The sequence below is a fragment of the Bufo gargarizans genome, chromosome 4, assembly GCF_014858855.1.
Source record: "Bufo gargarizans isolate SCDJY-AF-19 chromosome 4, ASM1485885v1, whole genome shotgun sequence".
NCBI lineage: Eukaryota > Metazoa > Chordata > Amphibia > Anura > Bufonidae > Bufo > Bufo gargarizans.
In genome coordinates this window covers 341133322-341205410 of record NC_058083.1, presented here as the reverse complement: position 1 = coordinate 341205410, position 72089 = coordinate 341133322, and the positions used below count along the sequence as shown (strand labels likewise).

Genomic DNA, 72089 nt, shown 5'->3' with positions numbered 1-72089 from the left:
CCCGTGCCATAGGTTCGCCATCACTGGTCTAAGCAGTTAGGTTTCGGTCCCACGATCTCTTGAGGCTAGGGCATTGCCAGTACTCGCACTAGAACCAAAACTTTACAAGGTTCAGTTGGTTTTCTTGATCCATTTCACAACATATTCCTGGTCCTCCATTCCGCTTTGGGGCAGTATCCGCAATATTGAGCATCATGTCTCTGGCCTCGTCATCCACAAGATGGGTTGTAGGTCTCCTTCTAATCTTGACTCATACACCCCAAATTTTTGCTCTAGATCCCTGATGCCTTGTAGTTGGCTTGGGGAATAGTTTGCACATGCAATTCGAGTTCCTTTTCTACCCTACTTGGCAAGGTGTCTGCCCACTTATAGGCCTACCCACGATCATGGCTTAGGGCACACAACAAGCCATTTAGTCAGGTTAGCTAAGGCTACTTTCACACTAGCGTTCGATCGGATCCGTTCATATTACTGCAGACGGAGGCTCCGTTCAGTACGGATCCGTCTGCATTAATAACTTAGAATTTTTTCTAAGTGTGAAAGTAGCCTGAGCGGATCCGTTCAGACTTTCAATGTAAAGTCAATGGGGGACGGATCCGCTTGAAGATTGAGCCATATGGTGACATCTTCAAGCGGATCCGTTCCCGTTGACTTACTGAACGCCGCCAGACTGATGCAGTCTGAGCGGATCCGCTCCATTCAGACTGCATCAGGGCTGGACGGAGGCGTTCGGGTCCGCTCGTAAGCTCCTTCAAACGGAGCTCACGAACGGACCTATGAACGCTAGTGTGAAAGTAGCCTAAGACACGCCTAGATGGGTTAGGTTGTATCTCTCCCTAGGGTTCTTTGGATATCTCTTGGCCGTAGCCATGACCAAAAAAAAATAAAAAAATATATATATTTTATTTTTTCTATTTTTGTTTTTAAAATGAACCATTACCTATAACATACAATAGACAAAATATAACAGACAATCGCACACAAAGGCTGTATGCCAAAAGCCGGGTATGTGCAAACCAACAACTTATCTATGAGACAGGTACAGTCAGCAAACATTACAACGGCAGCCTTGTGCACTATGAGACATTAAGACCAGCCATTTTCTCAACTTTTTAGTAAAATTTAGTTAATCCATTTTTTTTTTTTTTTTTTTTTTTAAATGTTGCAGAGACTCCCTGTGTGGAAGCTAAATTTCTCACCTGGAAGAAGTGTTAAGATGATCCTTCAAGTGCTGCTTTTGTCTTTCATGGGATAAACGGTTTGAAGTGAGAAAAAGCCACAAAACAATGGAAATCTATCCGATCACCTTAAACATTGTACTGGCAGTTGCTGACCGCCAATATTCCCCCTACTCACTGCTGCCGTCCTGGGCTCTGTTCGGCCAGCACTGTCTAACCACTCATGTTCTGCTGCATTGTGGAGTAGATAGCAGTGGTGGTCAGCTGTCAGTGTCTCCCTATTCACTGCCACAGTCCCAGGCTCTGTCCTTGCAGGTGTGCTCCTCCCTGGACGCCGCTGCCACCACTGTTTCCTTTCAGCACCGGGTGCAAGATGCCTTCCAGCATGTTCCCTGTAGCACATGGTTTAAGGGCCAGCGCACACTTGATTAGTGCAAACCTTCTGACCAATCCCAGCCTTCCTGCACCTATAAGTGGTCTAGCCCTCTTCCCAGGTGCCCAGGCATCAAAAGCTCTTATGTCCTGCTAAGGTTGCTTTCGTACATGCTTTTGTTCCTCAAGTCCTGAACCATGCTCGTCTTCTGGATTCCACTACCTGTCTGAACTTTGCCTGCTCCATATTGGCTCTCCTGTTGCTGAGCCAGATTGCCTGACCTGTACCTGCACTGCCTGCCCTGACCCATTGCTTATGACTTGACCTCTGTATCATCCTTTGGTCCTGCACTGTTACTCCAGGTTATAACTCAGCCTGCTGACTACATCTGTATCACTGGTACCCCCTGGTCCACCTGGGCTGGTTGCTTTGTCTGCCAACCCACCTCAAGAGGTAGCGACCTGGTGTTCTCCTCGGGAAAGTCTATCCCCACCATCAGGGGTACTGTGAAGAACGAGGAGTTCACTTAGACAACGCCCTTAGAGGAAGTTGGTTTCATGGCACAGTGGGTCTACATCTGATGGTTTGTGACAAACAGTATCTTTGACTGTTTAGCAGTGGTCCAGTGGAAAACGTGTATACAAATTGGGAATTTGAAGTTTAGTCGCCTCTCCCTCCACCCAAGAAAAATCAGACATGTGCACATATGTCAAAAAGACATGTTTTAATTTATGTATAAATTAAAACCACAAATTACTCCACAAATAAGCCCTCAAACAGATAAAATACATCTTTTTACCAAAGGTTATTATGCAAGTAGTGAAACATAATTTAAATTGGTATACATTAAAGGGGTTCTGCAGCTTCATTTAACTGATGATCTATCCTCTGGATAGATCATCAGCTTCTGATCGGCGGGGGTCCGACACCCGGGACCCCCGCCGATCAGCTGTTTGAGAAGGCAGCGGCGCTCCAGCAGCACCGCGGCTTTCTCACTGTTTACCGCCGGGCCGCCCGCCCACTGACGTCACGACTTGTATCAACTAGAGTGGGCGCAGCTAAGCTCCATTCAAGTGAACAGAGCTTAGCCCCGCCCACTCTAGTTGATACAAGTCGTGACGTCAGTGGGCGGGCGGCCCGGCGGTAAATAGTGAGAAGGCAGCGGCGCTGCTGGAGCCCCCCCCGCCGGGGCCGGATCAGAAGCTGATGATCTATCCAGAGGATAGATCATCAGTTAAATGAAGGTACAGAACCCCTTTAAGTACAGTCGGAAAAGATGTTAATGCATTACCATGTTTTAGTGTTACAGTTAGCATTGTTAAAACCATAAAATAAATGGTAAATTATTGCAGATAAACTATTGGTGTTCAAACACTAACATGGGTATAGAGGCTCTATTGCAGCCCAGGAAGAGTCATTACTAGTAGAGTTGAGCGAACACCTGGATGTTCGGGTTCGAGAAGTTCGGCCGAACTTCCCGGAAATGTTCGGGATCCGAACCCCATTGAAGTCAATGGGGACCCGAACTTTTCGGCACTAAAAAGGCTGTAAAACAGCCCAGGAAAGGGCTAGAAGGCTGCAAAAGGCAGCAACATGTAGGTAAATCCCCTGCAAACAAATGTGGATCGGGAAATGAATAAAAATAAAAATAAAATAAATAAAAATTAACCAATATCAATTGGAGAGAGGTCCCATAGCAGAGAATCTGGCTTCACGTCACCCACCACTGTAACAGTCCATTGTCAGATATTTAGGCCCCGGCACCCAGACAGAGGAGAGCGGTCCCATAACAGAGAATCTGGCTTCATGTCAGCAGAGAATCAGTCTTCATGTCATAGCAGAGAATCATGCTTCACGTCACCCAACACTGGAACAGTCCATTGTCAGATATTTAGACCCAGGCAGAGGAGAGAGGTCCTGTAACAGAGAATCTGGCTTCATGTCAGCAGAGAATCAGTCTTCATGTCATAGTAGAGAATCAGGCTTTACGTCAGCCACCACTGTAACAGTCCATTGGCATATATTTAGGCCCCGGCACCCAGACAGAGGAGAGGTTCATTCAACTTTGGGTTGCCCCGCAATATAATGGTAAAATGAAAATAAAAATAGGATTGAATGAGGAAGTGCCCTGGAGTACAATAATATATGGTTAAGGGGAGGTAGTTAATGTCTAATCTGCACAAGGGATGGACAGGTCCTGTGGGATCCATGCCTGGTTCATTTTTATGAACGTCAGCTTGTCCACATTGGCTGTAGACAGGCGGCTGCGTTTGTCTGTAATGACGCCCCCTGCCGTGCTGAATACACGTTCAGACAAAACGCTGGCAGCCGGGCAGGCCAGCACCTCCAAGGCAAAAAGGCTAGCTCTGGCCACGTGGACAATTTAGAGACCCAGAAGTTGAATGGGGCCGAACCATCAGTCAGTACGTGGAGGGGTGTGCACACGTACTGTTCCACCATGTTAGTGAAATGTTGCCTCCTGCTAACACGTTGCGTATCAGGTGGTGGTGCAGTTAGCTGTGGCGTGTTGACAAAACTTTTCCACATCTCTGCCATGCTAACCCTGCCCTCAGAGGAGCTGGCCGCGACACAGCTGCCTTGGCGACCTCTTGCTCCTCCTCTGCCTTGGCCTTGGGCTTCCACTTGTTCCCCTGTGACATTTGGGAATGCTCTCAGTAGCGCGTCTACCAACGTGCGCTTGTACTCGTGCATCTTCCTATCACGCTTCAGTGCAGGAAGTAAGGTGGGCACATTGTCTTTGTAGCGTGGATCCAGCAGGGTGGCAACCCAGTAGTCCGCACACGTTAAAATGTGGGCAACTCTGCTGTCGTTGCGCAGGCACTGCAGCATGTAGTCGCTCATGTGTGCCAGGCTGCCCAGGGGTAAGGACAAGCTGTCCTCTGTGGGAGGCGTATCGTCATCGTCCTGCGTTTCCCCCCAGCCACGCACCAGTGATGGGCCTGAGCTGCGTTGGGTGCCACGCCGCTGTGACCATGCTTCATCCTCATCCTCCAGTGCTGGGCCGTGGCTGGCCACATTTGTACCTGGCCTCTGCTGTTGCAAAAAACCTCCCTCTGAGTCACTTCAAAGAGACTGGCCTGAAAGTGCTAAAAATGACCCCTCTTCCTCCTCCTCCTCCTGGGCCACCTCCTCTTTTATCATCGCCCTAAGTGTTTTCTCAAGGAGACATAGAAGTGGTATTGTAACACTGATAACGGCGTCATCGCCACTGGCCATGTTGGTGGAGTACTCGAAACAGCGCAACAGGGCACACAGGTCTCGCATGGAGGCCCAGTCATTGGTGGTGAAGTGGTGCTGTTCTGTAGTGCGACTGACCCGTGCGTGCTGCAGCTGAAACTCCACTATGGCCTGCTGCTGCTCGCACAGTCTGTCCAGCATGTGCAAGGTGGAGTTCCACCTGGTGGGCACGTCGCATATGAGGCGGTGAGCGGGAAGGCCGAAGTTACGCTATAGCGCAGACAGGAGAGCAGCGGCAGGATGTGAACGCCGGAAGCGCGAACAGACGGCCCGCACTTTATGCAGCAGCTCTGACATGTCGGGGTAGTTGTGAATGAACTTCTGCACCACCAAATTCAGCACATGCGCCAGGCAAGGGATGTGCGTCAAACCGGCTAGTCCCAAAGCTGCAACGAGATTTCGCCCATTATCACACACCACCAGGCCGGGCTTGAGGCTCACCGGCAGCAACCACTCGTCGGTCTGTTCTATACCCCGCCACAACTCCTGTGCGGTGTGGGGCCTGTCCCCCAAACATATGAGTTTCAGAATGGCCTGCTGACGTTTACCCCGGGCTGTGCTGAAGTAGGTGGTTCGCAAATTAGAATATTCGTTATATATAAAAAAATAAAAATAAATATGTACTCAAAATTGCCAAGGTTATGATCGCGTAATATGCTAATATTACGCGCTCAATACAGGCGTGGGTCAAAAACAAATATATAGCACTATAGAATAAAGTGCTATATATTTGTTTTTTTAGAATATTCGTCATTTTTTCCCATCTAATTACATGATTCCTCCCTGCTTAAGTTGCTTGTAAGCCAATAACTCATTGGCCCACAAGCAAGAAACAGGGAGGAATCATGTGTTCAAATGTGAAAAAATTATGAATATTCGATGTAACGCATATATAGCACTATATTCGAAATATTCATGAATTCTGGAAGTTGCGATATTTAAGATAGAAATTCGCTATTTGATTATTCGCGCTTAGCACATCTCTAGTAAAGGATAGTGTTAACACAAATTATTTGATTTGCTCTAATTGGCCTGAAAACTGGTGTATGACACACAGGTGTCCCAGGTCTCATTCTATATCTATCTAGTCTCTCATTTCTTTCAAATTTTATTTATTGTTTTTTGCTCACCTTGCTCTTTCCCTTATCTCCCCGAGATTGAACAAAATCGCAGTGCCAAAAATTTGGACAATGGTTTTTATAATTTTGAGTTCAATTGTAATTAAATTGGCTTTGCTTTCAGATTTGCTTGTCCCCAATCTGTTCACAAATATCCTTCAGCATAGGAATTTTTTTTTTTCCGGTCTGGCGATAATTTACATCCGACATCACAAATGATGTGTCTGATGAATATGAACAATATTAGCTATGGGAGCAGTTCTATCTTCAGTCTCCCACCAGTTTATTCTGCACTATGCTTGATGGATAACTGGACCAGATCACCAGACATGTCTGAAATGGGCCTAAAGGACAATTTGGATGAAGTAGAGCTTTATAATTTGAATGCTCATGATGGACTATAATCGTGTAATATCAATGTATGTAGTGGCTCGTTCAACTCTTGATGTAAACAAGTAAATTATCGTTTGTCGATAATGAATTGTGGTAATGTAAATTAACATTGTGGGACCTTTCTTTGATGGGCACGATGACTAGACCTGTCTGAACACCGCTAAAGATCATCATTTTAGCAAGTATATGACCAAATGTGAACGCAGCTGTACACAATACACTCCATGTAAATGCTTGCCGTTATTGGCGGTGTCGGTCAGTCCCTCGGGTCACCAATTATCTGAGCAATTATCTACTCCTCTAAATGAGTCATTAGTCAGATTGTCAGTTATTTCATTGTGAACAGGAATGGTTTTCAGTAGCATACCCAGTAACAAGTTACCATCCCTTACTGATAATGATGTTTACCTTATCCCATAAGTCTCAGTCCATTGTCATTTAAATATCCCCTATTAAGGCCAGTGTGTGCAGTTTCACCAGTGACCAGGCCCTTTCAGATGCTAAGGGTCAGTTCTGTCCCTTCAGTTAGGAACCTTCACACTGAACATAGCTATTTGTGTGATACCTAATTACCCACTAATCCCTCGTTCTATAAACATCAAGTGATTTAGAAGTCATTCTGGTTATATGGGTTCCCTGTTCTACCAGAGCATCTAACCTTAGGTTCTTTTTACAATGGGGAAAAATGATTTATTTTACTCATAGTGCTGACATTCTGCAGCAACTTAGACCTTTGTCATTTTTTGCTGTACCTAGTTGGGCTCACAATTTAAGAACCTTTAACTCCATGTAGATGTTTTCCTTGGCTGGGTTCTAACTAGGGGTGCACCGAAATTCCGGCGGCCGAAAATGGGCCTAATCCATTTCGGCCGATATTGGTACATATCGGCAGAAAATATGGTTGTTTATATACGTTCGGGCGGCCGGCCGGCGGCGCCCCTCATGCTGTGCCTCCTAAACTCTTGCCGCTCTAAAGAATCTCCGGCTCAGTGCTGCGCAGCCTGCTGTGTCTGCTCTGTGCTACTGCTGTTAATGTAGCGTGGCCGAGATCTGTTCGTTCCGCGGTACAGGAGCTTTTGTTTCCTGTACCCGGCCGGACTGACAGGAAGTGCTCACTTAGTGTGCACTTCCTTTCAGTCCGGCCGGGTACAAGAAACAAATGCTCCTGTACCGCGGACCGAACAGAGCTCGGCCACGCTACACAGGCTACACTAGAGGTGACAAGGGAGGGGGAGGGGGGGGGTGTAAAATGAGAGTGACAAAGGGGGGGGGTTGTAAAATGAGAGTGACAAGGGGGGGGGGTTGTAAAATGAGAGTGACAAGGGGGGGGGTGTAAAATGAGAGTGACAAGGGGGGGGTGTAAAATGAGAGTGACAAGGGAGGGGGGGGGTTAGAATGAGAGTGACAAGGGAGGGGTGTAAAATGAGAGTGACAAGGGAGGGGGGTTAGAATGAGAGTGACAAGGGAGGGGGGTTAGAATGAGAGTGACAAGGGAGGGGGGTAGAATGAGAGTGACAAGGGAGGGGGGGTAGAATGAGAGTGACAAGGGAGGGGGGTAGAATGAGAGTGACAAGGGAGGGGGGTAGATAGATGAGTGACAAGGGAGGGGGGTAGAATGAGAGTGACAAGGGAGGGGGGTAGAATGAGAGTGACAAGGGAGGGGGGTAGAATGAGAGTGACAAGGGAGGGGGGGGGTAGAATGAGAGTGACAAGGGAGGGGGGGGGGGTAGAATGAGAGTGACAAGGGAGGGGGGGGAGTAGAATGAGAGTGACAAGGGAGGGGGGGGAGTAGAATGAGAGTGACAAGGGAGGGGGGGGGAGTAGAATGAGAGTGACAAGGGAGGGGGGGGGAGTAGAATGAGAGTGGACAGGGAGGGGGGGGGAAGTAGAATGATAGTGACAAGGGAGGGGGGGGAGTAGAATGAGAGTGACAAGGGAGGGGGGGGGGAGTAGAATGAGAGTGACAAGGGAGGGGGGGGGAGTAGAATGAGAGTGACAAGGGAGGGGGGGGGGGAGTAGAATGAGAGTGACAAGGGAGGGGGGGGGGAGTAGAATGAGAGTGACAAGGGAGGGGGGGGGGAGTAGAATGAGAGTGACAAGGGAGGGGGGGGGGGAGTAGAATGAGAGTGACAAGGGAGGGGGGTAGAATGAGAGTGACCAGGGAGGGAGGGGGGGGGGAGAGAGTGATAAGGGAGGGAGGGGGGGGGAGAGTGAATTTTTTTAAAAAATAACCACTTTGGGTGGCATTGTGTGTATAATATCTATGTATCTGTTTAACTTTTTATATTTAATTCACTTTCCTTTTTTTTTAATCTATAGCTGAGGCATAGTCCTCTTTCAGTGACTTTACAATGCCAGCGGTTTGAAAATATTTATTAAATTCATGAAAAAGAATTATTAATAAAATCATTTAAAAAAAAAAAGTATTTTAAAAGTATTTGGGCAAAAAGGCGGTTTCGGTCAAGGGCATCCTGAAGTTTCGGTTTCGGACCAGAATTTTCATTTCAGTGCACCCCTAGTTCTAACCTAAAAACTTAGTGCTGCAAGGTTGCTACCCATTGAGCCAACATCCGTATGCACACTAATTTTGTATTTTTTTTTCCCCAGGTTAAAGGTGCCACTGAGATAACAAATGAGAAATGGCTCATTCTTTTGGATGATGGCATCTAGTGATGAAGTTATCAAAAATGTAATTTGTCTGTTTCACTGAATTTTGCAAAGAAATTGAATTAATAAAGAATTACTCAGGAATTAGTCACAAAGTGCCTCATTTCTGTGTATGTAGCTGGAGCAATGATGGGGAAAAGCGATCGAGCTGCCTTCCATCATTGACCCCCTTAGATGCCTTGTTCATCACGGCATCTGATTCTACATTTGTGGGATTTCAGAGTTTAATCTGGTAGAGGAGAGGCGGTCACGGCCAACTTGAAGACACTGCACAAAATGACACCACGCTGGCCAGTATGGTGGCATAGCTACATCATAAATCGCCACCTGCGAGATTTTTGCATGGTATCTTCAATCAAGATGGCCACAACGGCCTCTCAGCAAGCAAATGAGGAGAGTATGACATTTTATTTTTCCCTGGGAAAAGTCAGTTTGGTTTTGGGGGGGGAGTGGCCAAGACATTTGCAGAGGGTCCAGCCTGCTCTCCCTCAGACTGCTCCTCCAACTCTTTGTCCATCGACACCTGCACCATGTTCACAACAGGCTTTTTGGGTCTTCGTCGTTTTGCCGATAGGACGGGAAGCCCTGTAAATAATCACACAATGTTAAGAATTTAGACCAAAAACTCAGAATTCATAACAAAGTAATAGATCAAGAAATTCACAGATGTATCGATCTGCTTGGGATTATGATTATCCACAAGGTGTATTTTCCACAATTTGTGGTTTTATAATAAGCCAAAACCAGTGTTATAGATGGGTAGAACTAGTCGAAGTTACAAGGTACAATGAGCTAACACAGGAATTTTTTGGGGGGGATGTGCTATAGCAGTGATGGCGAACCTATGGCACGGGTGCCAGAGGCGGCACTCAGAGCCCTCTCTGTGGGCACCCGCACCCTGGAGAAAGTCTATGGTGTACCAATATGCCTTAGACTTTTCCTGCCATTCATCAGTGCAGGACATGCTATGAACAGCACAGGCAGCACGTTTAATGTAGGCAGGTTATTATAGCTAAATGATAAGGTACATGGAAGATATATGATATTGGTGTTCAGGTTAAAGTGCGTGTTGGCACTTTGCGATAAATAAGTGGGTTTTGGGTTGCAGTTTGGGCACTCGGTCTCTAAGAGGTTCACCATCACTGTGCTATAGGGTGTTGTGGCTGGGTTGACTGTTTGGGGAACTAAACAACAGTTCTGCAATTATTGGATGGTGTTGTGTTGGGTAAGTTACTTTTGGTGGCTGCCATCGTTATACTGTCTGCCAAGCCACATATTCATAATCTGCAGCCCTCCCTCCCTGTTGACTTAGTTTTCACAGTCGCTTATTAGAAGAGGGGTTAAACTCTCTTGCATATAGGTGGTGACTGGTGAGCGGACTTGATTGTTAAATTCTATTTATCCACAGTTTATCGCAGGTGACATCATGCATGGGTCCCGCGCTGTGTGTATAACTCCTATATATGTATACAATAACAGCGAGGGACATATGACGTAAACTGAGGATTTTGTACATGTCAAAACCGGCAAGTAATTGTAAAAAAGAAATAAAATTGTGACAGGGGTGTTTTATGAATGCCGAGACTCTTGTATTTCGTCTGCTGTTCATGTAGTTAACCCTATTTTGCCCCTTTTTTTTAAATGTACAAAAACCACCTTATCTGCCTGTGACGCAGTTAGCGAACACAATGGACATTGCCCGTGACACAATCCACAAACACAATGGATATTGCCAGTGATACATTAAGCAAACACCATGGTCCTAGTCATCGACCGCACGGAACTATGTCCGGCCCCTTTATCCAATAATCTCCAGGATAGAGAGGAGAGATTTTACTGTTCATGTGGGAGTGTTATAACTTACTGTATATTGATTGGTCACTGTATTTTGTGTGCCTGTTCCCCACAAGGGCCCCGTGGGAGTAACCCTTGCCGGAGGACTTGATAAAAGGCTGAGCTTTGGCCATCAATAAAGTTGATTGTTTTTACCCCCTTCAGGATATCCTGGATCCTGTTTGTGGGCGATTGGAGCTATATATTCACAACACCTTCGCATTTACTTTATTTTTAGGAGATGCTGTACAGATTTACTCAGCTGGAGTGTAAGATATCCATAACAAGAATAAAATACGGATGTGGTACACTTAACACAAATGTTTTAAGACATGTTATGTAAACTAAATGAAATATTAAGCGTCAAGAATTTTTTTTAATGGATTTTGTTTCAAGAAAACATGATGAGTTAATAATTTTTTTATTTCAGAGGTAGTGTTAACCCTACTACATCTGTACGGATTACTGTATATATACATGAGTGCTGTAGAAGGAGGGACCAAATTCATGTAAGCATTGTACCTGGGCATAATCTTGAACTGTACTCCACTACTCTATAGTACTTTAGCCTCTTGATGTCACATTTGTTTTGGATGGCTGGTACTTCATGCCGCACTCCATATTTGGCATTTAACTCTGAAGAGACAGTACTATTTCCATTTTGTCCTTTCTTTTCGTGGTCCGGTCATATCCCCCGAAGAAGAAATTGCTGATGGATAAAGATGAAAGCATATATTCAAAACATTTTTAGTATACCACATATTAAACATGCTGTATATCCGAAAAAAATATTATTTAAATTTTCATGTTACTGTTAAGAATCCTGATTCTATTGAGATTCTGTGTGTGTGGGCTCTGACCACTCAGATATTGCCCAATTAATCTGAGATGTACCTGTCTTGTTAAGGCACGGTACCATATGTTGTATAGCTGGTTCGCCTCGCCAGGGTGCACCCTGTGTAACGCAAAATGAACCAGCAAAACTTTACATTCAGACTAAGAAAGCTCTTGGTCATAAAATAGTGTGTGTGTGTGTATATATATTTAGTGTCAGGAAAATGTATGTGCATGTGATAGTTTTTCAATGGACCATACATACATGCTACGAACATCATGCGCCGACGAAACAAGAATGCAAATTTGTGAAATTAGCAAATATATACTGTAACCAGTTAAAATGTTAAATTGATATTCAGACAAATAAAATAAATAAAAATACAAACTACAAATTGGCATGGTATTAAAAAACAGGAAGTGCTCAACCCCATATGCAGTGGCGCATCTATACCGGGGGGGTTTCTCGCCCGGTGTGTGTAGTTTCACCAGCGACCAACCCTTTTAAAGGGTTTCTACCACTTAGGCGTCACATATTTAGCTGTCAGACACTAGCGATCCGCTAGTGTCTGCTCTGGCCAACCATCCTAATATAATTGCTTTTGGGACGGTGGTTTGGCTAAAAAAACTACTTTTATTAATATGCTAATGAGCCTCTAGGTGCTATGGGGGCGTCATTAGCACCTAGAGGCTCCGTCTACCTTTAGAAACTGCCGCCCCCAGCGCGTCCCTCCAGCCCGCCCATCTCCTCCTGAATGCGATCCTCGTATGTATTCTGCGCATGCGCAGTAAATGTCTGACCGCTTCCCTGCTCAGACATCTCCACTGCGCCTGTTCCTCGGAGCACTATGGCGTCATCGCGCAGGCGCAGTGGAGATGTCTGAGCAAGAAAGCGGTCAGACATTCAATGCGCATGCGCAGAATACATACGAGGATCGCATTCAGGAGGAGATGGGCGGGCTGGAGGGACACGCTGGGGGCGGCAGTTTCTAAAGGTAGACGGAGCCTCTAGGTGCTAATGACGCCCCCATAGCACCTAGAGGCTCATTAGCATATTAATAAAAGTAGTTTTTTTAGCCAAACCACCGTCCCAAAAGCAATTATATTAGGATGGTTGGGCAGAGCAGACACTAGCGGATCGCTAGTGTCTGACAGCCAAATATGTGACACCGAAGTGGTAGAAACCCTTTAAGGTGCTAAGTGACAGTTCTGTTCCTTTAGTAAACTTCACACTGAATAGTCATTTATGCAGACACCTAAGCCATTTGTGTGATACCGAATTACCCACTTATCCCTTGTTTTATACACAGCAAGTGATTAAGAAGTCATTCTGGTAATATGGGTTCCCTGTAGCTAGTTTTCTTTCAGAATATCTAACCTCGGGATTTTTACAATGGGGCAGGATATTATATATAATTTTTTTTTGCTCACATAGCTGACATATTCTGCAGCTCTGTTCCTAGTGGGGCTCACAGTGTAAGAACTAACTCCATGCAGATGTTGTCATTGACTGGATTCAAACCTAGAACCCTAGTGATGAACAAAGTATTAAAAAAATTCAATTCGGTTGCTTCCCAGAATTTTATAAAAATAAAAAATACGCTTTGTGACAAATTACTTTTAATTTTTTTTTATATATTTTTTTTTTTTAGTGGGTGCAATTTTCGGGAGCGCCATTCATACATGATCGCAGCATCTGATATTAACGGTGTACAATTTCTTAAATTAAAAAAAAATATTATTTGGCTGATCAAAGATGACCTCATCGTGCCGGCCAGCATGGTGGCATCATACTCACGGGATTTTGGCCAAGATCAAGCAAGATGACTGCAGCCAGCCCGTTGTGAGCAAATGGATCAGGTAATTTTATTTATTTTTTTGTTTTTTTTTACACTATTTCAGTTTAAATTGATTCGGGCAAATGGAATTTATCCTGAAATTCGGATTGAGGTCCACTTAGTGGAGTTTGATTCGGACATCGCTATTTCTAACCATTAAGCCAACATCCATATGAATTTTTTATTTTTTGTATATTTGCCCAGGGTAAAGGTGTCACTGATCACAAAACAAATAAGAAATTACTCACTCGTTGGATGATGACCTTTAGTTATGAGCAAAGTTATGAAAAATTTGATTTGGCTGATTCACCGAATTTCACAAATTTTTTGTGACAAATTACTCAGTCACCAAGCGCATTCCTGTGCATGTAGCAGGCGCAATGCCTTGGAACGGACAATGGATTACTCCTAAGGGTGTTATTTAAGTGGCTCCCCAGATCTTCTTTCTTTAAAACTTCGACAGGGATATGGACTCTGCTGCAGGGGAACCACCAGACCACTACCTCTTGTATGCTTTGCTACAACTAAGGACTCTGTCCAAACCGCTTGTGTCTGCATTGTCTGTACGTGGAGTTATGTTGCTGAAATAAACTGAAGATTGTCCCAGATTTGCATCCATTGTGCCAGATTTGTTTTTCATCATTACGTCTTGGATTCCCTGGTCCTTCCGTGCACGTGGAGTATTCATGCATAAGGTGAGCTGGAACCGCAACTTACTTTCACTACCTCTTGTAGTCTTTGTTCAGTACTGCTGACCCACTGGGGAAAGACACCCCACTATGTCAAAACCAGGCTGAGGTCAGGCAGAGTACATGGATAAATAGTTTGAGGTCAGGGTGGGTAGATAAGGGTCAGAATTAGGATCAGGCAAGGATCAGGGCAGACAGCAAAATGCCATTACCAGAAGATAGCCAGAAGTCCATACATGGAACAAGCAAATGAACAAATGACACACCTGAGCAGAAAACCGGCATACCTCAAGGGACGGTGCCCAAGGTACCCCAGGATAATCGCATGCTGGCAAATTTTAAGGTTCAGAGAGAGTGTTCACCTCAAACAGGTGGAGAGGCATGGTCAGCGGAAAGCAAGCCTCAGCCTGCGATGGAGAATTATTACTTTGGCATCTGGTAAAGTTCGGCAGTGAAAGGGACTGACAGAAACCTGAAACTATAGAGCGGGTGAGCAAAGGCAGCGGCCTTCCTAATCAGAGGTGTGTCAGAAGTCAAGGACTGCTGCCATGACAGTGGTGCCAACTGGTTTCACCACTTATAATGGACCCCAAAATCTTAGTGGCATTCTACAGTGTCGCTTATCAAATTTTTCTTGATTTATATCTGAAAGTTTACTTTATGGACCAGATTTGATTTCTAGATGCTTTACTTCCTTTTGTAATTCATCATCCCTGTCTGATTTGCCCTTTTTTTATTTGATTGCTTCACTTCCCACACAATTTAAATAAAGTGATCCAAAAGTCGTACACACCCCAAAATTTACTTTTCAATGAAAAGTAAATATAACTCTAAAAAAAAAAAGCCCTCATACATATAACTACAAAAAAGTTATAGGAGCCAGAATATGGTAACAATTTACCTGTGTGAAGTTGGCACCCCATGTTCTTAAATTTCAAAAATAAATACACCATTCGTTTGTGCTGCGTTTGTGCTGGTTTGTGCCGCAAAAATGAACGTTTGTGCCGGTTCGGTTCCTGAGATATTGCGCGTTAGATTTTTATGAAGCCCCGCCCATTTTCCACCCCATGTTCTTAAATTTCTAAAATAAATACACCATTCGTTTGTGCTGGTTTGTGCTGCAAAAATGAACGTTTGCGCCGCTTTGGTTTCCGAGATATTGCGCACTTGATTTGCTGAAACCCCGCCCACTTTCCACCCCATGTTCTTAAATTTCAAAAATAAATACACCATTCGTTTGTGCTGGTTTGTGCTGCAAAAATGAACGTTTGCACCGCTTTGGTTTCCGAGCTATTGCGCTCGATTTGCTGAAACCCCGCCCATTTTCCACCCCATGTTCTTAAATTTCAAAAAGAAATACACCATTCGTTTGTGCTGCGTTTGTGCTGGTTTGTGCTGCAAAAATGAACGTTTGCGCCGCTTTGGTTTCCGAGATATTGCGTGCTTGATTTGATGAAACCCCTCCCACTTTCTACCCCATGTTTTTAACCCTGACTCTAGACCCCCCAGGTGTGCTTCAGCTTGCTCCCCCCCCCCCCCCACACAACTTTTTTGGGGCACAAGCATATTATATTTTTATTTTCTGCGTACGCTGACTGTGGCTGTAAGATCCTTCAGTGGCCGGGACTCTTAGCGTCCGGCCACTGTTAGCGCATCGCACACCCCACCGCTGATCAACTTCAGACGGTTGATCAGCGAGTTTGAATAAAAAAAAAAATCACATTTTTGGGCCTTTTTTTATTTTTTTGTCTGTTAGGTTTAGGGTAAGTTCCCGAACACCCGTCCCCCCACACACACCAAATAAAGTTTATCACACACACACACTCCCCTATGGCCCGCCGGATGTTCTAGGCGGCATATGCCCAGCTTGCCTCCGAGTCCAAGAGCCCCAGTGAGGACGAGGATGACCCCACTTTCCTTTTGTCATCCGCGTCCTCCTCATCATCTAGCGATGATGATGAGACCCCAAGGTGGCGGAGACGCCGCCAGGTGGAGCAAGGAGACCGCCATGCTAGGGACCCTGTGGCCCACACTAGTACGAGAAGCTCTGGGGCTCGTACTAGTTTTCCGGCCCACCAGTTAAGTCCACCGGAGCCCCCTGCCGGTGAACTTGTCTGGTATACCCCAGAGCGTTTTGAGCCTGTGATTCCTGATTTTGTAGGCCAACCAGGAATCCAGATTTCCACAGTGGGCTTCACTGAATGCGACTACTTTAGTCTTTTTTTCAGTGACTCCTTTGTGAATCTGATGTTGGAGCAGATGAACCTGTACGCCCCACAGTTCATTGCTCAACATCTGGGCTCCTTTTTGGCTATGCCCGGTGGCTGGACTCCGGTCTGTGCAGCCAAGATGAGGACGTTTTGGGGCCTCGTGCTGCATATGGGCCTAGTCAAGAAACCTAGTGTCAGGCATTACTGGAGTGGGGACGTCCTCTACCAGACCCCACTTTACAATTAATGCAGCATGTCCCCCCCCAAGGTGATCCTGCCTATGACCGCCTGTACAAAATCAGGCCGGTCATCGATCACTTTGGGGCCAAATTTGTGCAGGTCTATGTACCTGGAAGGGAAGTCGCGGTTGATGAGTCTCTCATTTCTTTCAAGGGGAGACTCATTATCCGCCAGTATGCTCCCTCTAAGCGGGGGAGGTATGGCGTGAAGCTGTACAAACTTTGTGAGAGTACCTCAGGGTGCACTTACAAGTTTCGTGTGTACGAGGGGCGAGATTCCCGTATTCAACCCCCAGAATGTTCCCCCACTCTGGGTGTTAGCGGGAAACTTGTGTGGGACTTTATGCACCCACTGCTAGATAAGGGCTACCACCTTTGCGTGAATAACTTTTATACCAGTATCCCCTTTTTCCAGTCTCTCGCCGCCAGATCCACGTTCGCTTGTGGGACCGTGCGGAAAAATCAACGCAGCCTCCCCACTCACCCCTTCCAGGTACCTATCCCTAGGGGTGCGACCCGTGCACTTACCAGTGGAAACCTGTTGCTGGTCAGATATAAGACAAGAGGGATGTCCTTGTACTGTCCACAATTCACGGTAACGGCATCACCCCTGTCCCTGTGAGAGGTACCGCAGCAACGGTCCTCAAGCCTGATTGCATCGTCGACTAGAATCGATATATGGGAGGAGTTGATCTCCCTGATCAAGTCCTCGAGCCATATAATGCCATGCACAAATGGGGCATGGTATAAAAAAGTTGCGGTCTGCTTGGTGCAGGTTGCCTTGTACAACTCTTTTGTGCTGTCCCAGAGTGCTGGCAACACAGGGACATTCCTTCAGTTCTATGAGGCAGTCCTCAAGGACCTGATCTTTTCTGACCGGGAAAAAGCAGGCCAGAGTACCTCGGGAACTGGAGGCGCCCGGATCGTCCCTGGCCAACACTTTCCAGGTGTTGTCCCCCATACTGGAAAGAAGGGCGGACCCAAAAAAGGTGCAGAGTGTGTCACAGGAGGGGGATACGGAAAGACACCACTACCCAGTGTGACACGTGCCCCGATCATCCGGGCCTCTGCATTATTGGTTGCTTCAGGGAGTACCACACTTGCATGGAGTACTAAATTTATGTTCCCCTTCCCCATTTTAGCCACTGATAATCGGATATAAAACTATGGGGATACTAGTATAAAAGTTATCCACGAACAGGTGGTAAGCCTTATCTAGCAGTGGGTGCATAAGGTCCCACACAAGTTTCCCGCTAACGCCCAGAGTGGGGGAACATTCTGGGGGTTGAATACGGGAATCTCGCCCCTCGTACACACAAAACTTGTAAGTGCACCCTGAGGTACTCTCACAAAGTTTGTACAGCTTCACGCCATACCTCCCCCGCTTAGAGGGAGCATACTGGCGGATAATGAGTCTCCCCTTGAAAGAAATCAGAGACTCATCAACCGCGACTTCCCTTCCAGGTACATAGACCTGCACAAATTTGGCCCCAAAGTGATCGATGACCGGCCTGATTTTGTACAGGCGGTCATAGGCAGAATCACCTTGGGGGGGACATGCTGCATTATCTGCATAATTGTAAAGTGGGGTCTGGTAGAGGATGTCCCCACTCCAGTAATGCCTGACACTAGGTTTCTTGACTAGGCCCATATGCAGCACGAGGCCCCAAAACGTCCTCATCTTGGCTGCACAGACCGGAGTCCAGCCACCGGGCATAGCCAAAAAGGAGCCCGGATGTTGAGCAATGAACTGTGGGGCGTACAGGTTCGTCTGCTCCAACATCAGATTCACAAAGGGGTCACTGAAAAAAAGACTAAAGTAGTCGCATTCAGTGAAGCCCACTGTGGAAATCTGGATTCCTGGTTGGCCTACAAAATCAGGAATCACGGGCTCAAAACGCTCTGGGGGTATACCAGACAAGTTCACCGGTAGGGGGCTCCGGTGGACTTAACTGGTGGGCCGGAAAACTAGTACGAGCCCCAGAGCTTCTCGTACTAGTGTGGGCCACAGGGTCCCTAGCATGGCGGTCTCCTTGCTCCACCAGGCGGCGTCTCCGCCGCCTTGGGGTCTCATCATCATCGCTAGCTGATGAGGAGGACGTGGATGACAAAAGGAAAGTGGGGTCATCCTCGTCCTCACTGGGGCTCTTGGACTCGGAGGCAAGCTGGGCATATGCCGCCTAGAACATCCGGCGGGCCATAGGGGAGTGTGTGTGTGTGATAAACTTTATTTGGTGTGGTGTGTGTGGGGGGACGGGTGTTCGGGAACTTACCCTAAACCTAACAGACAAAAAAATAAAAAAAGGCCCAAAAATTTGATATTTTTTTTTTTTTTTTTATTCAAACTCGCTGATCAACCGTCCGAAGTTGATCAGCGGTCGGGCGTGCGATGCGCTAACAGTCAGCGTATGCAGAAAAAAAAAATATAATATGCTTGTGCCCCCAAAAAAGTTGTGGGGGGAGGCGGGAGGGGGCAAGCTGCAGCACACCTGGGGGGTCTAGAGTCAGGGTTAAAAACATGGGGTGGCAAGTGGGAGGGGTTTCATCAAATCAAGCACGCAATATCTCGGAAACCAAAGCGGCGCAAACGTTAATTTTTGCTGCACAAACCAGCACAAACGCAGCACAAACGAATGGTGTATTTCTTTTTGAAATTTAAGAACATGGGGTGGAAAGTGGGCGTGGCTTCAGAAAATCGAGCGCAATATCTTGGAAACCAAAGCGGCGCAAACGTTTATTTTTGCAGCACAAACGCAGCACAAACGAATGGTGTATTTATTTCTGAAATTTAAGAACATGGGGTGGAAAGTGGGCGGGGTTTCAGCAAATCGAGCGCAATATCTCGGAAACCAAAGCGGCGCAAACGTTAATTTTTGCTGCACAAACCAGCACAAACGCAGCACAAACGAATGGTGTATTTCTTTTTGAAATTTAAAAACATGGGGTGGAAAGTGGGCGGGGTTTTAGCAAATCAAGTGCGCAATATCTCGGAAACCAAAGCGGCGCAAACGTTCATTTTTGCAGCACAAACGCAGCACAAACGAATGGTGTATTTCTTTTTGAAATTTAAAAACATGGGGTGGAAAGTGGGCGGGGTTTCAGCAAATCAAGTGCGCAATATCTCGGAAACCAAAGCGGCGCAAACGTTCATTTTTGCAGCACAAACGCAGCACAAACGAATGGTGTATTTCTTTTTGAAATTTTAAAACATGGGGTGGAAAGTGGGCGGGGTTTCAGCAAATCAAGTGCGCAATATCTCGGAAACCAAAGCGGCGCAAACGTTCATTTTTGCAGCACAAACCAGCACAAATGCAGCACAAACGAATGGTGTATTTATTTTAGAAATTTAAGAACATGGGGTGGAAAATGGGCGGGGCTTCAGAATATCAAGTGCGCAATATCTCGGAAACCAAAGCGGCGCAAACATTCATTTTTGCAGCACAAACGAATGGTGTATTTATTTTAGAAATATAAGAACATGGGGTGGAAAATGGGCGGGGCTTCATAAAAATCTAACTCGCAATATCTCAGGAACCGAACCGGCACAAACGTTCATTTTTGCGGCACAAACCAGCACAAACGCAGCACAAACGAATGGTGTATTTATTTTTGAAATTTAAGAACATGGGGTGCCAACTTCACACAGGTTAACAATTTTTTTTTTTTTTTTTTTTTTTTTTTTTTTTTCAGTATTGAACATGCAAGAAAAGCTATAAATATGTAGTATAGCTGTAATCATACTGACCTAGAGAATGAAAGTAACAAGTGTTACCACATGGGGAACGCCGTAAAAACAAAACTTGTACAACGATTGCAGATTTTTTTTTTTCAAATTCACATATCATTTTTTTCAGCTCCCCACTACATCCTTTGCAATATTAAATGGTGGAATCAAAAATTGCAACTTGTCCTTCAAAAATGTGAACTGAAAAATAAAAAAAAGCTATGGCTCCAGAAAGGCAGGAAGTGAAAAACGAAATAACCTCTGGGCTGAAAGGGTTACGCTGGGTTCACACCTGAGCGTTTTACAGCGCGTTCCTACGCGCTGTAAAACGCTCAACACAGAGAAACCAATGATTCCCTATGGGAATGGTTCACACCTGGGCGTTTTACAGCGCGTACGATCGCGCTGTAAAAAGCCCGACGCTCAAACAAGTACAGGAGCTTTTTTTGGCGCGTTTGGGCCATAGACTCTTTGGACAACACTGCTGTCAATCACCCAAACGCGCGTCAAACGCGCGTTCACTATTTAAAAAAACGCGAATAAAAACGCGCATAGAAACGCGCGTTTGAGAAACGCCTAGGTGTGAACCCAGCGTTAGGGTTACGATGCCTCAATAACCTCGTCCATAACATTCATCATTTTCTTCTACTGTCACTAATCACATAATCTATGTCCTTCAGTGTCTATACAGTTGTCAATATATTGAGCACACTATATAGAATAGAATTAACAAAGACCATCCTAATATCACTGATGCTTGTTTAAAGCATGGGAGGGGGCACGTATCACCCTGTAATAGTGTCAAATAGTCGCACAGTTTGGCGCAATAAAAATGGCAAATTAGTTTTCGAAGATTTTGCTCCCTGTTTGCCACTTTAAAAACTGAGCACATCAGGCTCAGGAGTAAGCGGTGAGAGGCTTGGCACATTAATTATAATTTACACCAGGAAACTAGCATAGATTATACCAGAAACCTACACCATCTTCATTTGTGGTGTAGATTTCAGTACTGAACCTGACACCTCCTAATTTTGGTACATCTGGCACCAGTGAGCAATTTCTTAAGACCATATTGTGAAATGGCAGTCTTAACCCCTTAGCCATAGTCTGGGCTGCCTCTTTTTACTGTGGCGCACAGGTCTCGTGGGGGTTTGGCTCTCACATGACAGCCGCGCTTGTGCTCTAACAGCCCAAACCAGCAGGAGTGCCGATCCGGGCTGTATAACTCTGTACATGCCGCGAGCAATGGCACCCACTGCATATAAAGTGCTGGCGGAGGGAGAGGTCTCCCATCGTGATCCAACAAATTTGATTGTGGGGTGCTGATGTGTGTGAAGGCTAGCTGGTGTCTGATGTAGGGCCAAACCAGCCTTGAGTAGTTTCCAGCAGTCCCTTGTGGGACTATGAAGTGGTAAAAAAAAAACAAAAAAAAAAAAACAAAAAAAAAAAAACAGCTTTTTTCTATTGAAAATATGCTTTACAATGAAAGAAATTGCATTAAAAATCTCCCCCATATGGTTGGTATTGCCGCTTCCTTAATGTCCTGCACTACTTAAATATCATGTAAATTATCCCCTACGTGAACGCCGTAAAAAAGAAAGTTCTACAAATTACAGAATTGCTCATTTATACCTAGTTGCCAATGAAAAAAAGTAATAAGCGATCAAAAAAGCTATTGCTTCAAAATGATAACTTCAAGCTGTCCCACAAAAATCAAGCCCTCACACAAGCTCCATAGAAAGGGGGAAAAAAAAGTTATGGGTCTTGAGAAGCAGCGATGCAATTTTTATTTATTTTTTAAAAGTGGTTTTATTAAACAAAAGTAGTAACAGGAAAAAAAACTAAGATGTTATTTATACAGACAAACAAACACCATAAAAACTCAGTGGCAGTATTGCTGTTTTTCCCATTTCCTTTCTAGAAAGAGTTAATAGAAGTTATTTAGAAAGTTATGTGCACCTCAAAATGGCGTCATTAAAAACTACAACTTGTCCCACCAAAAAACAAGCCTCATACAGCTATACAGATGGAAAAATAAGTTATAGCTCTTGGAAGGAGACGATGGAAAAAAAGGAAGAAAAAGCTTGGTCAGTAAGGCCCAAAACAAGCTGGTCACTAAGGGGTTAATAAATGTCCCCTGGTATTTTTAGACCCTATGCCCAGGTGTGATCTTAGGAGCATTCACATCAGGGGTCAAGTCCTGAGAAAAAAAGTGTGGGAACTCACCCAAGATGCAATGCAAACCCCCCCCCCCCCCCCCCGCATACAATCCCACACAGCAGCCCCCCCCCCATACAATCCCACACAGCAGCCCCCCCCTATACAATCCCACACAGCAGCGCCCCCCCCATACAATCCCACACCATAGTCCCCCCCACCCCATCATACAATCCCACACCATAGTCCCCCCCACCCCATCATACAATCCCCACACATAGTCCCCCCACCCCATCATACAATCCCACACCATAGTCTCCCCTATCATACAATCCCACACCATAGTCCCCCCCATCATACAATCCCACACCATAGTCCCCCCCCCCCCATCATACAATCCCACACCATAGTCCCCCCCACCCCATCATACAATCCCACACCATAGTCCCCCCCCCCCACCCCATCATACAATCCCACACCATAGTCCCCCCCCCACCCCATCATACAATCCCACACCATAGTCTCCCCATCATACAATCCCACACCATAGTCCTCCCCATCATACAATCCCACACCATAGTCTCCCCTATCATACATCCCACACCATAGTCCCCCCACCCCTCATACAATCCCACACCATAGTCCCCCCCACCCCATCATACAATCCCACACCATAGTCCCCCCCCCCACCCCATCATACAATCCCACACCATAGTCCCCCCCACCCCATCATACAATCCCACACCATAGTCCCCCCCACCCCATCATACAATCCCACACCATAGTCCCCCCCACCCCATCATACAATCCCACACCATAGTCTCCCCATCATACAATCCCACACCATAGTCCCTCCCCATCATACAATCCCACACCATAGTCTCCCCTATCATACAATCCCACACCATAGTCCCCCCCATCATACAATCCCACACCATAGTCCCCCCCACCCCATCATACAATCCCACACCATAGTCTCCCCATCATACAATCCCACACCATAGTCCCTCCCCATCATACAATCCCACACCATAGTCTCCCCTATCATACAATCCCACACCATAGTCCCCCCCATCATACAATCCCACACCATAGTCCCCCCCATCATACAATCCCACACCATAGTCCCCCCCCACCCCATCATACAATCCCACACCATAGTCCCCCCACCCCATCATACAATCCCACACCATAGTCCCCCCCCACCCCATCATACAATCCCACACCATAGTCCCCCCACCCCATCATACAATCCCACACCATAGTCCCCCCACCCCATCATACAATCCCACACCATAGTCTCCCCTATCATACAATCCCACACCATAGTCCCCCCCATCATACAATCCCACACCATAGTCCCCCCCACCCCATCATACAATCCCACACCATAGTCCCCCCCCCCCACCCCATCATACAATCCCACACCATAGTCCCCCCCCCCACCCCATCATACAATCCCACACCATAGTCCCCCCCCACCCCATCATACAATCCCACAACCATAGTCCCCCCCCACCCCATCATACAATCCCACCCATAGTCTCCCCATCATACAATCCCACACCATAGTCTCCCCATCATACAATCCCACACCATAGTCCCCCCACCCATCATACAATCCCACACCATAGTCTCCCCTATCATACAATCCCACACCATAGTCCCCCCACCCCATCATACAATCCCACACCATAGTCCCCCCCACCCCATCATACAATCCCACACCATAGTCCCCCCCCCCACCCCATCATACAATCCCACACCATAGTCCCCCCCACCCCATCATACAATCCCACACCATAGTCCCCCCCCACCCCATCATACAATCCCACACCATAGTCTCCCCATCATACAATCCCACACCATAGTCCCTCCCCATCATACAATCCCACACCATAGTCTCCCCTATCATACAATCCCACACCATAGTCCCCCCCATCATACAATCCCACACCATAGTCCCCCCCCACCCCATCATACAATCCCACACCATAGTCTCCCCATCATACAATCCCACACCATAGTCCCTCCCATCATACAATCCCCACCATAGTCTCCCTATCATACAATCCCACACCATAGTCCCCCCCATCATACAATCCCACACCATAGTCCCCCCCCCCCATCATACAATCCCACACCATAGTCCCCCACCCCAATCATACAATCCCACACCATAGTCCCCCCACCCCATCATACAATCCCCACACCATAGTCCCCCCCCACCCCATCATACAATCCCACACCATAGTCCCCCCCCACCCAATCCTACAATCCCACACCATAGTCCACCCCCACCCCATCATACAATCCCACACATAGTCCCCCCCACCCCATCAATACCAATCCCACACCATAGTCTCACCCATCATACAATCCCACACCATAGTCTCCCCATCATACAAATCCCACACCATAGTCCCCCCACCCCATCATACAATCCCACACCATAGTCTCCCCTAATCATACAATCCACCCATAGTCCCCCCATACCTACCAATCCCACCCCATAGTCCCCCCACCCCATCATACAATCCCACACCATAGTCCCCCCACCCCATCATACAATCCCACACCATAGTCCCCCCCCACCCCCATCATACAATCCCACACCATAGTCCCCCCCCCACCCCATCATACAATCCCACACCCTAGTCCCCCCCACCCATCATACAATCCCACACCATAGTCCCCCCACCCCATCATACAATCCCACACCATAGTCCCCCCCACCCCATCATACAATCCCACACCATAGTCTCCCCATCATACAATCCCACACCATAGTCCCTCCCCATCATACAATCCCACACCATAGTCCCCCCCCATCATACAATCCCACACCATAGTCCCCCCCCCCATCATACAATCCCACACCATAGTCCCCCCACCCCATCATACAATCCCACACCATAGTCCCCCCCACCCCATCATACAATCCCACACCATAGTCCCCCCCACCCCATCATACAATCCCACACCATAGTACCCCCACCCCATCATACAATCCCACACCATAGTCCCCCCCACCCCCATCATACAATCCCACACCATAGTCCCCCCATCCCACATGGCACACCTCACAGAATTGTCAGCCCCCTCCACAGGCTTCACATGTCCCTCTCAGGCAGACACTCTCCCCTGTCAGTGCTAAAGACGCTGGTGCGCAGAGCAGCCATGCCTGACCTTCCAGCTGTAATAGAACTTCTGAAGTGCGTGCTGGCTGCCGACCCACGTGACCTAGAAATGTCACGTGATAGTGTGACGTCAGAAGGTCCGTTTGGTGTCTGGAGTTTAGACACTACCCTTCTGTTTGTATCGCTGTCCTGAGGACAGCGATATAAACAGAAACAGATCACCATGGAGATGAGCGCTTCACTTCCACAATGGAAGCGCTCATCTCAGTGCCTGCCCCGCCGCCACACACTGCCTGCCCCGCCGCACACAGATGAAAGGGAACGGCGTTCCTGCCATGAAAAAAGTGCAGGAACGCCGTTCCCCCTGGACTCGACCCCTGATTCACATCTCCCCATCTAACAAATTGAGTCATTTTAGATTCACAGGCCGCTGGGCTGAATAACATGGTAGAAGTGTCCTTTTGGCACTTTGTGTTCCTTCATTTTAACCCCCTCCCCCGGGTATGCATTTTGCAGCTTGGTGAGCAGACAATTTTTCAGTTTTTTGATATTTGCATTCCAAGAGCTATAACTTTTTTTTTTTTTTTTTTTTTTTTTTTCTGTCGCTGTAGCCATTTGAGGGCTTGTTTTTTGCGGGACAAGTTGTTTTTAATGGTGCCATTTTGGAGTAGCACTCTGCAAACAAAATAAAGTGCAAAAAAGTATTCTGATGCTAATACTATGCTTATGAAGTAAACTTGATATTCATAGCCTTAGCAAATACACTTTGTACAAAATTGTGGCCTGTCTGCCACACGTCACACCGATTTCAGTAAGACAGGAACCTAACACTAAATTCTACCTGTTATGTGCTATTTTGGTACCAAAAATGATAAAAATCTGAGTGGGGCCAGCATGCATGTGGAACCTGCACTCACTGAATTTTTATGGTGGACCACATGGCACATAACGGGTAGAATTTAGTGGTAGGTTCCTGTCTTACAAACATCGTCTTGACGTGTGGCAGACGGGCCCAAATAATTTTGTACAATATGTATTTGCCAATAATCTCAAATTTACTAAATAAGCGTATTAACATCACAATACGACCTCAGGGTACGACTCTCTCCTGGCCTCCACAACGTTCATCCAGTGTGCCGTCCGGGAAATGTAGCATCCCTGGCCAAATGCACTTGTACATGTGTCCGTGGTTAAGTGGACCTTCCCAGTAATTGCGTTGGTCATGGCACAAGTGATGTTACGGGACACATGTTGGTGTAATGCGGGCACGGCACACTTTGAAAAATAGTGGCGGCTGGGGACTGCGTAACACATGATGGCTGCTGACATCAGGCTGCAGAAGGCCTCAGTGTCCACAAGCCTTAATGGCAACATTTCCAGGTCCAGTAATTTAGAAAGCTGCGCCTTCAACAGAGGATTGGCCAGCACGTAACAAAGGTGAAAAGGAGGCAGTGGTGTGACCCACAGACAGATTGCGGACCCAGACGTTCGGCCCACTTATAATTGTGCTTGAATAGCATGTGGCAGATCATGCTGGTAGTGGTGTGGTTTCTAGTGCGAACGCCCCGCTCAATTTTGTTACGGCACAGGTTGCAAACTACTATTCTATTGTCTTATGCACTTGGCAAGGGAGGTTTCCGCAAGGGGGTACTCTATGGAACAGTTGCAGGCCTGTTTGGTGTGGCCTGCCTTCTCCCTTTTGCCACCCCACTGACTCTTCCAGCCTGTTGCGGTGCAGCATATCCCTCCCCCTCTGTACTGCTGTCCTCTCTCGGCTTTTCACCTTCCTAGGTTGGGTCAGTGACTTTATCGTCCACCACCTCCTCTTCCACTTCCTCACTCTGCTCAACCTCCTGACCTGTTGACCTAACCACTACCTCAGTGATTGACAACTGTGTCTCATCCTCTTCATCAACCTCTTGAGACAGTAATTGCTGTTGAGTTATTGGCTACTGTGTCTCATTATCATCCACCTCATTAAACACTAATTGCCGTTTCCCACCGTCATCTTCTTGTGACTGTGGATGCTCAATAATTTGGGAATCGGAGGACAAGATCTGTCCCTCTTCAAGCGGGCTTGGCAAGAGGGCCAAATCAAGTAATGGCGCTGAAAAGAGCTCCTTGGATATCCGAGTGTGGGATTACTGGTTTGCCCAGACTCTTTATGGTGGAAGAAAGGAGGATCAGGGTGAGGATTGGGTTAAGCAGACTCTTGGCTACTGAGACTGGATTTGGTGGAAGACAGGGTGGTGCTAAACCGACTGGAAATATTATCTGCTGCAATCCAACCGACCACCCGTTCACACTGGTCTAACTTCAAGAGTGGTGTCTTGCGCTGCCCTGCAAACTGAGACCTGAAGCTAGGTATGGTGGATGATTGTTTTTCTTGTGCTCTGGCAGCAGGCACAGTTTCACCATGCCCAGGGCCACGGCCTTTGCGTGCACAATCGGCATCACTGCCACTGCTTCGTCCCCAACATGGCTACGCATTACAGTGAGGGCAGTACTTACCTACACGTATATTGGCTGCATAGCAGCCATGAAACGTGCAGAGAGGAGACTCTATCATTGCGCTCGAGCACATGTAAATCCAACTCGTGGAGAACTGGGTTCGTTACGAACGTTAAAATGTATTTCTATCTCCACACCGTTCCAAATTTAACTTTTTTTCGGTTGCATTTATTAAATGCTGTTGCATTGTTTTGTTTTTGCTGTTGAATTTATTATGTTTTTTTATTAAAACCCGCATATAGGAAAAAGCACGGACCTATGTGCTCTCCAACGGACCCGGCCACCAAAGAGGTTGGTGCTTTTTCCTAAAATGTTCAAGCACAGCCACCACTGAGTGATCGTAACCAATAATAATGTGATTGAAAAATGTATCCAGCCAGCAAAGGAAGCAATTTGGATAATTATATATTTAGTGACTTGTATTAACTTCCCTGGAAGTGAGACAACCTCTTTAAAGTTTGTCGAATCAACTGAATCAAATTTTTTAACACTTTGCTAATCACTATTCACACCAAGCCACTTATTCTTCTGACAATCAACACTTGTGCATGTCGTTTGGGCAGGCATTCTGACCCTCTCGGGGCATACATTTTGGACAGCAGAAAAACAATGATCCAGCACCTATAAAATTCTAGATTGGTCTTTATTTCTTGTTTACAGCAATACACGTACAGGGGAATGACACTGTCTGGACGTTGATGCGGTTTGGACATGCTTGTGTGTAGTGCTATGAACAAGAAATAAAGATCCATTTGAAATTTTATTAGTGCTAGATCAAAGTTTCTGCTGTGCCATCTGGGTCCGGATTTGGACCCATTCTGCTGTTTTCTTTATACTTTAATTATCTTGGACACTTAGTCCATAACATCTGCATCATATTTTTGAAAGCTTTGGAATATGAAAAAGCATAACACATTTGCCGGCGCAGTATGTTTTTAAACACACTTTATCGCCATTAAACATGCATTTACCTGTCACTTAGACATCATTTACTATAGCTGTCATTGCGTTCAAGAACTTAGGGACGATTATACTGCCTGAAGTAGGGGGGGAGCAGCGACGAGGGGGATGCCTCGCCGGCCAATTTTGTGTTGGTAGCCTTAGGGTACGAAACAGCATGAATGGTAGAGCCACTGGACTCTAGCTTTGTAGGCTATTGTATGATTTTTATTAAGTATGGCTGGAGAGGACTTGCCCTGCTGGTCAATCCTCGCTCTGCTTTGTATGAAGAACAAAATGATGTACAAGGATTGGATATGTTGTCTTTAATATCAAATGCACTTACCTGATCACTGTATGTCTATATGCGGAAAAATGTTACAAATAAAGATTTTCAAAAAAAAAGAACTTAGGGACGAGAGAGGGAAAAATAAAAAAATAAATAAATCTTAGGAGACGAAAGGGGGTTATATACCAACTTTCAGGGCAATTGAAGCCACTTTGGTTTGGCCAGAATCGATTCAGGTTACAAACCTAACTTTATGCAAAATGCAACAAACTCTCATCTCTGGTATTGACTTCAGAATATATATAGATTTAGCATTTTTGATTCTTTCTTGGCAAGTAAATAAAACACACAAATCAAACTTACCTGGGAATTATAATAACAAGTATGCAGAATATTTTACTGTATTAAATACAGTATATTGTCCCCCAGAATATTTATTTTCCAAATTGGCCAAACTCATCCTTTTTTTTTTTTTTTTTTTTTTTTCCATAGTTAAATTTTAAAAGTTTTGTTTTATTTTTATATTCAATTCACCCAGGAAGTGAAAAAAAAAATCTATTTTCTTCAAGACGTGGAAAGATCAACATTACAGTTTCACATAGCATTTTTCACAGGACACTGAGAACCTAGAAATAGAACAAGAAACACAAGTCAGTGGTCTTCGGCAAAGTAATACACAAGCATTGTAAACATAATCTAAATGTCTTCTCCTAGGGTCGTCTGCAGTTTTTTTTTGCATTTTGCCCTGATGTCAAAGTTTGGTATCTGTAGGATTGCCCAATTGTTAAAGGATTAAATATGATGATGAGGATGTTTTGTGATGCACAGGGCCAGAGGGAACCTGTCTTTGGGCAATGTAATCCCTAGAATCTGTTGTTCTGAGAGCTGATTGGCTAAGAAGGTGGTCTGTTCCCACATATAAGGGAGGTGTCTGAGAAAGATACAACAGAAAGCATCACAGAACAAGGATTCTCCCCTTAACAGCCTCCAGACCCAAACAAAGATGAATCCAAGCATTTCCATCATCTTTCTCATCTGCCTGGTTGCTGCTTCTACAGGTTTACCCATCAAGGTGAGACTAATATAACATCTACTATCACTATAATCTATGTTCTAATTATATTATGGTAATCTATATATCTTTTTGTCTCTCATCCTCCAACTGAATGTACACCATAATTTACATCAAAGCCCAATCCACCCTTTAAAACCTTTTTCCAAACACTGGAAGTAATGGCATGTTTCTAAGATATGAAAGCATTTACTAGTTGAGCACTAAATCTTCTTTCAGATTTCCCTGCACACCAGCACTCCTATCCATTTGCTCTACTGGGAACCTCAGCACAGCCCCATTTACTTAACTAGAACTGGGTTGTAGTCCCATGTATGGCAGGTGGACAGAAATGCTGCAGTACAGAAGAAACTGACAAAGGGGCTGGGACACAACTCGTAACTAATTATGAATTCATTCTTATGATGGTCATACTCCTTTGAGGTGGTTTCAGGGGAGTGTTTTTTCGTTTTGTTTTTTAATCTAAAGGGGACAGAAATAACTCACCGCCACCAATCCTGAGCTTCCATCACTTCAATGCTGTTCTTTATGCTTATCACTTCCTATCCCGGATATGCCAGGAAAATCCTGCTTATCCATTCACTGCCCTTAGTGGTAACCTGCCCCAGCCAATGACTGGGTGAGTGAGCCTTTCCTGGAATATTAGTGTGTGGAATCGGGACAGGAAGTGGGGGTCGGAGAGGTGTTGGAACAGAACAGTAGTGGCAGGGGTTTGGTTGAGGCGAGTCCTTTTTTTACTGGCCATTTCTGACTTTTTTTTTTTAATGTCCAATCTATAATGTTAAACAGCAATATCAGAATAATTGTGATCTTCTAGCCTAGAGATGCTCAACCTGTGGCCCTCAAGCTGTTGTAAAACAACAACTCCCACCATGCCCTTGCCCTGCTGTAGGCGGATAGCTGTAGACTGTGTGTGCATGCTGGAAGTTGTAGTTTTGCAATAGCTGGGGAAACGCAGGTTGAGCATCCCCGTTCTAGCAAATACTATTGTGTTTTAGTAAATTTTCATATAGAAGATTTGTGACAATGCTAAATGTTATGTAGTATAAAAGCAACAGATTTAATTATTGCAATAATCACATGAAAATATTTTATTCACAAATACAACTGTAAGTAACTATGATTTTTTGTTTAGAAGAAATATGCTATAAGCAGTTTTCCAGGTCCTGTCTGGCACTTCTACACAATGGTGTTTATAAGTGAAATAGACAATTTTATTTTTAAATGTGACTAAGCCTATCATTTTTCTTCTCACTTAGGGGTGTAAAAGTCGGCCAACGTCGGGAAAAAATGTTGGTAAGTTTTCTGACACATTTCATCACTGTCATGTATGTTGACTCTTTTTAAAGGCTCAATGAGTTTTGTTAAGACTTTTAATGATAGTGATGTAAAGGTTTTGATCGGTGGGGGTCTGAGTGATGACATCTCCATATCTCAGTAGCTTGGGTGGAGAGAAGTGCTTACAAATTGAGCCGATCATAACTTGAACAGACAGAAGTCTACCATCGGCTATCGTGCTACTTAAAACGATGATTGACAATAAAATGGCCAAAGTTGGTAATTGCCTTCAACAATCTCATTTGGATGGCCGGTTTATCTATGTAGTTATTTGAAAGGAAAGGTTTGCTACCACAAAATGTACTTGTAAACCTGTCAGCAGAATCGGCCTTAATAAACAAGGCATACTTCCCAGTATGCCTTTAGATCCTGCTAATTAATTAGCTCGTTATTCTGCCCATTTAAATACAGTAGACTCTTCATTCATTGTTCTATTCTTCTTGTCTGAGTAGGTTAGAAAAAATTTGTGTTTAATATATTTACAGGGAAAGCAGACAACACCGAAACAGAGGAACCTCTTGACGTTTTCTCCACGATTCTTAAAGTGAACACAGGTAGGACTATGACATTTCCTCATTCCTTCATTGGCAGTATTTTCCCTGACAACATCCCAAGGTATTCATACACCTTAGACAGCTGATGGTTAAAAATTCCTTCCAGTCCCCTTTAAATATATACACTTAGGTTGGCATGTTTGGTTCAATGGATAGTGGAAAATAAGTAGCTGTCATAAACCTCTGGTGGTGGCTTTTGTCCCCACAAATACAAAGAATCAAACATGTTAAAATTCAGCTTGCCTGATCTGTCAACAGCATTTATTGGGTAACATCCATGAAACATTAAAGGGTTTCTACCACTTGGATTTCGCATAATTAGGTGTCAGATGTCATCGGCGCAGGCGCAGTGGAGATGTCTGAGCAGGGAAGCGGTCGAAACATTAGGTACATCCCAATGGTGCATTTGGTTGAATTCGGCCAAGTCGCTTTAACCCCAGCATCAATGGTCATATAAATTCACTTATAAATCATATGGACATGGGTTTCTGTTGGTGGGCATGGTTTGGCCTCATCTGCAAGCCATACTATTGGAGCTAAGTCTGGGCACTGGTTGCATGGTTTACATCATGTCAAGCCATATCATGCCATAACCTTAAGTGGTCCTCACAAATTGGTATCCTTGGCAACTTTATTAGTGTATATGGAAGCCTATAGGGTTTACAGAATGCATAGCCCTATAGATTGACATAATCGGTTTTAAAAGTGGGGTGTTCTGTGAATAATTTTTGTAATAATCAATACCTACACGGTTAATTTTCCTACTGCCCCGACATTGGTTCACAATGTCTGTTTATTTCAGTGCCATCTACCACTGGCCTCAGTGGAATGACTGCTATAGCAAGACCTTTTTTCTACATTTGAAGAGAGACAGACATCCCAGCTTTTCCTGACTCCTCTTGATTCTTCTGACTAGAGGAACAGTGACAGTAGATACACCTACCATAAAACATGCACAGCCTCACAAATTGAACACGATTGATGATGATTGTCCTCTTTTTGGACATTACACATGAAGTCCCATCTCACCTCTTTTTGCCAATACACATAAACCTATCATTGCATTTCATGGTATGATCCATCACCATTTGGAAGGAATTGTGCAGCCGTTCAGCCATTTTTACCTGTCTCCTAAAGCACTTTATACTTGGTGATCAAATCGCTCACCAGCTGCCAGCATCTCCATTCTGGTTCCTTGGCTCTGTTCACCAATAACCCGGTCCCTGGCCTCTAAACTTCCAGATGTTGTCATGTGCTCTACTGTGGCCAGACAATGGTCTCAGTGGTGACCTGTCCACAAGCAAGATGTGACCCAGCAGTGGTGTGCCACTTGACTGGATGTTTAAAGATGGGGACTAGAAGATTGTGGAAAGGAGCCATAGAGCCTGAATGGACTGGCAGGGGTCAGCTGAGTATATTTTTTCCCTAAGAGCTACTCACTGCTGGGGACAGTTAAAATGGTCAAAAGGCAGAACAAACCCTTATATGTTAGAAACCAATACAAATCTAGAATGAGCACAGGCAATATATTATTGTAGCTATTGAAATACAATGAAAGTCAATTGTTTTAGCAAATGATGCCCATGCAAAGTCTCTTTATTTACTGGCCCTATTATGCCAGAAGATGATTGTGAGCGATGATCTGGCAGTGTAATACTGCCACTAATTACTCTATAAAGGAGCAAACACTTGTTTATCCGGTAATTCTAATATTTTAGCAGGTTTAACGACCCTCATTTGTCGGCAGCAGATCGTGCTGTGTAATTGCGATCTGCTGAAGGCAAACAGTAATTCAGTATGATGACGAAAGAGGAGGAGATTGGTACCATACTAAGGAGGAGATTGTTGCAGTATTAGCAGCGCTCTCCTCCACTAGCGAGCAGGTGATTGCTGGGAAGGAAAGCTTCTCGTCTGACAATTGCCTGCTGAATCTTCACGTTTAATTTAAACCTACAGATCATGCTTATAGATATTTTCTTCTCTTCCAAAGGACTGGACAAAAGCACACACCCAATAGTCTATGGTGATGTAATGAAAAGGATGGGTCGTTATGCCACAAACCGTAACCGTTCATGGCCTAGATCTGCAGATGGAACTGTCCAAGTGCCATATACCTTATCTCCAGGTTACCGTAAGTTGCAGAGTTTCATACAACATTAAAATATACATTGATATTGGTGGTGACTTCCTAGAAATTCCAAGCTGATATTAATCACGTCATCTTTATTTGACTAGGTGTTGAATATCAGAATCTGTTCATGACCGCAATGCAGGAATTTGAATCCTTGACCTGTGTGCGCTTTATAAAGAGGACTGCAGAAGTAAATTACCTTGACATTATCTCATCTGATGGGTAAGTCATTTGTTTGCCTAGATGGGAAGGGGAGCTCACTCATCCAGAGTCTATGCAAATATTTTTGGGCTTTTAAAAGGTTTGTTCAACCATGAGGACCTTTTCTGCAGATCCCCCAAAGTGGTTGAACCCTCAACAGGAATTATTGTTGCCTTGCCACTCAGGAACCTCAGATTTTGGGTCTTGCCACAACATCGGCTTTGATGTAGGTTGTGGCAACTTGAACTATGATTTATTATACCCAATGGCTCATACTGGTCCCACCATCTAGCACATTCCCCTTTGTCTAACTTTGAGATAGTTCATGACTGGGGTGTGTTATTCTGATGACTATAGCGGAGGAGTTAATATTCAAACCATCAAAAACATAATTTGTGATGCTTTCAAGGAGCTTTGTTAGGTTCTGTACTTCATGAGCATTTTTAACTGACAATACTTTAATGATCAGGGCATATTCAAATTTCTGTTCCTAGGGCATGTTTAGATGGGAGGCAGCCTTTTTCATATCTATTTGCATCAAAGTGTGCTTTGGTATTTGTTGGAGAAGGTCTTTCTGTTCCCAAACCCAAGTTCCTAGTCTAAGCCTAGTCCAGCTAAAACCCCCAAGAGAACATGACAACTATTTGTATGCATTTGAGCCACACACAACGTACACAGGGAAAACATCTTCCCAAGCCCTCTAAACACATGTATGCTTGGTTGTGCTTTCATTAGGGAAGTGGATCAAACCGCTAGTAGACATCTTTGGTAGTGATGAGCGGCATAGGCAATATTCGAATTTGCGATATTTAGCAAATTTTTGGCTGAATATTTGCTATAAATTTGCAAATTTAAGAATTTGTGATCTCCAGTCATTTACTTGATTGCGAAAATCGGCAATGTAATATATTTGCGATAAAAATTTGCGATTAGAATATTTGCGATAAACACTTAGGGGTAGACAACCTTCCTATTGGTTGCTAGGGATGTAGCAGATATTCGCGATAAATTTGAGATTAGAATTTTGGCAATCAACACTATTTTCCAATACGAATATATAGCACTATATTCTAAATATTTGCAAGCTCTCGAAGTGGCGATATTCGTAATTAAAATTTGCGATTTGAATATTAGCACTCAACTCTAATCTTTGATAGCAGCGTAACCCGAAGATCAAATAAATAAGGCATTTTGAAATCCAACTTTTCAGTCATTCTCTTCCCCGATATCTGCCATAAAAGAAGTCCGATAACCAAGCATATTTGATGTCAGATTTCCATGAACAACCCCACTCTTGTCCATGTTTTTTTATCTGATATCTTATTTAAATGAGCTGCAACACTAGACACAGCTATGATATGGCTCCTTTATTCTTATTCCAGTTAATCCTGTGATAAATCAGGATCATAGCTTCACTGTTTGCCCCTCATCAGTCTACAGCAATGTCAATTTATCCCTGAAACAGACTCCAGTAATCTGAGTCAGACCGATTGTTAGGGACCTTTTGCCCTGTATTCATATTCAAGAACTGTTGGAAAATCTAATTGTATAGTAATCCTTCAGCATGAAGTAACTTGCCACTAAATGCATTTGTTTCTGGTATTTCAGTTGTTCATCTTATGTTGGACAAAATGGAGGAGCTCAACCTGTACGTTTATTAGCTCCTGGTTGTATGTCCAGAGGAATAATACAACATGAGCTAAACCACGCCTTGGGATTTCAACATGAAAATAGCCGGTCTGATCGTGGCAGCTACATCACCGTAAATTACAGAAACGTCAAACCAGGTACCGTGTACATTAACACACATCAAGTCCCAACATCCGATATAACACTCAGATATTATAATCTAATATTATGGTGCAATTCAACATAAAAATTTACCAAAACAATACAAAATAGTTTATTTTTCAATGAAAATAAAATATTCCAGATATTCTTTGAATAGGAATTTAACGAACATTGTAAATCTGACTACTTTGACTATGTCCTCATAAATCACAAATTGGATCGGGTCATTAAAAATTGCCTAATTTTGATTATTTTTTAATTCTTGACCTGCTCAGCTCAGGTGAAGATTTAAAAATTGTCCTCCCCTTCTCTTACCTGAATCTGCCCTTAGGGAGTACAAGTAAACCCCCATACACATCAGATGATAGATTTATCCTGCCAAAGTTGTTGACTTTGACTGACAAGGAACTAAAGTTTATGCAGATTTAGCATCAGCAAATAGTAAAAAAAAAGAATAATTAGAAAAAATACTTAATGAAAAAATATTTCCAAAAAATGAAATAAAATCGTGATCTATTTTTTATCAATTTTTTTTAAACCGTTATAAATTATGAAATGCTATTTCTTTTTCTGAATGAGAATATCTATATTCTTCACATTGTAACTAATCATTTTTTATTTTTTATTCCCCCCCCCCCCCCCCCCCCAGGGATGGAGAACAATTTTGACATACAGGACGGCAGTACCTTAGGTCTCCCATATGATTATACCTCGGTGATGCATTACGACAAGTGTATTAGGATGTGTGTAAGGTGAACCGTGGTGGATAACTGACCTAAGGCTGGGTTCAGACCTGAGCGTTCTGAAACGAGCGCTCTGTATGCGCGATTGTACGGGCGTTTACAATCGCGCATACAGAGACAGGCGTGCACACATTGTCGCGCGTTCCCGAATATCTATGTGCGGGAACGCGCGACAAACGCCCAAAAAAAAGCTCAAGCACTTGTTTGAGCGTCGGGCGTTTTACAGCGCGATCGTACGCGCTGTAAAACGCCCAGGTGAGAACCATTCCCATAGGGAATCATTGGTTCTTGCCTGTTGTGCGTTTTACAGCGCGTAGGAACGCGCTGTAAAACGCTCAGGTGTGAACCCAGCCTAAGGTTCCCATGCACCTTCACTAGTGGTCAGCCAAATGCCATAGACCTATACAGTCAGCTGTGTTTTCAACTGGCAGAGAGGAGAAAGCCATGTGCCGACATATCTGGCAGGAGCTTATCTCCTAGAGCAGTCTGTGAAGAGGTGAGGAACCGCACTCTGTTCAAATCTTGATACCGGTGCCGATCAAGGGCTTATTAGGCCGTATCCAGGTAATCAAATATTGAGGCACTCAGTCTGGAAGTTATGCAAATTAAGTGAATTTTATTCTTTCATTTTTTCTATGCCATCCATAGGCCCGTTATATGTTAAAGGGTAACAGATTATTTTCTGACCAGACGTTTCGGTCACGGTGGACCTTCATCAGTGGTCATGTTATCTGGAACATTATCAAATACATATATATATATAAGGTACTTTTACACGGATGGCAGAGTATGAAATTACATAGATATAAACATAATAAAAAATGAGACCATAAATAATGTACAAGTAATATTTGATAGGGTTATAGCAGCAGAGTAGATAGGGGCCCAGAGGTTATATATACATATAAAAAATACATATATAAATTCATATTTACGAACATGAGTATATGCAAGGAAAAAATGATTCTATGTCAACGTAGAATATGGCAAAAATACACTTGATGTCAACACTTGATATCTACGTAGAATATGGCAAAAATACATAGATAAATTCATATTTATGAACATGATTGTATGGGTATACGCAAGGAAAACATGATTCTATTGGGAATCCCAATAGAATCATGTTTTCCTTGCGTATACCCATACAATCATGTTCATAAATATGAATTTATCTATGTATTTTTGCCATATTCTACGTAGATATCAAGTGTTGACATCAAGTGTATTTTTGCCATATTCTACGTTGACATAGAATCATTTTTTCCTTGCATATACTCATGTTCGTAAATATGAATTTATATATGTATTTTTTATATATATATAACCTCTGGGCCCCTATCTACTCTGCTGCTATAACCCTATCAAATATTACTTGTACATTATTTATGGTCTCATTTTTTATTATGTTTATATCTATGTAATTTCATACTCTGCCATCCGTGTAAAAGTACCATATATATATATATATATATATGTGTATTTGATAATGTTCCAGATAACATGACCACTGATGAAGGTCCACCGTGACCGAAACGTCTGGTCAGAAAATAATCTGTTACCCTTTAACATATAACGGGCCTATGGATGGCATAGAAAAAATGAAAGAATAAAATTCACTTAATTTGCATAACTTCCAGACTGAGTGCCTCAATATTTGATTACCTATCTCCTAGAGCAGGCATGCTCAACTTGCGGCCCTCCAGCTGTTGCAAAACTACAACTCCCAGCATGCTCGAACAGCCTAGAGCAGGGCATTGTGGGAGTTGTAGTTTTACAACAGCTGGAGGGCCGCAGGTTGAGCAAGCCTGTCCTAGAGGAAAGGGTCAGGGATTGAAATTCAATATCATCTGTCAAAGGTTTTTATATTTTTAAGAGAAGGAAAACATAACTAGATATATATTGGTATTACTGTAATCATACTGTCCCAGAATAAGAAGGTCACGTCAATTTGGCACATATAGTGACCACTATAATATCCAAAAGCCTTGGGTAGAATTTTTTACTTTTTCAATTTCACCCCACATTGTTTTATATTTTTCAATACAAGACATGGTAAATTAAATGGTATAATTAAAAATACAACTTGCCCCACAAACTAAGCCCTCATATAGCTCTGTGAGCAAATTATGTAAAGTTAAGGGTTTTGGAAGGTAGAAAGGAAAAAAAAAGCTCAAAAAATAAAAACTGATCCAGTACTTAGGTGTTTAACTAATATTTAATTTAAGCTGCATCACACATCAGTGTTTGTGAGCCAAAACCAGGACTGTAGGTGTAAGGGAAAGATCTGCTTCTGTTCTGTTTAGAGCCGCCCCTGGTTTTAGCTCACAATCACTGATGGAAATCACTGACCAAAATACTGATCTATGAAGGAGGCATTAGGGCGATCTTAACCAGGCTTTACCATATAGGCACGAATTATCTGAAAATGACCTATTTATTCTCGCTAACGTATTTGATATGTGTTTTTCATATTTCTAAGTTAAATTTCACTAACCAAACTTCCAAATACTTAAAGAATTATTTGTTAAAAAAGGAGGGTTATCCCTTATTCAAGGCCTTCAGCTTTTAGCCAGAATAAAAATCGCTAAAAGGTGCATGCTGTGGTCTGCAATAATCATGATGTCCATACATTAGGTCATCAATATCAGATTGGTGGTGGCCACCACCCAGAATACCGCCCCTCCCCCTTTACCAGTTGCTTTGGGCGGTCATGGCACTGGAGACTATACGGAGCAGGAGGCAGATGGCTTTCTACATGGGGATACTGCAGCTCGGATCCCTCTTCTTCCACAAGGAAGGGAAGATTGGACTGACTGCCGCCTCTGTTATTTATTGATAGATTTATATTAACATGAACAGATTCAGTGCATTAAACAAAATGTGAGAAGACCTGACCAGTAGACCTGGATTATATATTTCACTAACTATCTCTATAACCTACACTACTCCCTGCACTGGACCCTATCAGCTATTCATCTACACAATTCCCTATTACTATCTAACACTATCTATCAGGATTATTTATATGCGATTTGGAATGTAATTTGAAAAAGCACAGCACAGTGTTCAAGCTCCTTTGTCTCACATGAAACTCCACAAAATGGCTGCTGGGGAGGGTCTGAATTTATATAGTGAAGTCCAGACACGTTGTTTAACCACCCTCTAGAGACATGGGATGTACCCCCTGGGGCTATCAATATGAAAGAAAACTATAATAATCATTTTCCACTAGGTTTGCTTTTGCTATTGATCCAAATCTACCCATCAGCACCATTCCTAATCCAAATGTGCAGGTTGGACAAAGAGATGGCCTCAGTGTCCTGGACGTGGAAAAAATTAACAAATTCTATAATTGTGGTGAGTATCATTTAAAAACTACAGTAACAATGAAGTTTCAGTTGATATAGGTTCCAAATGAAGATATGTTTTCAAAGTACTACAAGCAGAGTCTGTAGAGGAGGGTTTAAAGGGAATGTGTCATCAAAAAAGGATTTCATTTTTATATTAACTCTTTATATTTTTTAGAATTTTTGGTCTTTTATATTTGATGCTTTGTGTCAGTATGTATGTATGTGTGTGTGTGTATATAATTTTTTTTTTTAGGCCACAGTTTTCACACCGTTTGTCTAAAGGGCTCTTTACACGAGCCGACAATTGAACAGATTATCGCTATTACTAGTAACGCTCATCAGCGATGATGTTGCGGTGTAAATGTACTGCTGGTTACCCCATGAATGAGCGAAACACCCGTTCATCAGGTAATTGGATCTTTTGTGCAGCACAAAAGGGCATCATTTCCCAGTGGCAGATTGAGCTATGTAAACACGATCTGCTGCCGAGAAACGAGACAGTATGGGGAAGAGCGACGGCATTGGTGATTGCTCCTCTCCATACTCTGGAGGAGATCGAGTTAAAGGGTTTTGCCACCTTAATATGTTAATTATATAATTTTATTACAAACATGCTCCATTTGATAGGCATTCTCTGTACTTATAATGGTACCAGTCGGTGTTTAACCTGTATAGTAATGTCTACGTCCACCTACTGTGCTGGACACGCACATGGTTATTTCCATCCTTCAACTGCCACCAGTCAGATATACTATTATAGGCTGTGACAGTTACCCTGGGTTCAGACCTGAGCGTTCTGAAAGGAGCTCTCTGTATGCGCGATTGTACCGGCGTTTACAATCGCGCATACAGAGACAAGCGAACGCCCATTGTCGCGCGTTCCTGAAAGTCTATGTACGGGAACGCGTGACAAAACGCTCCAAAGAAGCTCAAGAACTTTTTTGAGCGTAGGGCGTTTTTCATCGCGTTCAAACGCGCTGTAAAACGCTCAAGTGTGATCCAGGGCCATAGGGAAGCATTCGTTTTCATGTGTTGAGCGTTTTACAGCGCGTTCAAACGCGCTGTAAAACGCTCAGGTGTGAACCCAGCCTTACAAGGACAGAGATGTAGGAGAAACGGCACACCTCCTGAGAGCTGCAGCAAAAAACACACCCCACTTATTTGTTTTTGTCAGATGTTTCCAGTAGGTTGTTCAATACTCCAGGTGAAGGATTCTCCTCTGCAAACTATCCAAACAATTATCCAGACAACATAAACTTTGCATTTTTGATCAGAACCGCAGATGGACAAGTGAGTATTACCAAAAGTTTTGCAAAAAAAAATAAAAAATAATCCACAAAGGCATCATTTTGAGGCTCCTATGTCTTCATGCCAAATCTGTAACTTATCCTCATTTTGTAATACTGTTGTCTGCTTACATGGTAGAAGGACACTTGGGCCCTCTTAAAATCAAAGGTCCTAGTAAGACTTTATTAATGATGATCATTTTTTTATTTTTTATTTTTTATTTTTATAGAAGTTAGATGATGAGGGATCAGATACTATCATGTTGATGATCAATGTCTTAAACAAAAATTCTAATAAAAATGACCATGTATAAGCCAAACCATAGTTTGGTAGTTGTTGGGCATCTTGATGTTATGTTGCTGTTTTTGTTGCATAAATCATTCTTGTGTAGATGCTGAGACTGGTGTTGTAGCTCAAGCCCATTCACTTGAATGTGACTACACTGTAGGACCAGATGCATTCTGTATGTGCATCAGACGCATGGCAAGGGGTCCCTTAAAGTCTATGTTTTTTGTGACGCCAGTTGCAGTGAAGCAACAAGGGTACAAGGCCCCTTCTAATGATACTGTAAATGGTACCCAGGTGTAGGAATGCCAAAGTGGTGTAGGGTAGCCTAAATATCCCTTAATGTTTTGTGCACGTGTCACGGTGCTCCTACCTGGATATGTTTGATGCCAGGCGTTGCCCTCCAAAAGCAGACAAAGGTAATGAATGGTGGGATGGAGATTAAACTGAGTCCAGACTTTGTATCAAAGTTGAAAACAGCTTTACTTGCCATAAACTTTTCTCCAGTTTGCAGACTTATCTTGGTCCCCAGCAGGCTTCGGCATTAACTGTGGCAGGCAAACTCCTCTCTGCTTTGTCTGTTGCTGTCTGGCTCTGCTGTGCTGACAGGATAGCTGTACAATTTAGCTTTCTCTGGTTGCTGCAACTTCTCTCTTGTGGACTGGCTCTGAAATCTGCTATACCAGGGAGTCTCTCTCTCTCCTGGCTCCTGAGGCGCGAAGCTTCTGCCTCCACTTCCAGCTGAGCTGAAGATGCTCCAGCTTGCCTGGGCAAGGCACTTCCAACAGGGACGCACACCTGCTGCACACCCTTCCTTGGCAGGGGGTAAACTAGAAACGTCGCATAGCAGGGGGTAAGCTAGACTAACTCTAAACTAAAACTCCTCCCTCCCTGCAGCAAGTGAAAAAGGCATTCCACACCACAGAGGGGGGTGTTGGAATGGAAAGGAAAGCTCCACGCTATATAACTGTAGCTCTGCCGTTTATGCTGCCACCTACTGTTGAACCAGGCACATTACATGATACCACAACAGTTGCATAATAGGAGATGCACATTATATGGGACCTGCAATTAAATACACAGGCTGACACTAGGCGACAGCAGCAGAGTGCAGAAGTGGTAATGCACCTCTGGGGCGTTACATATGCAGGAGTAATGCTGGTCCCAGAAGGACTGCTTTACGATATGAAAATGTTATAATGGTGTTCTTTGACTTTATTTAGGTTTCCTTGAGATTTTATGTCTTCAAACTTCAGAGCTCTCCTGATTGTTTGTCAGACTATGTCAGGATCTTTGATGGACCTAGTAGAAGATCTCCACTTCTCCTGAACAACACTTGTGGCAGCTCACAAATACCCACAATAATTGGTTCCACCAACCAGATGCTGATGGAATTTGTTAGCGATGGCTCAAATTCATCTAGTGGATTCAGTGCTTCGTATAACACAGGTGAGGATGAAGGAAATGGAGGTCAGATTAACAGTATGTATGTGCTCATTATACACCACAATACTGTATACCATATTATAGAGGGATAGTATAACAGAAGCACTTCATTCTTTGTTTTTAGATTTTTGATAGTAGCTTTCGAGCTCCCCTTTTATAGCTCTGCTCTATAAAGTTATTTAACAAAGACATTTGCTGACTTTAGAATTTGACATGTTTAGTATTTCGTATATTTGATGTCTTCTACTCATTACTATACCCCTAACATTTATATTGCTTCCTTTTAAGTGCAATGTGGAGGAACTTTTTTTGCGGCAACACAGAACATCACATCTCCAGGTTATTCTTCAGGGTCCTACTTGCCCAATCTGAACTGTTATTTTACTATACATGCACCTACCGGATACAAGGTGATTAAATATCAGATCTCGAAGGTCTAAGCTTCATTATTCTTACTGTGGTTTTCCAAGACTTTGATACTGATGACCAATCTTCAGGATATGTTCATTGATATCAGAAACCCAGAAAACCCCTTTAATTCTGTGTGTCATTATTCTCACATCTGGCCGGACATTTTCTCCCTCTTATTTCCTTAGATTTCCCTAAATGGAACATTTGATATAGAGTCAGCTATATATTGCTATGCCGATAGCCTGCTCGTCTATGGCAGTGGGGAGGAGGGCGAGTCACCCACAAACACATTTTGTGGCACAGGCTTAATTTCGATGACTTCAACTGGTAATAAAATTCTCCTTAATTTCCAAACTGATAGCGGCTATCAGAGAAAAGGATTCCGGCTGACGTACACCATCTGTGAGTAACTTTTTTTTTTTTTTTTAAGCTTTACATTTTTTTTTATATAATTGTGATATAAAGGCTTTTGACAGCCGGTATCGATCAATAGATTTTCCAACGCATTGAGAGGAGATTTCTCAAACTGGTGTAAAGTAGAACTGGCTTAGTTGCCCATAGCAACCAATCAGTCTTCCTTTCATTTCAAAGAACTCCTTTGGGAAATGAAAGGTTGAATCTGATTGGTTGCTGTGGGAAACTGAGACAGTTCTACTTTACACCAGTTTTGATAAAGCTCCCCAAATAGGTCAGATTTATTTGAGTTTTTTCACAGCTCTTGAGGTGTAAAAAAGTTGGAAATGATGACGCACACCCAGGGGTGTACCTAGAGCATTTGGCACCCGGGGCGAACCCTTTGTTTGGCACCCCCCCCCTCCTTTTTCAATGTTTTCAATAATATTTATTACAAATTACACCCCCTCCCTTAATAACACCCCCCCCCCTTAATTACACACACACACACACCCTTAATTACACCCCCTCTCTTCTCCCCTTAATTACACCTCCTCCCTCAATTACACACCCCCTCCCTCCCCACCTTAATTACACCCCCCCCTTAATTACACCCCCTCTCTTCTCCCCTTAATTACACCCCCTCCCTTAATTACACCCCCCCTTAATTACACACTCCCCCCCCCCCTTAATTACACCCCCTCCCTCCCCACCTTACCCCTCCCTTAATTACACACACACATCCCTTAATTACACCCCCCCTTAATTACAAACCCCCACTTAATTACGCACACACACACCCCTTAATTACACAATTATTTACTCACATTTTGATGATGCCTCAGGCTCCGTCCGACCGCTGGTAATGGATCCTTCCGTCAGCGTCGTGACGTCATGTTGCGCGCCGCCGCAATAATCCTTCCACAGAAGCCAGCGCCTGGCGGAGTCGCGGTGCAGCAGTGGATGGAGGGGTGACTCCGTCATGGCACCCCCCTTGCGAGTGGCACCCGGGGCGGGCCGCCCCCCCTTGGTACGCCACTGCGCACACCATATTTGTGCCATTGTTTTGCGTTTCTTGCTACTTTGCCAAGTGACCAGACAATGGTGGAGCTTAGAGGGACGTGTCAGATTTAGTATAATGGAAATTAGTATATAGTAATATTTTAGCTTATAACCGTACCAGATTTAGCTTCTGGCACATGAATAGATGGAAGAGGGGCCAAACTTATTAAAGGGTCACGAAGCTTTTACAAAAATTGACATCTCAAAGGTTTTGATCAGTGGGGGTCTGAGTGCTGAGACCCCCACCAATGGCAAGAGTGAGGATCGGGAAGTACTCACATAGTGCGCACTCTCTCCTCGCTGCAGGAGGTGGTATAGATCTACAGTAGGATTTTGCTATGTTTATATCTTTGCCTTTTAGTGTATGTACTTTATTTTCTCAGTGCGTTATATTTTTTTGTATTGACTTTTTCAGCAGTTTACATTCATGTATCTATCAAGGTATGATGGATTTGATCTAAAAAATGCAATGATTAGCAGAGCAAAAAGTGATTGTGGGAACATACATAACTGGATGTTAGTGGTCTGAGTGACACCCCTATGGGCGTCACTGTTTGATGTATGAATTACCATTAAGAACACAAAAAAGGCAAAGAATTCAAAAACTGTTTGCTGTATCACAAAACAGAGAATATTTTACTACAAATGAAGTGACAACATTGTATGTGAAATCTAGTGTAAAACATTAAAATTTTTATGCTTTTTACAGTCAAGGAAACCTGAACACGAAATTGAAGACATTTTTTTGATTGCTCGAACAATGGCGACTCGTTTTGTGTGTGTGTGTTTGTGTGTGTGTGTGTGTATATATTTAAAATATATTTGAGAATTGTATGCTTATCCTAAACCCAGAATGTGTTTTTCAGTGTTAATTTTTATATTTTTCTTAACTCCGAATATGGCTTTCAATGCATTGCTCAATAAACTTGGCTTTTCAGCTTTTTCAAAATAATGTGTGTATTGTATATTTGTCATCAACATAATTAGAGATTAACAAAGTTTGGAAAAATTTGATTTGGTGCGTCTCCGAATTTCACAAAGTAATTCGAATTGTGACAATTACTTTGGCACGGGGAGCATTTTTTTTGTATGTAGCGGGCGCTAAGATGGGGAACGGCAATCACGACGCCCCCCCCCCCCCATTTGTGGCATCTGAGGCTACAATTTAGGTCTTTTTAGGTGTTCATCAGGGTAAAAATACTCTCCTCGTCTCTTTGCTCACACAGAGGCCATTGTTGTGCGAAATAGTGATGTCATTACTGATGTCGTCACTGAGTCAGACCAGAGCGCTGGTGTGGTGATGTCATACATCACATCGCTCAAGAAATTGCATGGTTTCTGCATTTCAAGATGGTAGCGACTACCTCTTTATGTGGAAATGAATGAAATGAGTGTATTTTTTTTTTTTTTTTTGCCATTTCAGGGAAAATTGATTCATTACCTGGAAGCGCAGGGAAATTCGGCTTCACAACTAATAACATTTTTCCTGAAATTTGGCGCTGATTCAATTAGCTCAACAATTGTTGGTCAAGGACCCAAGGTGCTTGTGTGCTCTGGTGCTCGAGTAGAACACTTCCCGAAGCTCGGGTGCTCTACAGAGCACCCGAGCACAATGGAAGTCAATGGGAGAACCCGAGCATTAAATCAGGCACCCCATGCTCTGAATAGGGGAGGGTATCTAGACTCTAGTTTGGCTTAGGAGTCCCTGCTCTGACTCCATATATAGCTATGTCCATATATGAAGTCAGTGCTTGCGGACACCCAGTGTATTTAAATCTAATTTAGCCTCTATTTCTGAAAAGTTTGGTCAGATTCAAACTCACAACCTTCTACATTACAGCCAAAAATCTTATCCACTACACTATAGAGCTGCATAGCCAGTTGCTTTAAAAGGAAGTATTCCTTTATAGCAGAAGTCTCATATATTTTATTTATTTTTTTACTATAGTGTAGTGGTTAAGATTATTGGCTATAATGCAGAAGGTTGTGAGTTTGAATCCCATCAGAAAAGAGGCAAAATTTTTATATAAACATATGTTTTTAGCCATAATATATTTACATATATATTTAGAATGTATAGTAGTTTCCCAACATATAGTTTCCCACATGTGTGTGTGTGTGTGTGTGTGTGTGTGTGTGTGTGTATATATATATATATATATATATATATATATATATATATATATATATATATCTATCTATATATCTATATATCTATCTTTCCAAAGAATGAGGCAGCACTTCCAGATTTCCCAGCAACGTTTCGGCCTACTCAATGAGGCCTTTGTCAAGCTACACAACAGTGCATACTACTGTGTATATATAAACCTAAAAGTGTTGCTAAAAAACAACCATAGAATGCCCAATATATTTAAAAATATAAATACTTTGTCATAAATTGATCAAAATTCATAAATATAAGACATTATTGTACAGAATTAATTTGGAAAAAAGTCAGCAAACAACCTGGATGCCGTAGTCCCCCCGCCGGTGTCTCTATAGCCCGCCAAACAGATGGAACACATGTAAGGTGTATGTGCAATATGCAGTGGGGTAATTTACGAGTAAATAGTATATGGTACAAAACAACTACAGGTAACTGTGATCCTCACTCCCCTGCATAACCCTGAGGAGAGTCTATACCGGTGTAGGGCCCTAATAAATGTATGGATAATGACAAAAGAGATAACAAAGTATCTATCTGGAGTATTCAGGTAGATACGTCCCTAACATACCCAGAGACATGATGGAGGGCAGGGACAACGGACACAGGACAGGCTGGAACCCCGACACGCGTTTTGCCTCAGCTTCGTCAGGAGGTTAATGAGAATTTGGTCCTGGCTCCCTCTTTATACCCCCCATGTAACTTCAGAGTGTGGACTGATAATATAATACAGCTGATACCGAGCGCTTGTGCCCGATGCGCGCCGAGTATGTCATGGAGACGCCGAATTCGTCAGGAGGAGGGTTGGAACGCAAGCCATGCGTTCCAGCCCGCCTCCCAAGGAAACACAGCGGCGTCCCCACGTGACCCGGCGCACAGTGCATCCCGGCCAAGCGCTGTATCAGACAATCCATCGTAAATACCATACCGCTCTGATGCTATCAACGCCTGATTACTCATATCAAATGCGGTTCACATATAGTTGCCCTAAACGAAGTATACATAGGGTGTATGGGACTATGGAATACCAAGAGACCGCTGAATACATATAATTATCACGGGGTGGGGGGAGAAGAAAGGAAGGGGAGAGGAAAAGGGGGGAGGACCCGAACGGCAGTGAAGAAAAAGGCTTTAATACCATAATTTCTAATACTGAGTTTGCATATCTATGATAACATGATTACACAAGAAAGCTTAATACCATAATTTCTAATAATGAATTTGCATACCTATAATAACATGATTCCATGAGAAGGCTTAATACCATGATTTCTAATAATGAATTTACATCCCTATAATAACATGATTCCATAAGAATTCACAATCATAAATACAGCCCCGAATTTATTCTGATACATGAGATCCCACAATACACATCACCAAAGAATATCATACATGATTATATAGATACAATAAATGCATTTCATCCAATCCTAGTGTACAAACATCAATTTTCTAATACATAATTTTATGAAAGAAGAATTAAAAAGAACAATAATTTTCTAAGAGTTAGAAAAAATAATATATAAGCAGTATAGAGTGCTAATCTCATACCAATATTTTCAAGAACAAATTTACTAAACTAGATTTCATACGTGATAATGAGAAGATTTTTTTCAAAGAAATTCATAGTGGTGACGCATCGAGACAACACATAACAATATAGTCCTCATTCTGAGTGAATACAGAGTCCCATTAAAGAAAAATATAGAAATCATGGCAGACTTGGGCAGCACATCACACCAAATCTGTCACGATCCATAATAAGGGGTGGTCGATGCGCCCAAGTGCGACTGGGCAACATAGACCATGGTTAACCCAGCGCAGTCAGGCGCATCGCCACCCGTATATCGTGCTGAATACATATACATTTACCATCCTTAGATCCCATCATGATAGTACAATATCTATCTCTTAACTGACCTGAAAGGCCATAACAATCCGACCAATATATTATGGTAAGTACTATGCCAGATTATTAAAAACGAATACATAAAGTAACCCCTCATATAATAAAAAGTGCAAGGGGGTATATTGTAACCCCCATATCTCCAAACGGAATCAATGCAAAAATGAGCAATTATGGCAGTTATGGGCGACTGTCACAATACATAATAGAGGGTGATCAATGTGCCCAAGTGTGACTGGGCAACATAAACTGTAGTTAGCCCAGCACAGTCGGGCACATCGCCACCCATCTAAAGTGCTGAATACATAGATAATAATTCCTAATAAAGGGTGATCCATGTGCCCAAGTGCAACTGGGCAACATGAACTGTAGTTGGCCCAGCACAGTCAGGCACATCGCCACCCATCTAATGTGCTAAATACATAAACAAATACCATGTTTCAATCCCAACCATACTGGCCTAATACCAATAACTAGACTGACCTAAAAAGCCACACCAGTCGAGCCCATATGTTGTGAAAAATAATTGTTACAGCACCGACATATACAGTGACCCCACATACAGTGGAAGGTATTCAGAAGTATATTAAGCGTGAATCCCATGTATCAATCTATTCTGATGCATATATACCGGGGGTCTAGTAGCGAGACATTTTAATCTTGATTTATGTTTTATCCATTTTACAGTCAAGGCAACCTGAACATCAACATTGGAAGACATTTATTTTCAGAAGACAATATGTTTTGGAATGTGTTTTTTTTTTTTTTTTTTTTTTTATATACTGGAATTTAAAAATTTATATGAGAATTGTATATACTCTAGAATGTGTTTTTAAATGTTTTTTATTCTTATGAATGTACTGCTAAATAAACTTTCTACAGATTTTTCAACTATTCTGTGTATTACATATTTGTCATTAACATAATTCAAGATCAACAGTTTCATTCACTTATCCTTTTAGTAAAAGAATTAGCCTTTAAATTAGAAGTTCCTTTGAAAATGCTAAGGACACCTTTGGAGTAGTGTTTTTTTGTTTTATATTATTATTTTTGTACTTCCTGAATGCAAAATGGCCTAATTTTCTAAAGTGTTCTTAAAAAAATCTTTACAATTTTTCTGCTATAGAGTGATTGATTGAAATGCCTTTGTATTGCTGGCTTACAGAAATACAATGGCATGCTGGCATACTGCTTCTGGCTATGTCATCTTTCTCTGCTCCCCATTCTCTTCTCCTAACCCTGCTTTCACACCTGAGCGTTTCTCAAACGCGCGTTTTTATGCGCGTTTTTTGCAATAGTAAACGCGCGTTTGTGTGATTGACTGCAGTGTCCTATGGCCACAAACGCGCGTCAAAACGCCCCAAAGAAGCTCAAGTACTTGATTATGCGTCGGGCGTTTTACAGCGCGATCGTACGCGCTGTAAAACGCCCAGGTGAGAACCATTCCCATAGGGAAGCATTGGTTTTCATGTGTTGAGCGTTTTACAGCGCGTTCCGCGCTGTAAAACGCTCAGGTGTGAACTTAGGGTAAGGGAGCCGGTGTAGATTGTAGGTATAACTTGTCAGTTTCCTGATATAGATGAGAATGAATGTGCTGGGTTGACTAGACCTGGCCCTGCTCCGCCCATCCTCCCTCCCCATTAGGTTTACCACCTGACCAGTATTCCACCGGCCAGGCCAGTATTTTGCTTAGATTGCTGGTACCGGTATTTTCTTTTTTACCGGCAACAATAATTGCTGGTAATTTCATTAGACAGATTCAATGGTTCCTCAGTCATCCTCCTCTAAGTGGCTGACTGAGGAAGTGGAAGGAACAGAGCGCAACACTGTCTAAGAGAATGATCTATGAGCTCCATATATGGCTTAGGATTCCCCAGCTCCATGTCCATATATGGAGTCAGTGCTTCTGGGAGTCCCTGCTCTGACTCCATATATGGCTGTATCCACCATATATGGAGTCAGTGCTATGAAGATAATGGAGTTATCGCCAAGCGTTGTCACTATGCTTGTGTATTTATATTTTATTTAGCCTATTTTTGAATGTCTAGTTTCGACGTCATCACAATCTACATTAAAGGCAAAAACCTTAATCACTCAGCTATACAGGTCAATGTTAATCAGTAATAGACATATTGTGGCAAAAAAATTCTGTTGTAGTGTCTAGTATTTATTTTGAATTCATATATAGCATGCACCAAGGGCCATGAGCCTTTAGCTACAGCACTGCCCAGGTGGGAATGATTGTATGTAGTGATCAAATTGAGAATGTGATTAACATCCTTCTGTATATTTGCTTGTATACAATCTTTTTGTGTTGGTCTGCTTGCCCTTTGAAAGAATACTTCGACATAGCAAGGTTGGCACTGGCATCCATTAGGGTTGAGCAAAATGAAGCATCCAAAGCAGAGTTCGGTCTGAATCTGAATTTCCTTTTGCTTTGTGGTAACAAATAGAGTTGAGCGGACACCTGGATGTTCGGGTTCGAGAAGTTCGGCCGAACTTCCCGAAAATGTTCGGGTTCGGGATCCGAACCCGATCTGAACTTCGTCCCGAACCCGAACCTCATTGAAGTCAATGGGGACCCAAACTTTTCGGCAATAAAAAGGCTGTAAAACAGCCCAGGAAAGGGCTAGAGGGCTGCAAAAGGCAGCAACATGTAGGTAAATCCCCTGCAAACAAATGTGGATAGGGAAATTAATTAAAATAAAAATTAAATAAATTAAAATTAACCAAAATCAATTGGAGAGAGATCCCATAGCAGAGAATCTGGCTTCACGTCACCCACCACTGGAACAGTCCATTCTCAGATATTTAGGCCCCGGCACCCAGGCAGAGGAGAGAGGTCCCGTAACAGAGAATCTGTCTTCATGTCAGCAGAGAATCAGTCTGCATGTCATAGCAGAGAATCAGGCTTCACGTCACCCACCACTGCAACAGTCCATTGTCAGATATTTAGGCCCAGCACCCAGGCAGAGGAGAGAGGTCCCGTAACAGACAATCTGGCTTCATGTCGGCAGAGAATCAGTCTGCATGTCCTAGCAGAGAATCAGGCTTCACGACAGCCACCACTGCAACAGTCCATTGTCAGATATTTAGGCCCAGCACCCAGGCAGAGGAGAGAGGACCCGTAACAGACAATCTGGCTTCATGTCGGCAGAGAATCAGTCTGCATGTCATAGCAGAGAATCAGGCTTCACCTCACCCAAAATTGGAACAGTCCATTGGCATATATTTAGGCCCCGGCACCCAGACAGAGGAGAGGTTCATTCAACTTTGGGTAGCCTCGCAATATAATGGCAAAATGAAAATAAAAATAGGATTGAATGAGGAAGTGCCCTGGAGTCCAATAATATATGGTTAAGGGGAGGTAGTTAATGTGTAATCTGCACAAGGGATGGACAGGTCCTGTGGGATCCATGCCTGGTTCATTTTTATGAACGTCAGCTTGTCCACATTGGCTGTAGACAGGCGGCTGCGTTTGTCTGTAATGACTCCCCCTGCCGTGCTGAATACACGTTCAGACAAAACGCTGGCCGCCGGGCAGGCCAGCACCTCCAAGGCATAAAAGGCTAGCTCTGGCCACGTGGACAATTTAGAGACCCAGAAGTTGAATGGGGCCGAACCATCAGTCAGTACATGGAGGGGTGTGCACACGTACTGTTCCACCATGTTAGTGAAATGTTGCCTCCTGCTAACACGTTGCGTATCAGGTGGTGCAGTTAGCTGTGGCGTGTTGACAAAAGTTTTCCACATCTCTGCCATGCTAACCCTGCCCTCAGAGGAGCTGGCCGTGACACAGCTGCCTTGGCGACCTCTTGCTCCTCCTCTGCCTTGGCCTTGGGCTTCCACTTGTTCCCCTGTGACATTTGGGAATGCTCTCAGTAGCGTGTCTACCAACGTGCGCTTGTACTCGCGCATCTTCCTATCACGCTCCAGTGCAGGAAGTAAGGTGGGCACATTGTCTTTGTAGCGTGGATCCAGCAGGGTGGCAACCCAGTAGTCCGCACACGTTAAAATGTGGGCAACTCTGCTGTCGTTGCGCAGGCACTGCAGCATGTAGTCGCTCATGTGTGCCAGGCTGCCCAGGGGTAAGGACAAGCTGTCCTCTGTGGGAGGCGTATCGTCATCGTCCTGCCTTTCCCCCCAGCCACACACCAGTGATGGGCCAGAGCTGCGTTGGGTGCCACCCCGCTGTGACCATGCTTCATCCTCATCCTCCTCCACCTCCTCCTCATCCTCGTCCTCCTCGTCCTCCAGTAGTGTGCCCTGGCTGGCCACATTTGTACCTGGCCTCTGCTGTTGCAAAAAACCTCCCTCTGAGTCACTTTGAAGAGACTGGCCTGAAAGTGCTAAAAATGACCCCTCTTCCTCCTCCTCCTCCTCCTGGGCCACCTCCTCTTCCATCATCGCCCTAAGTGTTTTCTCAAGGAGACATAGAAGTGGTATTGTAACGCTGATAACGGCGTCATCGCCACTGGCCATGTTGGTGGAGTACTCGCAACAGAGCACACAGGTCTCGCATGGAGGCCCAGTCATTAGTGGTGAAGTGGTGCTGTTCTGCAGTGCGACTGACCCGTGCGTGCTGCAGCTGAAACTCCACTATGGCCTGCTGCTGCTCGCACAGTCTGTCCAGCATGTGCAAGGTGGAGTTCCACCTGGTGGGCACGTCGCATATGAGGCGGTGAGCGAGAAGACTGAAGTTACGCTGTAGCGCAGACAGGCGAGCAGCGGCAGGATGTGAACGCCGGAAGCGCGAACAGACGGCCCGCACTTTATGCAGCAGCTCTGACATGTCGGGGTAGTTGTGAATGAACTTCTGCACCACCAAATTCAGCACATGCGCCAGGCAAGGGATGTGCGTCAAACCGGCTAGTCCCAGAGCTGCAACGAGATTTCGCCCATTATCGCACACCACCAGGCCGGGCTTGAGGCTCACCGGCAGCAACCACTCGTCGGTCTGTTGTTCTATACCCCGCCACAACTCCTGTGCGGTGTGGGGCCTGTCCCCCAAACATATGAGTTTCAGAATGGCCTGCTGACGTTTACCCCGGGCTGTGCTGAAGTTGGTGGTGAAGGTGTGTGGCTGACTGGATGAGCAGGTGGAAGAAGAGGAGGAGGAAGCCGAGAAGGAGGAGGTGGCAACAGGAGGCAAAGAATGTTGCCCTGCGATCCTTGGCGGCGGAAGGACGTGCGCCAAACAGCTCTCCGCCTGGGGCCCAGCTGCCACTACATTTACCCAGTGTGCAGTTAGGGAGATATAGCGTCCCTGGCCGTGCTTACTGGTCCACGTATCTGTGGTTAGGTGGACCTTGCTACAGATGGCGTTGCGCAGTGCACACTTGATTTTATCGGATACTTGGTTGTGCAGGGAAGGCACGGCTCTCTTGGAGAAGTAGTGCCGGCTGGGAACAACATACTGTGGGACAGCAAGCGCATGAGCTGTTTGAAGCTGTCTGTGTCCACCAGCCTAAATGACAGCATTTCATAGGCCAGTAGTTTAGAAATGCTGGCATTCAGGGCCAGGGATCGAGGGTGGCTAGGTGGGAATTTACGCTTTCTATCAAATGTTTGTGAGATGGAGAGCTGAACGCTGGCGTGTGACATGGTTGAGACGCTTGGTGACGGAGGTGGTGGTGGTGGTGGTGTTGGTGGTACATCCCCTGTTTGCTGGGCGGCAGGTGCCAACGTTCCTCCAGAGGCGGAGGAAGAGGCCGAGGCGGCAGCAGCAGAATAGGCCGAGGCGGCAGCAGCAGAAGAGGTAGCAGGGGGAGCCTGAGTGACTTCCTTGGTTTTAAGGTGTTTACTCCACTGCAGTTCATGCTTTGCATGCAGGTGCCTGGTCATGCAGGTTGTGCTAAGGTTCAGAACGTTAATGCCTCGCTTCAGGCTCTGATGGCACAGCGTGCAAACCACTCGGGTCTTGTCATCAGCACATTGTTTGAAGAAGTGCCATGCCAGGGAACTCCTTGAAGCTGCCTTTGGGGTGCTCGGTCCAAGATGGCGGCGGTCAGTAGCAGGCGGAGTCTCTTGGCGGTGGGTGTTCTGCTTTTGCCCACTGCTCCCTCTTTTGCTACGCTGTTGGCTCGGTCTCACAACTGCCTCTTCCTCCGAACTGTGAGAGTCAGTGGCACGACCTTCATTCCATGTGGGGTCTAGGACCTTATCGTCCCCTGCATCGTCTTCCACCCAGTCTTGATCCCTGACCTCCTGTTCAGTCTGCACACTGCAGAAAGACGCAGCAGTTGGCACCTGTGTTTCGTCATCATCAGAGACATGCTGAGGTGGTATTCCCATGTCCTCATCATCAGGAAACATAAGTGGTTGTGCGTCAGTGCATTCTATGTCTTTCACCGCTGGGGAAGGGCTAGGTGGATGCCCTTGGGAAACCCTGCCAGCAGAGTCTTCAAACAGCATAAGAGACTGCTGCATAACTTGAGACTGAGACAGTTTCCCTGGTATGCATGGGGGTGATGTGACAGACTGATGGGGTTGGTTTTCAGGCGCCATCTGTGCGCTTTCTGCAGAAGACTGGGTGGGAGATAATGTGAACGTGCTGGATCCACTGTCGGCCACCCAATTGACTAATGCCTGTACCTGCTCAGGCCTTACCATCCTTAGAACGGCATTGGGCCCCACCATATATCGCTGAAAATTCTGGCGGCTACCGGGACCTGAGGCAGTTGGTACACTAGGACGTGTGGATGTGGCAGAACCTAACACTATCTGGCTATCTATTTAGGTACCGTATTACACTAATACAGGCACAGCAGTAACCACAGATTTAGTTGACTATGAATTTGAGGCCTAGTATTTAGGCGCTGGGTGACAGGTATACGTTTTACGGACAGAATTAGACTGGGATATGCACAGTAGCGTGTGTGTGAAGTTATTCAGAATGACCCTATGTGCACCTTGAATCTGATATACCCTTTTAGGGATAGATTTAAAATAGCTCTGATACAGCAGAAACCACTAAATTAGGAAATTGCTAAATTGGGAATTGTATTTCAACCCAGAACAAAAAAATGTGCTTTGACGGACACTAAATAACTTGACCAGCCACAACAGTACAGCAGTAACAACAGATTTAGCAGGATATAAATTTGAGGCCTAGTATTTAGGCGCTGGGTGACAGGTATAGGTTTACTGACAGAATTAGACTTGGAAATGCACAGTAGCGTGTGTGTGAAGTTATTCAGAATGACCCTATGTGCACCTTGAATCTGATATACCCTTTTAGAGATGTATTTAAAGTAGGCCTGATACAGCAGAAACCACTAAATTAGGAAATTGCTAAATTGGGAATTGTATTTCAACCCAGACCAAAAAATGTGCTTTGACGGACACTAAATAACTTGCCCAGCCACAACAGTACAGCAGTAACGACAGATTTAGCTGGATATAAACTTGAGGCCTAGTATTTAGGCGCTGGGTGACAGGTATACGTTTACTGACAGAATTAGACAGGGATATGGCCAAAAAATAACCACACTATTGATGGTTAAATGCACTTGGTGTGACAGCTTGACCAACCACACTACTGAGGGTTAAATGCACTTGGTGACAGGCGCAGCTTGCCCCTGATGTAGTATATGGCCAAAAAATGAACAGACTATTGCTGGTTAAATGCACTTGGTGTGACAGCTTGACCAACCACACTACTGAGGGTTAAATGCACTTGGTGACAGGCGCAGCTTGCCCCTGATGTAGTATATGGCCAAAAAATAAACAGACTATTGCTGGTTAAATGCACTTGGTGTGACAGCTTCACCCTGATGTAGGCTTTAGCCAAAAAACAACCACACCATTGAGGGTTAAATGCACTTGGTGACAGGCGCAGCTTGCCCCTGATGTAGTATATGGCCTAAAAATAAACAGACTATTGCTGGTTAAATGCACTTGGTGTGACAGCTTCACCCTGATGTAGGCTTTAGCCAAAAAACAACCACACCATTGAGGGTTAAATGCACTTAGTCGCAGAATGTGCTGGCGCACCACAAGACACAAAATGGCCGCCGATCACCCCAGAAAAAAGTGACAAACGGTCTGGGCAGCCTAAAAACAGTGAGCAATTGAGTATCAGCAGCTCAGTGATGCACAGCTGCAGATCGATCAATTAATCAAGTCCTTTGGAGGAGTTAATCTGCCTAATCTCGCCCTACTGTCGCAGCTCCAACCTCTCCCTACGCTAATCAGAGCAGAGTGACGGGCGGCGCTATGTGACTCCAGCTTAAATAGAGGCTGGGTCACATGGTGCTCTGGCCAATCACAGCCATGCCAATAGTAGGTATGGCTGTGACGGCCTCTTGGGGCAAGTAGTATGACGCTTGTTGATTGGCTGCTTTGCAGCCTTTCAAAAAGCGCCAAGAAAGCGACGAACACTGAACCCGAACCCGGACTTTTACGAAAATGTCCGGGTTTGGGTCCGTGTCACGGACACCCCAAAATTCGGTACGAACCCGAACTATACAGTCCGGGTTCGCTCATCCCTAGTAACAAATTTACTTTTCCTAAAGTAGTGGCTGCTCGTTTTAGAAAGTGAAATTAAGGGTAAAGGAGACAAGCCCGGGATTAACAACAATGCTGTGCAGACAGACAAATCATAGGTAGCCATCTTCCTGTGCTTTTACAGCTATAAAACCCTGGTCCTGCACGGTTGCTGCCATATTCCTGTGAGCTGAGCATAGGGAGAGACATGACAAGTCACTCATGCACTAGGGACTGTGTTGCTGCAAATTCTTAGAGTGTAGGACAATATTGGAGTGGGATAGTGTGCAGGGTGAGCATAGGACCCTGCAGGGAGAGTGGAGGGAGAGTGTAGGACCCTGCAGGGAGAGTGGAGGGAGAGCGTAGGACCCTGCAGGGAGAGTGGAGGAAGAGTGGAGGGAGAGCATAGGACCCTGCAGGGAGAGTGGAGGGAGAGCGTAGGACACTACAGGGAGAGTGGAGGGAGAGTGGAGGACCCTGCAGGGAGAGTGGAGGAAGAGCGTAGGAAACTACAGGGAGAGTGAAGGGAGACTGCAGGGAGAGTGGAGGGAGACCATGGGACGCTGCAGGGAGAATGAAGGGAGAGTGGAGAGAGAGCATAGGACCCTGCAAGGAGAGTGGAGAAAGAGTGAAGGGAGAGTGGAGGGAGAGCATAGGACTCTGCAGGGAGAGTGGAGGGAGAGCATAGGACCCTGCAGGGAGAGTGGAGGGAGAGCATAGGACCCTGTAGGGAGAGTGGAGGGAGAGCGTAGGACACTACAGGGAGACTGCAGGGAGAGTGGAGGGAGAGCGTAGGACCGTGGAGGGAGAGCATAGGACCCTGCAGGGAGAGTGGAGGGAGAGCGTAGGGCACTACAGGAAGAGTGAAGGGAGACTGCAGGGAGAGTGCAGGGAGAATGAAGGGAGAGTGGAGGGAGAGCGTAGAAGACTGCTGACTTACAGACTCTGCTACAAATTAGCACTGTGTACATAACTGTGCAGCGCACCAAGAGTCATAGCTAATCCAATATGTTAGCTGTAGAGTGGTTACTGTGCCGTCAGTATTACAGGCAGTTCTAATTTATCACCGTGTACATAAGTGTGCACCAATATTTACAGTTAATCCTTTCTGTTAGCTGTAGAGTTACTGTGCCGTCAGTATTACAGGCAGGTCTAATTTATCACCGTGTACATAAGTGTGCACCAATATTCACAGTTAATCCTTTCTGTTAGCTGTAGGGTTACTGTTCATCAGTATTACAGACCACCGTTACTTTTAGGCAGATTGACCTGGGTATACCTGATTTATAACGATTTGTGACGATTGACATCTCCATGGAGCACACAATGCAGCACAAAGAGGATCAGATTGCTATGTACCCGGATTGGATGGGAGGGATGGTTTTTTCTCTGGAAGGAAGCAGCTTTGACTTGGTGAGTGTCTTCATTTCTTTATTGTAAACATTTTTGACCCTTATTAAATTATATTTTTGGAGTCAGACAACACTTTAAATCCAGAGCTCGTCTTACGTCCTTAGTGCTTCAATACACATCATAGTGTACAGGATTTCCATTCCTTTAAATATTTCTCACATATCCTTTTACCAGCCAGTGATTATTCTATGCAGTGTCCTTATGAGAAACATTCAGTCTGACCTCAAAATGATGAAAATGCAAATGATCGCCCATGTAACGATATCTCAGCTCCACAATGTTTTGCAAATTGGTATATGTTACACTGACATCATTTACAAAGGGACATATTTAAAACACACCTGAACTTGAAACTTTAGATGTTTTAGATTTACCCTTTCTAGACTGAGTGATTTTCCATTTTCACTCCCATCTATCCCTAAACCATAACTTTTTATTTTTTCATTAAGATAGCTGTATGAGGGCTTGTTTTTACAGCACAAGATGCACTTTCTAATGTCACGATTTATGGTTGCAGACAATGTGGTGGGAAAAAAATTATAATGGAATGATATTGGAAAAAAATGCAATCCAGGGATTTATTCTGATTGCCTGATTGGAGTCGGGAAGGAATTTTTTATTCCCCTAAAGTGAGGAAAATTGGCTTCTACCTCAGTTTTTTTTTTGCCTTCCTCTGGATCAACTTGCAGGATGACAGGCCGAACTGGATGGACAGAGGGCTTTTTTCGGCCTTATATACTATGTTACTATGTTACTAATCTTACAAGTTTTTTGGGGTTTTGTTTTTATGGCATACCCTACACAGTAAAACTGACCAGTTACTTTCATTCTCCAGGTCAGTACAAATGTGGCGATACCACATATGTATATTTTTACTTGCACTTTTTCTACAAAAAAAAAAAAAAAAGTATTTTAGTTGCTAATTTCTGTTCCTTATAACTTTTTTTTTTTTTGTAGTTATGTGCACGGAGTTGTACGAGGGATCATATTTTGCAGGTCAATCTGTACTTTGCAATGATCCTGTCATGGTCCCTCCCGTGACCGTGGTGAGAAGATCGGATAGACTTGCTGCATGTGAGGCTGACAGGTCTCTGTTTTCCTCATAGTTTGTTGTTGTTTAGCAGGATCTCACCTCTCCACAGCTTCTGCTTGTTATCAGTGATGAGTCTCTATATAAGTCCACCTCACACTGCTGACCATGTGTTTGATCTTTCTTGTTGGAGTTGCTAGAGCTGGTTTTGGATCTCTTGCTTCTCCAGACATCCCAAAGCTAAGTGCTTGTTGCCTTTTATGTTTACTGGTGTGTTTTGTTCTAGGCCTCAGGGAGATGTGGGTTCCATATCTGGGAAAGAACCAGCTGTCTCCTCTCCTGCCACCTATCCTAGGGCTTGTCGGTTAAAGCAGAGCCTAGGTAAACTGCATATGGACATTTCCACTATCAGGATCTTCTCCTACTGGCAGGAGTTGGGGGAAAAGCCTATAGATTACTAGGAGATCACCATCACTCTTCCTTAGCTTTGGAGGCCTAGATTGTTGTCTATTTCTTTGTGTGTATCTGGTGTTTTCCCCATTACCCATGACAGATACAATTTTAGGGTGCATTAGACTTTTTGGCAATTTGTATTTTTTTTTTTTAGGGAGAAGTGAACAAAAAATGGCAAATGGGTCATTTAGACTTTTTTTTCTGTTCCACAGTTTTTTGTATGGGATAAATATTTTTATATTTTAATAGTATGGGCATTTCTGCATGCATTGATATTCATGGTGTTTGTTTTATTATATTTTTTATTACTTTAGGAGGACAACAGCTGCTTCAAACCCGTTCTGGCTCTCCTGATCTCTGCTGGGAGGAGCCGGAGCATACCTGGAAGCACAGGCCTCCGGGTTTTCACATTCTCAGAACAGCAGGCACCCGGCTATTATGGCACCTGCTCCACTCTCGAGCGGGAGCAATTTTTAAATGCTCGACCACAAACGTATTTTTACGTGGGGTGGTCTGAAAGAGGTTAAACAAAAAATCGAATTTACTTGAAGGCGTTCTAGACCAGGGATGTCCAACCTGCAGCCTTCCAGCTGTTGCAAAACTAGAACTCCCAGCATGCTTTAACATCCTACAGCTATTAGAGAATGCTGGGAGTTCTAGTTTTGCAACAGCTTGAGCTACCCTGTCCTAGACCAAACCAACAGCCAGGTTTTATTTCCACTTTTTAAATAAGCCAGGCCCCATGACCATGAGTTCTGCATCTCGAATAACCCAATTAATTGGGATCACAAAGTAATACAATTATTGAACAATAATTGTTATGTTTTATTAGTATTATACATTTACATGTATTTGAAATTAATGTTAAATACTAATGACTAGAGATTTCACAAATTCGATTTGGTCGGTAAGCCAAATTTTCCAAAAAGATTTGATCCAATCCAAATTTATTTGTGGTGAATTGTGTTAAACATTTCCTGGCTGCAGAGAGCATGTATAGTGGTGTAGAACACTGTGCCTTGCAGTGACACACATAGGGAATCTCCTATGGTAGAGAAACAATATTGTGAGTCGGTATGACACTCAGATGACAGACGTTGCTCTTAGATTCGCTGCACACTTCACTTATGTTTTGTCCCCATAACTGCCCAAATAAGTGAAGTGTGAACTTAGCCTTAGAGGTCAATGTTAGCGCCAGGTATAAAGAGCCGCGCAGAGGCCCAATATCCTACTATAGCGTGAAAGAGCGCACTTCTTTTACACAGTCATCAGCTGATTCCACATAGATGTTAGATGTCTACAGAACCTGTTCTATTAAACACTTATACAAGTAGAGCCCCCCTGACAAAGTAGAGGGGGTGTCGGCAGTAATTTTGTATTGATGTCACTGATTATTTTGCCCTTCCTCTGATCTGTCAGAACATTTAGTCCTAAAAAATGGATCCTGTCTGTTGAGCATCCTCCTTCACTTGGTCAGAATTTGGTCAGCAATCAATCAATATTGCTAAAGCCCAAAAAATCAGGAGTGGATCCAAAACAGAGATGACACATAAATAGAATATTTGCATGTCTTTTGTGTTTTGTACCCACTCCTGCTTTTGGCTACTAAATCAAAAGCCAATTTTGATGCAAAATAGGGACCATGTCATACAGGCCTTATACCTGCTATATAGACGGGATCCGTTGTGCGTCTAATTTTTCCTTCCTTCTGATAGATCAGAAGAAGGGTCAAAAAAATTATATCAACCATGCCAAAAAGGCGAAATAGTGGCAAAGTCATGGAGTGGGGAGGGTGGGAACAGCTCTAGAAGTCCACAGAGTGGCCCAGTGGCAAAGTGGTGTGGTGGCAGCAGCATGAGGAGACCACAGATTGGTAATGTGGCAGAAGCATGAGGAGAACAGAGTGGTGATGTGGCAGCAGCATGAGGAAACCACAGAGTGTTGAGGTGGCAGCAGCAGAGGGTCCCAATGAAATAGTGTTGAGAAGGCATCAGCACGAGGAGGCCACAGAGTGGCCCATTGAGTGGTGATGTGGCAACAGCATTACGAGACCACAGAGTGGCCCAGTGACAGAATGGGGAGGTTGGTAGCAATACCAGTAGCAACTGAAGATGGTGGGTGGCAGTAGGAGCACCTGGCAGCATCAGAATAGTAGCTGAAGCAGGTAGCCACAAGAAACGGGTCTCTTTTGATAAAGTTTAGGTGTGGCATGATGGATGACCTAGTCTGATGCAGTGTTGATTTAGCAACAAACACATTGGGGTGCTCTACCAAGCACCTGAGTATAATGGAAGTCAATGGGAGAACCCGAGCATTAAACCAGGCACCCCCTGCTCTGAAGAGGGGAGGGTGCCTTGTTTATAGGTAAAGATCAGAAATTAATGGAAACGCCACCGAAATGGATCGGGAACAGCATGGGGAGGATGTCTTGATGCATCTTGGACTCCCAGGTCGCTGCTGGTAAACATGTTGTCTGAGTAGTACACCACTTTTAAAGACTAACAATAATACGCACAAAAACGGAAAAAAAAATATTCGAGAAAAATTGTTAAACATTCTTTCCTGTATATTTACTTGTATATAAAGTGCAAGTGCTGCCAAAAATTACAAGGAAGAGGTACTCCAATACAACCTGTATATCACATAATAGAGGGACTCATTCACATTGTGGTACAATAGTTCAGGTAGTGGGACTCCTACACTCATAAAGCCTATGCACTAAGTGAAAGGGCTGCCAAAAATTTCAAGGAACCGGCACTCCAAAACTCCCTTTGTTACACATAAAGAAGGGCATCATACACACACTTGAAAAATTATGATTGATGGCCTGCTGGTGACCCTCAAAAACATTTGGAGCAAGGCCCTGCTGATCTGACCATCTAAAAAATTTGGGGCGAGGGCCTGCTGCCGGATTGGTGACTATAGATAACCTCTGGGCGATTGCACGTCCTCGTGACGGCGACGATCCATTCGGATGTCTGCCCTATCAACTTTCGATGTTTTCTGCGCCTATCATGGTGATAATGGGGAATTGGGGTTCAAGGCCGGAGGAGCCTGAGAAACGGCTACCACATCCAAGGGAGGTCAATGGCTAAAATTTTATTGGCTTTTTTTGGCTTGCCCCTTTTTTTTTTTCCTAATTGTGAACCACCTTCAGAGGGTGGGTCAAGTTATTAAAGCACAAGCGTCCAAGGAAGGCAGCAGGTGCGTGGCAATTACCCACTCCCGACTTGGGGAGGTAGTGACGAATGGATGAAAGGGAGTGGATGAGGGTATGTTAATTGGAAACAAAAAGTGATGGAGGTAAGGAAGTATATAAGCTGCTTTGAAAAAGAATATATCTATAGCCGACACCACTAGTGTGTTTTTTTTTTTTTTTTACAAGCGTTATATCGACTACCTGATCCTCATTTGGAGAGGCAGCATTAAAGAGGCCCAGGCTTTAATCTCTCATCTCAATACCAACACGTGGAATCTTACTTTCAAAGCCAATAGCTCAACCACATGCATGGAATATTTGGACTTGATTTTATATTCAGACAACAAAACAATAGAAGTGGGTACTATAAAAAATGGAAGGAAGACATCCCTTTCAGTCAATTTAAACGACTAAGAAGGAACTGCACCAATACTAGTGATTTTACTTCACAGAGCCAAAACTTACGATCAAGATTTTTAAATAAAAAATACCCTAGAGGGATCATTGAAAGTCAGGAAGAGTGTCTGATGATTAAGGACAAATCTAAAAAAGTGGAGGACATCAAGAAGTACAAATCCTCTTTCATTACTATACTATTACTATTACCCAAATCATGAAGTCCTGACAAGTATTTTAATAAAACATTGGCACATATTAAAAAATTACCCCTATCTTAGGGAGGCCATTCCATCTAGACCACAGATCACTTTCAGGAGGGCAAGGAGTCTGAAGAATATACTAGCACCAAGTAAATGGAAAAATAAAGTGTTGCTACCAACTACTACTGCTAGATGTCATCCTGACTGTGTGGGTGGCTACAAATGTAACCACTGCTGATGTAAGTGCTGTACCAGCATCTCCAATAGAACCAAAACCTTCATGAGCAACGGAACGGGAGAAGAATTCCCCATAAAAAGTTTAGTGAATTGTTAATCCTGTGTGGTCTACAGTATGTGGGTCGCACTTTCCAGTCCCTCAGGGAGCAGCTGAACAAACATCGGTGGAACATCACGCGTGGGTTTCTAAAGCATAGTGTGTGCCGACACTTTATCTCTGCCCACGACAAGGACCCCTCCAAATTGATCATTGAACACATCACTGATACCTGTTCCAATTGATTTAGAATGTTGCAAAAGAAGGAATTGTTCTGGATTTTTAAATTACAGACTCTTGAACCATACGGCCTAAATGAAAGTTTAGAAAACAAATATTAGGCAATCACCGGACAGAAATGTGATTATGTGGCTGGAGGTATATTAGGCGGTCAGTGGATAACAACTTTACTGTAGGCCAGTGGAGTACAGGCCCCAAAATCTAGGCATTCACCTGACGGAAAATAAAGAACAAGTGATTATGTGGCTGGAGGTATATTAGGCGGTCAGTGGATAACAACTTTACTGTAGGCCAGTACAGGCCCCAAAAATTAGGCATTTACCTGACAGAAAAGGACTTGTAATTATGTGTCTGTAGGTACATTAGGCATCACTGGATACAAATTTTACTGTAGGCCACTGGAGTAGAGGCCCCAAAAATTAGGCACTCACCTCCCAGAAAAGGCCTTTTATGCCGCTGTATATACATAAGACAAGGACCATTCTTTGTTCTGGGTGGTGGTGGATATGTGTGGGCTGGCATGAGGAAATTCAATTACATGTGGTCGTCACAGGTGTTAAATTCCTCCAAGATCCATGCCTCATTCATTTTTAGAAATGTGAGGTAGTCCACACTGTCGTGAACTAGGTGAGTGTGCTTATTGGTCACGATCCCCCTACTGCGCTGAACGTCCTTTTGGACAGGACACTCCGACGAGGAGCAAGCCAAGAGTTCCATGGCAAATTGTGCCAGCTCTGGCCACGGGTCAAGCCTGCACACCTAGTAGCCCAGGGGTTCCTCGCTTCTCAAAGCGTCCACATCGGCCGTTAACCCGATGTAGTCTAGGTGTTCTGTGAGGCTGGATCCGGAGGGCGGCTGTTGATGGATTGGCTGCAAGAATGATCTTATATCCGAAGTGACCAACACATTTTCAATCCTCCCTCTTCTTGCAGACGCGGTAGGATTGGTACCCGCACCTGTTTTGCTGTGGGTGGAAATTCCTCTGCCAGGGTCTGCAACAGCAAAATGCATCATCCTTCCCAGCAAGGCCTGGAAATGCTGTGTTATGACAGCCCTCTGAGATGCTGGTAACATTTTGTGTTTGTACCAGGGGTCTAAGTAAGTTGCCACCCAGTACTGGTCCTTGCCCTTTATGCTTTTTATGCGGGAGTCCCTCTTCAAACACTCGAGCATGAAGGCCCCCATTTGCACTAAATTGGAGGCGGTGGAGTGCCCTGGCTCCTGCTGATCGCCCAGGAGAATGTCCTCCTCGGTCTCCTCCCCCAGCCTCGTACAACACCAGGGATCCCTGAAAAATGTAAAGTCCCCCTCAAAGCCTGCTCTTCTTGCTCCTCCTATTCTCTCCTAGCCACCATCCTTCTCTGACTCTTCTTCATACTCCTGCTGACTGGTCTCAGATGGAGTAGCCCCCCCTGGGATTTCATTCAGCATTGTTACTTCATCATCTTCCAGCTCCTCTACTCGACGGCTTGATCAATGACACAATGCAATGCACGCTCCAGAAAGAAGGTGTAAGGTAAGATGTCACTGATGGTGCCCTTGCTGCGACTGACCAGTTTAGTGATCTCATCAAATGGATGCAGAAGTCTGCATGCATCACGCATGAGCAGTGTCATGGTCTTACCTTCCTGCTGTTCTCCTTCGTTTGACATGTGCTGGCGGCCATCTTGGTTTCTGGGTTTCTTGTAGCCTCCCACCCTGCGGCTTCTCCTTCCCACTGGGAGGAGCTGGATGCCTGGCTCATATATATAGGAGGTCTGTGGCTTCAGTTCCTTGCTTGGTCCTCCTGTGCTCACATGCTTCTAAGACTGCTGCTGCTTCTGGTTCCTGATCCTGGCCTCGCCTGACTACCCTGCTGGTTCCTGATCCTGGCTTCGTCTGACTACCCTGCTGGTTCCTGATCCTGGCTTCGTCTGACTACCCTGCTGGTTCCTGATCCTGGCTTCGTCTGACTACCCTGCTGGTTCCTGATCTCTGGTTTTGCAAGACCCTGCTTCGGTTCAGCCACCCGTTTGGACTTTTGCCTTACAGCTTTATTTTCAATAAAGCCTTCTTATTTCCACTCATCTCTTGTGTACGTCTGGTTCATGGTTCCTTGACATTAGGACCAAGCCATGAATTCTGACGGTACAGGGCCATCCTCGCTACCTACGCTGGTTGCCAGACTTGATCAGCAGGATCACCTGTTGGGTCGGTTCGCTGTGGCGTTGCAAACCCTGCTTGAACGCACGGCTCATTTAGCTTCCGTTGCCGATGGGTCGGTTGTCGCTCCTGGGCCCGCTCCTACTGCCGCTCCGGTTGTTGCGCCAGAGTCTACCCCGACACCTGTTGCTGCGTCTGCGGTGTTTCGGGGTATGACCGGTTCTGCCCCCCTTCCACAGCGCTTTGGGGGAGAGCCAACTCAGTGCCGAGGTTTCCTTAACCAGGTGGGCATTTATTTTGAGTTGCTGCCACATGCCTTTCCTACTGAGAGATCAAAGGTGGGCTTCTTGATCTCGCTGCTCTCGGACAAGGCCTTGGCCTGGGCCAGTCCTTTATGGGAGAACAACAATCCGGTGGTTGCCGAGTTTTCCGGTTTTGTTGCTTCTCTTCGGAAAGTATTCGATGTGCCGGCTCGTGCTGCCTCTGCTGCGAAGCTCCTTATGTCCATCAGACAGGGTTCACGGTCCGTAGCTGAATACGCCATTGAGTTTCGTACCCTGGCAGCAGAGGTGGGCTGGAATAATGAGGCTCTGGTCGCTCCTTTCTCTCATGGTCTCTCGGATGCCTTGAAGGATGAGGTTGCAGCTAAGGACCTACCAGTGGAGCTCGAGTCTCTTATTTCTTTCCTGATTTTGATTGACACCAGACTCAGGGAGAGACCTTCCTTTAAGGAGAGCCTGCGGAGGCCTTCTAACAGATTGGCGTCTACGTTTGCTGTCCCACCCGTGCCTCCCTCTCCTCCCACGCCTCCTGGGGATGACTTGTCTGGGGGTGAACCCATGCAGCTGGGGTTTGCTCGCCTGTCCGAGGGGGAGAGGGTACTCCGGAGACGCGAGGGCCGATGCATGTACTGTGGTCTCGGTGGGCATTTTCGGTTGGCATGCCCGAACCGTCCGGGAAACGCTCGCACCTGAGATCCTGTCGGGGGCAGATCTTGGGTGGAGTCTCCGCGTCCCCGGTTTCCCGTGTTGACAAACCACTGATTACTGTTGTCCTCTCCTGGGTCGGGGGCTCGGTGACGACCCAGGCGTTGGTGGACTCTGGTGCTGGTGGTTTGTTCATTGATAGTGTGTTCGCTGCCGCCAATTCCATTCCTCTGCAGCCTCGAGGTTCCCCACTGGCTCTTGAGGCGATAGACGGCAGACCCCTTTTGCCGCCACACGTGACTCAGGAGACCCTTCCAGTGGGGCTGGTCATTGGTGCCGTTCACAGAGAGTCGGTCTGTCTCCAGGTTATTTCGTCTCCACACTACTCAGTGGTCTTGGGGTACCCCTGGCTCCAGAAGCATAATCCGACTTTCGATTGGAGATCGGCCGAGATCCTCTCGTGGTCACCGCAGTGTGGGGCTAGTTGCATCCATGGGCCTGTCAAGTTGCTGTGTACTTCCTCGGACTCTCTGTTGCCTCCTGAATACGAGGAGTACCGGGATGTATTCGATAAGGTGCGTGCGGTTGCCCTACCTCCGCACCGCCCATACGATTGTGCCATAGAGTTACAATCTGGTGCCGTTCCTCCTCGTGGCAAAGTCTATCCACTGTCGGTAGCGGAGAATGAGGCCATGGAGGAGTACGTGAGGGAGGCGCTTTCACGCGGACACATTCGCAAATCCTCGTCCCCGGCAGGGGCTGGATTTTTCTTTGTGAAAAAGAAGGGCGGTGAGTTGAGGCCTTGCATCGATTACAGGGGTCTCAATCGCATCACGATCAAGAACGCTTACCCGATACCCTTGATTTCCGAGCTGTTCGATCGCCTCAAAGGGGCCACGGTCTTTACCAAACTCGACCTGAGGGCGGCATATAACCTGGTAAGGATCAAGGCGGGCGATGAGTGGAAGACCGCGTTTAACACCAGGACCGGTCATTATGAATCCTTGGTTATGCCCTTTGAGTTGTGCAATGCGCCCGCAGTCTTCCAGGAATTCATCAACAATGTTTTCCGTGACCTGTTGCAGCAGTGTGTGGTGGTCTATTTTGGATGACATCTTGGTATATTCTGAATCCATGGAGGCCCACATTCTGGATGTCAGACGAGTGTTGCAACGGTTACGAGAGAACAAGCTGTTCGGTAAGCTTGAGAAATGCGAATTTCACCGATCCCAGGTAACCTTCTTAGGTTACATCATTTCCGCTGAGGGGTTCTCCATGGACCCTGAGAAGGTTTCGGCTGTCGTACAGTGGCCCCAGCCCAGTGGTCTTCGTGCCCTGCAGCGCTTTTTGGGCTTCGCCAATTATTATCGGAAGTTCATCAGGGACTTTTCCATGCTAGCCAAGCCTCTCACGGATCTGACCAGGAAGGGCAGTAATCCACAGGTCTGGTCGCTCGAGGCCATCCGAGCTTTTGAGGCTCTAAAGTCTGCCTTTGTGTCGGCTCCGATTCTGTCGCATCCCAACCCTGGGTTGCCTTTTGTCCTCGAGGTGGACGCGTCTGAGATGGGAGTAGGCGCCCTCCTGTCTCAGCGTAGAACACCAGAGGGTCCTCTGCTTCCTTGTGGGTTTTACTCCCGGAAACTGTCTTCCGCGGAGTGCAACTATCAGATTGGTGACAGGGAGTTATTGGCCATCGTGCAGGCCCTTAAAGAATGGAGGCACTTGCTCGAGGGCTCGGTGGTTCCGGTTCTCATCCTGACGGACCACAAGAATCTGACCTACCTCTCTGAGGCCAAGAGATTGACACCACGTCAGGCCAGATGGGCTCTGTTCTTGTCACGTTTTAATTACGTGGTCTCCTACCTACCCGGTTCCAAGAACATCAGAGCGGATGCCTTATCACGGCAGTACTCCGAACTGTCCGGGGAGGAGTCGATTCCGACTTCGGTCATACCTCCGAATCAGATCCTGGCCGCCATTCGCACCAGTCTGACCTCTCCCCTGGGTGAGCAGATTTTGGCGGCTCAATCTGGTGCTCCCTCTGGGAGACCCAACGGCAGATGTTTTGTGCCTGAGGAGTTGCGCACCCGGTTGTTGCGAACCTACCATAACTCCAAGGCCGCGGGGCATCCTGGAAAGAATCAGCTGTCCTGGGATGTTTCACGTCTGTTCTGGTGGCCTTCTCTACGTTCCGACATCGCCGCATATGTAGCGGCATGCTCCGTTTGTGCCCAGAGTAAGTCCCCTCGGCACCTTCCGTTGGGCCTTTTGCAACCCATAGCCACCGGGGAGCGTCCATGGTCACACCTGGGGATGGATTTCATTGTGGACCTCCCTGCATCCCGAGGCCATACGGTCATTCTCATGATTGTGGATCGGTTTTCCAAAATGTGCCACTGTGTTCCTCTCAAGAAGTTACCCTCTGCACAAGAGTTGGCCTCGATTTTTGCCAGGGAGGTCTTCCGGTTGCACGGTTTGCCCAAGGAGATTGTGTCGGATCGGGGGAGTCAGTTTGTGTCCAGGTTCTGGCGCGCCTTTTGCTCCCAGTTGGGGATTCATCTCTCTTTCTCCTCGGCCTACCACCCTCAGTCCAATGGGGCCGCAGAACGATCCAATCAGGCCTTGGAGCAATTCCTTTGTTGCTATGTCTCAGATCACCAAGACAATTGGGTTGACCTCCTGCCTTGGGCTGAGTTTGCCAGGAACACGGCGGTGAACTCTTCCTCTGGGACGTCTCCCTTCATGGCCAATTATGGGTTCCAACCTGCCGTGTTACCGGAGGTATTCTCTCCCCAGGATATTCCGGCTGTGGAGGATCACCTTTCCGTCCTACGTGCTTCTTGGGTACAGATCCAGAGGTCCCTTGAGGTCTCTGCGCAGCGCCAGAGACTCCAGGCTGATCGCAGACGAGCGCCCGCTCCTTCCTACCAGGTCGGAGACCGCGTATGGTTGTCCACCCGCAACCTCAACCTTCGAGTGCCCACTCCCAAGCTGGCGCCTCGCTTTGTTGATCCCTTCCGAGTGCTTCGCAGGGTAAACCCGGTAGCCTATGCCCTTGCGCTTCCTCCTGGCATGCGGATCTCCAACGTGTTTCATGTCTCCCTGTTGAAGCCACTGGTGTGTAATCGTTTCACTTCCTCAATTCCTCGGCCTCGTCTGGTCCAAGTGGGCAATCGTGAGGAGTATGAGGTGAGCAATATCCTGGACTCATGCCTGGTCCGCGGCCGGGTGCAGTTTTTGGTCCATTGGCGTGGTTATGGTCCAGAGGAGCGTTCCTGGGTTCCCTCCGCAGATGTCCATGCTCCTGCCTTGCTCCGAGCCTTCCACGCACGCTTCCCTCAGAAACCGTTCCTTACTCCGCGGAGGAGGGGCCCTTGAGGGGGAGGTACTGTCATGGTCTTACCTTCCTGCTGTTCTCCTTCGTTTGACATGTGCTGGCGGCCATCTTGGTTTCTGGGTTTCTTGTAGCCTCCCACCCTGCGGCTTCTCCTTCCCACTGGGAGGAGCTGGATGCCTGGCTCATATATATAGGAGGTCTGTGGCTTCAGTTCCTTGCTTGGTCCTCCTGTGCTCACATGCTTCTAAGACTGCTGCTGCTTCTGGTTCCTGATCCTGGCCTCGTCTGACTACCCTGCTGGTTCCTGATCCTGGCTTCGTCTGACTACCCTGCTGGTTCCTGATCCTGGCTTCATCTGACTACCCTGCTGGTTCCTGATCCTGGCTTCGTCTGACTACCCTTCTGGTTCCTGATCTCTGGTTTTGCAAGACCCTGCTTCGGTTCAGCCATCCGTTTGGA

At 45.0% G+C, this 72089-nt stretch overlaps 1 protein-coding gene across 1 annotated transcript; it reads left to right on the top strand.

Annotated features, from left to right (window-relative positions):
- The first annotated feature begins 13373 nt into the window (after positions 1-13373).
- LOC122935420 (embryonic protein UVS.2-like) lies at positions 13374-44412 on the top strand. The gene is made up of 13 exons (XM_044291189.1): positions 13374-13514; positions 30375-30462; positions 31722-31758; positions 32286-32354; positions 34345-34485; positions 34590-34707; positions 36295-36473; positions 37127-37229; positions 40456-40580; positions 41748-41863; positions 43369-43594; positions 43880-44001; positions 44188-44412. The coding sequence occupies exons 1-13, from the start codon at positions 13411-13413 to the stop codon at positions 44410-44412; spliced, it is 1653 nt and encodes a 550-aa protein (XP_044147124.1). The 5' UTR covers positions 13374-13410.
- The last annotated feature ends 27677 nt before the right edge of the window (positions 44413-72089 follow it).

Excerpts from the sequence above, each read along its gene's own strand:
- LOC122935420 (XM_044291189.1), top strand. The coding sequence starts at position 13,411 with ATGACCTCATCGTGCCGGCCAGCATGGTGGCATCATACTCACGGGATT. Across the intron at positions 30,463-31,721 it reads CTACAGGTTTACCCATCAAG|GGGTGTAAAAGTCGGCCAAC; the intron begins GTGAGACTAATA and ends CTTCTCACTTAG. Across the intron at positions 40,581-41,747 it reads TAACAAATTCTATAATTGTG|ATGTTTCCAGTAGGTTGTTC; the intron begins GTGAGTATCATT and ends TGTTTTTGTCAG.